Raw genomic sequence first — 69,371 nt, 5'->3', positions numbered from 1 at the left:
TAAATATCAAATTTACTAAAATAAATATTTTTATGAGTATTTACCGTTTTAAATAATCCCATCATATCTCGTTTACACTGTGAACGAGATTATTTTCCACATATCTCGTTTACCGTGTAAACAAAAACGAGATATGGCTAGTATGGATAGGACGTGTATATCTCGTTTACAATGTAAACGAGATATATTTATCTCGTTTACACTGTAAACGAGATATATATATAAAACTTTAATCAGCATCTATAAAAGGATGTGTAACCCTTGGTATTCTTCACACACATTTCATATCATTTCTCTATCTCGTTTCTCTAAAAAACAAAGCTGAATGGCCAGTAACAATCCATTCATAGTTGTGGAGCTTTATCCAAATTGTCGTATGAGAAATAGCGACAATGCGGTGAATTCGAGTGTCAGGATCCAATATTGTTTCGCACTCAGCATGTGAAAATGTTGTCGAATTTGAAGACTTTGATATTGAGAAAGCTTGGGGGGACACAAACGAGGAAAATTGGAAGGGTGGCATATAGGTTGTTGGCACCCATGGAAAATGGAGTCTTCCGATTTCGGCTATTTCGACTTCACGAGGACGAGCATGTGCGACTGATGTTTGACATTCACGGGAGGATCATGTGTGAACAGGTAATGGAGCTGGCCGCCGAGGTGGGTCACGATGGTAATGGGAGTTCTGCACAGGACACGTATGTGCAGGATGACCGACTTCTCGTACCACCGTCCATTCATGTCGCGATTCCGGAGAATGAGGCAGAGGAGGGTGAGGAAGAGTCGGACGAGGACTATGTGGCAGACAGTGGAGACAGTGAGTCTTTCGATGGCGGCGATGAGGATGAGTTTGTGCCTGAGACACCTGCAGGGCTGTGCCTCGCCATGTGCTGCCTCCACCTCACCCAATCCCGGCACTATCGGCTGTGCCAAGTTATTATCACAGTCTAGATTTGGACGCCATGCATGAGAAGATCCCGGTTTCTAACACCTATGGAGTGGATTACAACCTAGACGGCGGTGTGGAGTTTCGGGTCAGACACAGGTTCAGAAGCCGAGAGGCGGTGCTTCAAGGTGTGAAGAACTACAGTATTCGCAGGAGTGCTGAGTGCCGAGTGATCGAGTCCGACCATTTAAAGTACCATGTTCAGTTTTTTTAAGCCGACAATGGGTGTCAATGGAGCCTCCGTGTGGCCCTTCGTCAGAATCTCGGATACTGGTAAGTTCAAGTTTAATTGTGAATTTTAGTAGTTTTGTATGATACGTTATTTTGGTTAGACATGTTGTGTAAGAATATATTTTGTTGTTGTGATTAGGGAGGTTTGGAGATTTGGTGGATCACACACCTATCTGGCACCCACCATGTCTCAAGACTATCATCAGTTAGATAGCAGTCTCATCTGCAGAGTGATATTGCCCATGATTCAATCCAACCCGTCTGTCAGTATCCTGGTCTTGCAAGGCGCGGTCCACGCAAGCTATCACTTCAAACCCTCATACAGAAAGGTGTGGATGTCAAAGCAGAAGGCCATTGCACGGATCTACGGTGATTGGGATGAGTCGTACAACAAGGTGCCGAAACTACTTCAGGCACTGCAGAGCTGTTTCCCCGGCACCAACCATATGCGCGCGTCAAACCGTACTGTGAAGGTCACCTCATGGTGCGCAACTGCTGCATGTTCGACAAAGCATTTTGGGTTTTTCCGTCATGTGTCGAGGCCTTCAAGCATTGTAAGCCATTTGTCTCTGTAGACGGTACGCATCTGTATAGCAAGTACGGTGGAGTGTTGCTTATAGCGGTGGCGCAAGACGGGAACAGTAACATACTGCCAATTGCTTTTGCCATTGTTGAGTCTGAGAGAACCGAGTCATGGTCATTCTTTCTTACTAATTTGAGGTGCCGCGTCACCCCCACAAGATGGCTTGCTGGTTATCTCGGACAGATCTCAAACCATCAAGGCCACCCTTGGAGCTGATGATAGTGGGTGGCATCCCCCTAGGGCCTTCCATGCTTACTGTATCGGACATATGGTTGTGAATCTCATGAGCCGGTTCAAGTCAGCCGAGGGCAAGTGATACCTCATAAACGCTGCTTACAGTCTAAGTCAGGCCGGGTTTGAGTTGTACATGGATGCATTAAGGGGCGTCTCCCCGGCGATAGCGGACTGGTTGTAAGTTCTGTCATCCTACTCGTTCTCTTGTGGGTATGATGAGCGGCTGCGGGGAACTCCGCGAGGGCGATAGGCCCACAGCACCTTATATGCAAGGTTCTTAGCTCATCCCATAGCCAAAAAAAACAAAAAGATGGAAAACAGGGGAATGGCCGGTTATGGAAGAAAAACCCCTTTACCCCCAGCTTTCGTCACTTCAGAAAGGAGATCTGGCTTCAGCATTGCGACAGTGGTCAGAGGTTTGGACACATGACCACCAATTTGTCCGAGTGCATCAATGCTATTTTAAAGGGGACACGCTACTTGTCCATTTTGGCCATTGTACGTATCACATACGAGAGACTGCAGAAGTTGTTTGTTACGAAGGGTAGGGAAGTGCAGAGCCAGTTGGCGGCCGAAAACCGCTTCTCACAGAGACTCTTAGCGGCCATTGAGAAGAATAGGGAAGGCATTCCAAAGATGCGTGTGACCCAATGCGATAGGCGGGCCTCCGTGTTTGTCGTGGAGGAACTAGAGCCGTTCGAGGGGTGGGGTCAGGGCTCATTTCGGGTTTGGCTTTCGAAAGGGACATGTGATTGCGGTTTATTCCAGTCTCTCCACTATCTGTGCTGGCACGCACTTGCCGGGTGCGCCGCCGCTAGCGTTGAGTGGGCCCCGTATGTGCATCCAGTCTACCGGCAGGAAGCTGTGTTCAAGGTGTACGAGATGGAGTTCCCACCCATTCCCGACGAGTTGATGTGGTCGGAGTGGCATGGGACGATGATGTGTCCTAATCCAGCTATGCAACGAAACGCCACGGGAAGACCAGTGTCCACCAGATTCCGGAACGACATGGATGACGTCGAGCGTCAAGAGAAGCGGTGTTACTTGTGTAGGCAAGTCGGCCACACTAGACGGGGTTGCCCTAACCAACCCACTGGAGATGCATAGACCATTTTAGTTTGGATGTTCTTTATTGCTTTTTCAGTTTCGTTTTGAAAATGTTACATTCCATGTTGTAGTTGTTATTGTCATCGTTACGATTTATATCTTTATTGTTAAATAATTTGTTCGTCATATATCTAAATTATCAGTTACTATGAAAATAAAGATAACATGACATTAATCCAATAAAGCTAGAGATAACATCAATCCAACCAATAAATAAATACATAACTCATACTAAAGATAACATCAATCCAATACATAAATATATAACTCATAACTACATACACAAATACAAAACAACTAAATTATAGAAAAAACACACAAAATGGCATCCTGTAACCATAATCTGTGGTGGGATCCTAATAGTGGCGCCTGTGATCGGTGCCACATGGTGGAGGTTGAGTCTGTCGCTGAGGTCGAGATGGCCTAGGATCGACGGCTAGCAGCGCCGATGCAGCCGGCTGCTGGATCGGTGGGTCATGGTATGGCTGGCCACCCCTAATGGTGGACATGTGGCGTACTGATGGAAGTGTAGGTAAGGATGCGAAGGTGACCCTGATGGAGGGGTGACTAGCGGCTGGGATGATGTCAGGTACATACTGTAGTCATACGAGGGCGGCGTCGCATACTGGCTACCAGGCTGCACACCTGCCCCGAACGACGACGCAGAAGCCAGTGAGATCTGAGGAATTCAGGTGGACGTCTGTGCGGTACCTGATGCATGCTGGTAATCCTCGATCCCGACCTCCCGAACTGTGCGGAAATGCTCGGCTAAACGATCCATAGCCGGTGGGGCAGGGGTGTGAAGATGGAAGGCATCGTCAAGGAGGATCTTATCAAGTATGTCATCCTCCTCCTGATAGGTACTGGAAGGCCCACCCTCATGCCAACCAGGAGGTAGTATATCCCAATCTCCCAGAGGTTGCGCACCGCCACTCCCAGATGAATGCCAAGCTCCATGTGACGTCTGAGGGGCTGATGGTGGAGGTGAGGCCTCTTTGTCCTGTGGGATGTCTCCATGTTCCTCCTGGTGGGCGTACTCGGCCTCCTCATCAGACTCAACTCCGACCCCACCCGTCTTGGGCGGGCCCTCTCCCTCCTGACCGGCTCGCCTGGCTGACACTCTCTGTGGCCCCTCTCTCTCCGAGCAGGTCGTCGAGTATCATCCATACCCTCTCTCGCACGTCGACGTCGATCCAGCACGCCGCGAGGAAGGGCGAGATCGTCCCTGGGCTGGCTGGCAGTGAGCTGTACGTCAGCGGGCAACTCCACCAACCTCGAGTCCTCCAGTACTTCCTGCCCCGATAGATGTCTAACCCGGCAAGCCCCACGCCACAAGTCATAGTACTCCAGGGTCGGCCTCGTGTCAAACGTGTTCTGCACAATGATCTGGCGACCGGGCTCAAACCTCTGGTGCCACATATCGTACCACTCCTTCAGCTTGAGCGGCCACCACACATCCTCACCTCGACCAGTAGTAGTAAGGTACCTGTCAATGAAGATGGTGTATTAGATACTTCCTTAAGTCATAATAACTGAAATCTTTTAACGGATAAGTAAATAGAAATATAGCATCAATCTCACCTATCAAGATTTATCGGGGTGCCTGGTACCTGCTGCTCTCCATTGAACTGCCGTTTCACCCGATCAACGTGATGAAAACGGACAATATTGAAGCACAATAGGGGGACGGCTAACAACCATGTCCCCCACTCCTCCTCCTCATGAAACCATGGCGGACACAGAGCCTGTAGGGTAGGGTCATCATAGACTTTCCATGCAAACTGAAGAAAGAAAGTATACAGTGTAACACAAACACAATTATTAGACGACAATTTTCTAATTATCCATATAACAATCATACTAAAGCAGACGATTTCTATGTAATTATCCAAAATTAAAAATGTGCGTATTTTACAACTAACCTCACCGAAATGTAGCCGATCAAGGAAAACCCTCCAATGCAGGACCCTGGCATCATGCTGATCCCTGCTCTGCTGCAGCAATCCAACCAACCTAACACATCGAAGCTGAGCATATACGGTTCGTTAAGTAACATACCAAAAGTTCTGACAAAATTATTTAACTCAAATAGATACAAAGACAGTTCTCACCTCGCAGCCAGCGGGTACTGGTAAAAGCCTCTATCTGGTAGACAACACTAGGGGAATCTCTAATAGATCCAGGACATCAATAACGGAGTGCAGCCAGCAATGTCCCTGACGCCCCGCTGAGCCACCAAAGATAGGGACTGATACGTCCAGGCCAGCACAGCCGAGCCCATGAAAATGCTCTACACTCCATAAAGTCCCGGAGCAGAGGTAGCCAATGAAGGTGCACCAGATTGTTGGACTTGTCGGTCATCAGATACCCTCCGATCACTAACATGATATAACACCTGGCGTACTGTCGGAGGGTCTCGGGATCGTCTGTCTGGGGGCATCTGGCAAACACAATCCCGAAGCCACACAAGCTTCAACGTGAACGACTCCTTCCTCTGAGCCGCCTGTTGTGCTACCACGGGAGGCCTGGCACCGAGCAGCTGCTCCACAAACGCCCACATCTCCGTATGGTACCACCTACCAAAGTCAAGGAGGCGCCCCCCCCCCACGGGGTTACCGTGGGCGCGTAGGCCTAGGTGGTACGCCACGTCCTACAGGGTGATAGTGACCTCACCCCACGGGAGATGAAACGTGTGCGTCTCTGGATGCCATCGCTCCACCAGTGCCGAAATCAGGGAGTTGTCAAAAGTAAAATTCCTAAGTGGCACGGTGTCACCGAATCTGGCCTCGGCCAAATACGAGACGATGGCGTCCGGTGGAGGTAAATTATGGCTCACTCGCCGGGGCAATAGGAGGCGAGGCCTCTAATTAATGACAAACAAAAATAATATTTAAATTATATACAATCAATTATAACTTATAAATTTTTTTTAACATTTTCAAAATTTAATTTTACCTTCGATAATATTTATCTCCCAAAAGTCTCAAGATCAATTATTTTTATTATTAATTTTATTACAAATTAAATAACATAATACAACAAAATAAAGTCCTAAATTTCTTATAAAATAATAATAGAAAACCTTAATAATATAAACAGTGTTATACTATAACGACATTATATTTATAAACACTAACAACATAGCACATGAATAACAGAGTTTCAAACTGATAACATTTACGTCATACAAACCTAGCACAAGCGGATAGAGTTCTAAATTAGGCCTACAGGCCTAACTCCTAACTCATATACCAATGTTCCAAATCTACATGACTACCCTAACAATGCCAAAATCATTAAATTTAACAACCATAACGAAACTAACCTCGAAGTCGGCTGCCCCGGCGTAATGTGTCGTCTAATTCAGCCTGTTTATGTCCCAGTCATTCCTCACTTGGCGCGCCATCACCGCTCGGGTCAAAAGTATAGTCAGAAAGGGTTAAAAGAGAGGAGAAAGATGTCGAGAAAGTGAAACTGGGGCCCGGAAGTCAGCTGTAAATGACTTCTATATATAGGGGTGTATGGGCCATATCTCGTTTACACTGTAAACGAGATATGTAACTGTAAACGAGATACGTTCAATGCCATCTCGTTTACACTGTAAACGAAATATGGCAGAGAAATTTATTTCGGTAATTTCTCTAAAAACTATTTATTTTCGTAAATTGTACATTTATTTTATTTATAAAAATAAAAAAATCATGATCTAATGGCGCTTCTGAGCTAAATCAATCCCGCACAGGTTCTTACCCATAACTTTACACTCAATGGAAAGCAAAAAGGAAGAAAAAATCCGCTTTAAAAGCGATTCCAGAGACTATAAGAACGACCGGGTGGCAGGTGGGAGCAGTAGAAGCATTGAGATTTGCTTGTTCAGAGATGCGTAAAAGTATGAAAGTGGATTGCAAGGGTCAGGCACCAATGCATTACTAAAGAATAACAAACCAGAATAACTTCTCAGGGAGCGTGGAAAGAAGTAGACCTAAAAGTGATATCTGTAGGCCGACCTTGGGATTGATACGCTTCGACTTAGCCTATCAAGGCTAATGCACTCTCTTGATCCAATGCTCAATCTTTCGCTCAAATGGGAATGGCCGAGAAATCTTCAAGCTGTTCCCAACAGATCTTGTGAGACGGTGAAGCACTGCATCTTTCTAGCTTCAAAGAAAGAGTAAGACAACGAAGTGGGATGATTTCCCAAGCTTAGGACTTTGATCAATGGGCACCTTAGAAAGGCGCTAACATGCAAAAAAGCCTTCTTTCGGGTGGCAGATGTCAGCGGTTTAAACCCAAGTAGCTGTGGCCCATGATCCAAACGCAAGCAGTCAATCACGCTATCCTTACCTTGAAACCAATTCCTTCGATTCCGCTTCTGCAGCAGTATAGTTTCTCGGTACCTTACCTTGATGCCTACAGCTCAATTTGTTTTCGAGTGAGGGCAGCGATTTTTCTTTTGGTTGTTCTTGTGGCGTCGTCTCTGGGCGGCGCCTTCGGAGTCCGATATTGCCGAAGGACAGTGTGGACCGCAGCTCTGCCGCAGAAGGGGAAGATGTAGTTTCCGACCAGATCGCAGAATAATGAGCTTGGAGATTACTTAATCCCTTATGACAATGATAATCCAAGTTTGTTAGCATTCAGTGGTGAAGGTTCCTTACTTCCTTTGTGAAATTTCAAGTTCCTCAAATGAATGAGCGTAACTTGAAAATGTGGGTATCATAAATTAAAGAAAGAACACGTTTAACTTATATGAGGGAGATAAGTTAGCTTCATTCGAAGATGAAGACAAGGAGACCATAGTTTATCTCATATATGATGATGAACAACTAATTGAGGAAAACTGACAGTACTACAATGAGGTTGATATTGTTTTTTCTATTGGTGATGTTGTTGTTGCTGATGTGAATGGAAATTCTTTGGTGTTGATGTCATTGCAATAGATGATGATGATGTTACTATTCTCAGTGTTCGTAATGCCGTAGCTGGTGTGAATGAAATTATTTCTGATGCTGATCCTATTGCAGAAGATGAGGATGTTACTACTCTTTCTAGTTATTGGAGATATGAGCAACAGTCAGTAAAATTGTTACATAGCTATAACTGATTTAGTTAGAGGTTGTTAGCTTTCTAGAGATAAGGTCCTCTAACCAACTCTGCTGTATAAATAGGAGGTTATAATTCTGTTGTAAAGAACTAAAAAATAGCACAATAGTTATTTTATTTCAATTTTTAATTCAAATTTCTTGTCAATCTCTCTCTTCTCTGTATTCTTCCATTTCTATCATGGTATTATGAGCTCAGGTCCAAGATCCATGGCAGCAATTATCCCACACTCTTCTGCTTTTCTTTTTTCTACAAATTCAACTACTTTTTCTGCACCTATGATAGATAAACTCAATGAAAGCTCTTTCAAGACCTGGCAGCACTTGGCTCTTCATGTCATCAATGCTAATGAATTGGTGGATCATCTTAATCCAGAGAAAATTCCAACCAAATTTGATAATGAAGCAGCTCGAATTGCAGGAACAGAATCAGAATCCTACAAGAAATGGAAGACTAAAGATCACTACCTCACGACCTGGCTTCTTTCATCAATTGATGATAGTTTCAAGAACAGAATGTTGGATTGCGCTTTTTGCACACCAAGTTTTGGGCAAAAATTCAAGATTATTTCTCTAAAACTTCAAAAATTAAGATTCAATAATTAAAATTTGAACTCAAGTCGACTAGAAAAGGTGGAACTTTTGCTATTGAATATCTCGCCAAGATATGAAATATTGTGGATTCTCTAGCAGCAAGTGGTTATACCCTCTCCCTTGATGATCATATTACCGCCATTACTGAAGGCTTGTCTGAGGATTATGCATTGTATATCTTTGATGTAATGGTAAACATTGAGTCAATTTCTCTAATGGAAGCCGAATCCCTCCTTCTGGCTCATGAACATATGTTCGATTGTTTTCGAAAACCTGATTTTGGATCAATTTCTGCCAATTACACACAAACAACTCCACCATATGCAAGACCACCTTCAAGAGCAAATTTCTATGGACGTCGTGGAAGGGGTGGTAGATTTTCTCGCGGTGACAGATACTCTTCTTTGGACTATAGGCTTCAGTGTCAAGTATGTGGGAGACTTGGACATGTGGCTTTTTCTTGCTTCCATCGCTTTGATCACAACTTTCACCCTTCTTCTCAAAATTTCACAAATTAGCAAACAAATACACCTTTGTCTCTTCCACCTCCATCATCATTTCATGCTCCTCGTGCTTATCTTGCAACTCCTTCCGCCTTGTCAGACTCTTCCTGATTTCCTGATACAGGTACTAGTCATCATGTTACATCTGATCTAAACAATCTGGTTTGCTCATCTGATTACAACAGTTTTGAACAGATTATGCTAGGTAATGGTACAGGTAGTAGTATTACTCAATATAGTCACTCATATCTTGTTAATCTTGATACAAAACAAAAGTTTCTACTTGGCAAATTATTACATTCTCCTGAAATAACTCAGAACCTTATAAGTGTGCATAAATTTGCTGTTGATAACAAGTGTTTCTTTTAGTTTCATGCTAACTATTGTTGTGTTAAATCCCAGATTACAAAGGAGATTCTTCTTCAAGGAATTCCTAGGAATGGCATTTATCATTTTGATAGAGTGGCTATTACTCAAACTAAATCTGACAATGCTGATAAGAATTTAGTGCAAATTGACAACTTTTATCCTAAGGTTTTTCATACTAATTTGAACTCATATGAATTGTGGCATGATAGACTTGGCCACTATGCCACAAATACTGTTCTAAATATAATGAGACATTGTAATTTGATTGTTCAATCAAATAAAGCCACTTCTCATGTTTGTGAATTCTGCTGCAAAAATGCACTTTCTTCCTTTCTCTCTAGATAAATTTAACTTTAATGCTCCTCTTGAAATTGTGTATTCAGATTTATGGGGACCTGCCCCTATTACTTCATATCATGGATTCAATTATTATATCTCATTTGTTGATGCTTTTACTAGGTATACATGTGTTTATCTTCTCCATTCTAAATCTCAGGCATTTCATGCTTTTTTTACAATTCAAAGCTAATCTTGAAACTCACACGGGTCTAAAGATTAAATCTTTACAAACTGACCATGGCCGTGAATACCTATCTACATAATTCACTAAATTTTTTGCTACTCACGGTATTACTCATCGCTTCTCTTGTCCATACACTCATCAACAAAATGGACAGGCCGAAAGGAAGCATCGTCACATTGTTGAAACTGGTCTTGCAATGCTTGCAAGAGATTCTCTTCCTTTGATACATTGGGACGATGCCTTCCTTTTGGTAACCTACATCATCAATAGACTACCCTCTCCAAATACTTAAAATATCACTCCTTATGAACTCCTTCACCATCATAAACCAGACTATTCTTTCCTTAGAACCTTTGGGTGTGCTTGCTATCCATGTCTTAAACCATATTCTACCAATAAATTTGACTACAAATCTCAATTATCCATCTTCTTAGGTTATGCTCCTAATCATAAGGAATATAAGTGTCTCACTAAAACTGGAAAAATCGTCATTACTCGTCATGCTATATTTGATGAATCTAAATTTTTATATTCTATTCTTTTTCTATCCTCACCTCCTGCTTTGCCTAAGCAATAATTTCCTCATACATTTTTGGTACTGCCTATTATAACTCATACTTCTTCAAATTCACATCTTAACAATGTGTCCAGTTCTGCTCTTCATTCCTCCTACCAACCAGTTCGATCTATTTCTAATTCAGACCATCTTTCTCACTCTTCCTTAGATGCATCATCACCTAAGCAAGTCTCTAACCAAAAACCAAATGAGCCAATTCCTCTTTCTAAAGCCAATATAGCTCAACACCACTCAGATAGTGTCCTTATATCAGGTTTAGAAATACAATTTGAAAATTCTCCAAAATAAAAAATTTCAACTAATACTCACTTAATGCAAACCAGATCCAAGTCTGGTATTGTAAAACCAAAACTATTCTTAACTACTACTTCTTCCAATCTTGATCTTTATAATAATGTTTCTACCACCACTACACAGGCTTTACAGTCACCTCATTGGCATCAAGTCATGTTGGAGGAGCTGCAAGCTTTATATAAGAATCAAACATGGAGTTTAGAAACTCCTCCCCCTATTGCCAAGGTGATCGGTAGCAGGTGGATATTTATGCTATTAAAAGAAAACCAAATGGAGATATTGCTAAGTATAAAACTAGATTGGTTGCAAAGGGTAACCACCAAGTTGAAGGGGTTGATTATGAACAGGTTTTTGCCCCTATAATCAAACCTTCATCCATAAGAATTGTTCTCACCATTGCTTTAAAGTATCATTGGCAGATTCGGCAGTTCGATTTCAATAACGCATTTTTGAATGGGAATTTGAATGAAGTGGTTTTTATGAAACAACCTCCAGAATTTTCTCAAGGTGATGTTGGATAGGTTTGTAGATTGAAAAAAATCCTTGTATGGCTTAAAACAAGCCCTAAGAGCATAGTTTGTTAAACTTTCTTCAACTTTAGCTTCATTTGGTTTCATCAAAACCAGGTCAGATCACTCTTTATTTGTCAAGCATGATCCTACTATCACTATATATATTCTAGTATATGTAGATGATATACTTATTACTGGAAATAATACAATTGCCATTCAAAATACTATAAACCAGCTTCACAACATTTTTTCCTTAAAAGTAGGGGTGGCAAAGCGGACCGGCCCATCCCAACCTGCCCCGTCCCGCTTAGGCCCGCCCTATAAACAGGGCGGACTAGCCCGCCCCGCCAACTAAAATGGGTTCAAAATGCTAGTCCGCCCTACTTTATGGCGGATTGGCGAGTTGGCGGGCTAGCCCGCTTGACTCTTTTTTTTAAAAAAAAAAATTCATTAAAATTAACCAAAAAATAATAATTAAAAAATTAAATACAAATAAAAAATAGTCAAATTATAATATAATTTTTTTACTATTTTTTTAAAAAAAAACTTCAATAAAATTGTTCAAAATAATATTTGTCAATAGAATCATCTTTATTTTAAAAAATAAGTCACATAATTTGAGCATATATACGAAATTGTAAAATAAAATAAATAAAGTTAATAACTAAAAGAAGAATAAAAACAAAAAATGAAAAAAAAAGTGTTTAAAAATTCTATAATTATTAATTTTATAATAGTAATCACTATTTTATTTAATAAAAAAAATAAAAATAAAAATTTTCAGCCCGGCGAACCGGCCCGTCCGCCAATTTGGCGGTATGGGTTTGGCGGATTTTTTTAATTTGGCGAGCTCCAAATCCTAGCCCGACCCGCCTTTTTTAGCGGGTTTAGCAGATCGGCCCAACGGGCTCGATCCGTTTTGCCACCCTACTTAAAAGATCTTGGTGAATTTAGTTATTTTCTTGGAATAGACGCATGTAAGATTGATTCGGGAACTTATCATCTTAGCCAAACAAAATACATCTCTGACCTATTGAAGAAAGTTGGCATGGCAGAATTGAAAGGAGTTCCAGCTCCTATGATCACAAGTGTTAAACTATCTAAAGAAGGAAATGATATCTTTGATGATGCAACATTATATAGATCTGTTATAGGGTCTCTACAGTATGCTACCTTAACAAGGCCAGAAATATCTTATTGTGTTAACAAATTAAGTCAATATATGCAAAGACCCTTGATTAGTCATTGGAAATGTGTGAAGAGATTGTTACGGTATATTGCTGGGACAATAGAACAAGGTCTTTTGTTTAATTCCAGTACTGACTTAAGAATTTATGCTTTTTGTGATTCAGACTGGGGATCGGATGTTGATGATAGAAAATTCACTTATGGTTGTAGAGTTTATCTTGGTGCAAACCTGGTATCTTGGTGCAGCAGGAAACAACCCTCTGTCAGCAGATCCAGCACAAAAGTTGAGTATAGGAGACTAGCCGAAGCAGATTCCCAAATGGTCTGGCTCCAAAATCTTCTCAAGGAACTTCACATCCAAGTTGACATTGTTCCCATTCTATATTGCGATAACACGAGTGCAGTTTTGCTGGCAGCTAATCCCATTTTGCACAGCAAAACTAAACACTTTGAGTTAGATTTACATTTTGTTAGAGAAAGAGTAAATCAGAATCAGTTAAGTGTTGTTCATATTAGTGCAGTAAATCAAGTGACTGACATTTTTACTAAATCCCTGTCAGCAGAACCTTTCAACAAGTGTAAAGACAAACTTAAAGTTATTGTAAGAGTATCTTCAAGTTTGAGGGGGGATATTGGAGATATGAGCAATAGTTAGTAAAACTGTTAGTTAGCTATAACTGATTTAGTTAGAGGTTGTTAGCTTTCTAGAGATAAGGTCCTCTAACCAACTCTGCTATATAAATAGAAGGTTTGGATTCTGTTGTAAAAAATTAAAAAATAGCACAATAATTATTCTATTTCAATTTTCAATTCAAATTTCTTGTCGATCTCTCTCTTCTCTGTATTCTCCATTTCTATCACTAGTGTTCACGATGATATGATAGCCAATCTGAACAGAAATGCTTCTACTTCTAGTACTGATAGCATGCCACCAATTACTAATGGTTTTGGTGCTAATTATGTAGGACCAACTGATATAAATGAAAGTTCTTCAAGTGTCGATGATAATATTGATGATGATGTTGCTGCCATTGGAGATGAAAATGTAAGTAATGATCTCTATGTTGTAATCAAATTGGGTTGGTCTAGTGGTTAGCTCACTAGTCCGTTTAAATAAGTGTGGGGGTTCGAATCCCGTCTTATATATGCAGCAACCTATTGACCAGCGACAAACCCTTAAATGAAGGTCAGTACCATGACGAATTAGTCTTTGGTCTTGACGGCTGGAGAATACCGTGAAAAACAAAAAAAAAAGGTCTCTATGTCGCTGTGGTGGTACAAAGTCAGCAAGTTGAAGCCATGTCAACCACCAAGACATTTGAGTCAAAGTCCACAGGACTTATTCCCTTAGTTCAGGTATGAAAGGATATATAATAGTAGTCACACTAGTATTAATTTCATGTGAAATTTTTGAATGATTTAATATTGATTTGTTTTAAACAACTATTTAGAAACATTAACACATACACACTCATTTAAAACTTAAATCCCAAATTTATTGGTTAATTTTTCTAATTATTTAATTATTTTCTTGTACAGATCCCTCTTGATGCTAATATATATTCTGAGCTTACTTTGACTAAGGAGACAACAGAAAAAAAAAACATGAAACAATCAACATTTCCCACTCAGCTACGGACCTTCATGTTGATCCTACATCATCAGCCACCACCATAATACCTATTATGGTTGCAGAAGAAGATGAGCTTCATGAAGATAGTGATTTGCTTATTGCAGAGTTGGATAAAACATTGTCAGAGAGCTACTTTCTGTACCCTAGTCCTGGATCATTAGAACTTCAAAGTCTCTCTGTGATTTCAATCTTTCAAAAAATGCAACTTCTTTTGGATAATGAACTAGAAGCCTTGGTAGGAGACGTTAACATCAAGAATCAGCTTCTTGGCTATGTGGCTCAATTAGGCCAAATAATAGAGTCATCACAAGTTTCTAAAGATCTTCACTCTTTGGTTAATGAGATTAGTCATTTCTATGAAGATTTTCACAATGATTTTCCACTTGTTCAAGAAGTGTTAGACAGTCATCAAAGATTGATCGACTCAAAGAATGGACTTCAAGAGAAGTTAAAAGCGGCTGAGGCCAAACAGGGACACTTTTCTGCTTCAATTTCTAAAGGAAAAGAAAAGGTCAATGAGATGTCAAAAAAAATCAATGAATTGGAGGTGAAACTAAAAGCCTTGCATGAGAAGAGGAATAGGTTACAATTCAATGTGAAACGTTGTGAGTTTGAATCTATAAACATCAATAAGAATTTGGAAACTTTGATAAAAGAGAATGAAGAGGTTGTGAGCACTCTCAAAGAATCAGAATCTGCAATCAGAAAGGCTGAGTTGTCAAAGCAGAGTTATGAGAGGAAGCTAGCAGTCTTGAAGCAAGCTCTTTATGGCAACACTAGACATTAGAATTTTCTTCAATTTTGTAATAACTAGAGTGAGACCCGCACAATGCACGGAGAGGTAGATTATTTATACTATATAGTATATTTTAATAAATATTATATTAAAAATATTTTAGAGAACATATTATAAATAGATTTCGAAAAATGACTTGGATTCAAATTAGTTTTTTTCTTCCTTTACAAAATTTGGATTCAAATTCTAATATGAGAGGTAACATTCAACACTGCACATGTGGAATAATAATTTGAAAAAGAGAAACACGTAATGTAAATTGTGAAAGAAGTACTCTACATGTAAAATAACAATTTATAATTTGATGATGAAATATTGCAATCGATAGTATATAGGGAGCAATAATTTTAAATGCACATTAATTTTGGTTGTGAGTGTTGAACAGAACCGTTTACAAAAGAGGAATACATAAACTTGTGCTACTTGCAATGAGTTCACAATTAAAATGTTATTATTTATAACAAATAAATAGGGCTATTGAAAATGATATTGAACAATGAGAAGAGTAAACGGCAAAGTTGAAAATCTTTAGAAAGATAACAAATTTTCTACGCTGGTCTGAGACCCAGAATCGAGCTCCGGAGAACCGTTTACAAAAGGGGAATACATAAACTTGTGCTACTTGTAATGAGTTCACAATTAAAATGTTATTATTTATAGCAAATAAATAAGGCTATTGAAAATGATATTGAACAATGAGGAGAATAAACGGCAAAGTTTGAAATCTTTAGGAAGATACCTGAGACAAATTTCCTACGTTGGCGGTGCCAAATGGTGACGTTGGTCTGAGACCCAGAATCGAGCTCTGGCAGGGGAACCGCAAGAGGAGGAATAGAGTTTGCCCTGGTTTCTGCAATTTATGCAATGCGGCTCCGCCGGAAATGGACATCGCGATCTACAATTTGTTTTGAGGAAAAAACAATGGCTTATGAGACCGGAAGAGGATGGAGGAAATAGGATGGGACCGGAAGAGGATGGAGGAAATAGAATCTTGGTACGGAGAGGTGCTAAGAGGGTGAAGGTTTGAGAAAGGTAATAAACTCTTTAGTTTTGAGAGCTTTTTGTTGGGGTAAATGCTAATTTGTGTTTTTGTTGTTTTAGAAATAAGGATTGATTTGGAAAAAGTTAATTTGTTGGTTTTTATTGTGTTTTTTATTTGTTTTTTGTGTTTTTTTTATGTGAAAATAAAAGTTGATTTGGCAAGATTTGAGTGGTGGATTCTAAAATTTTGCCAAGTAAGTGTTGGTGCTGACATGGTGTTAGTAGAAGAAGAGAAATAACTTAAAAATAATGTGGGTAAGGCTCAGTTTGGGTAACTAACTTAATTAAGCTCCTTTTGATAAAATAACTTAAACAATAAATGACTCTGTTAAAAGTAACTTATAAATAAGTTATTTTGTGTTTGGATTTTTAAATCTAAAAGTGCTTATTTTAAAGAAATGTAATGAAAAGTAGAAATATTATGAGAGAAGTCATTTTTTTTTAACTTCTCTATAAGCTCCAAAATAGCTTCTTAGAAAGTTGCAATTTGATTTTGAAAATTGCACCCGATATTAATACTACTACTTTTCATAAATCAAAAGTTAAAAAAAGCTACTCTTAGAGTTTCCCAAACGGACCCTAAATCTATGTACCTACTTTTATATATTAAGAATAGAAGAATAGATTAGAACACTTAATATTAATCAAAAAGTTATAGACTTGTGTTGGCATATAGTGTGCAAACTGATATATATAACACAGTTAGTTAAGAAATGGCTCAAGACAAATTTTAAAGGCATACTCACTAATTCTTGATCACCGCAAACACCAGCGCCTCCTCGAACCCTTGCTCATTCACTCTTGCTCTCAACTGTCAAAACTTTCACAATTGTTTCCACTCACACATAAAAAATCCTGACATCATTCACTCACTCAGACCCATAATCACCCAAGCTCTCATTTAAATTCTCATTCTTTCTACAAAAGTAAGACTCCTAATCAATTACTCAATTTGATTCAGACATTCAAAATTCTTAATTTCGAACATCCAAAACCAACAAATTACTTTATGCCTCAGTCTTTCTTGAAGAATGCAAGACACACCAATACTTCTAGTCTTCTACATTGAGATCTAGAAAGTCACAACAAACTTCATCGATTATCTTCTTTTTTTTTTTCTCTATTTTTTTTCTTTGGTCAGAATGAACTTCATCATTTAAGTGGGTTGTAAAAGTTAAAACCCATAGCAGAAAACTCAAAATCAAAACATAGAAACAAGATATTGCTTTGACTTTTTGTTGATGACAAACAACAACACTGAATTCTCATTTCTCAAACAGGTATAGGTTTGTACCGTGTAATGGTGCTATCTTGTTCGTTTGTGAGATAGGCTCAAAAACATAACATAGATATAAGTTAAAAAAGGGAAATTATTATTTGGATTTGCAACAGTTGTTAAATTCTATTTAAACAACGGCAGAAGTGTTAGTGAACAAAAGGAAAAGGAATAATTACAAAATGAAGAAAATTCTAATGCTTAATGCTGCCAAGAGCTCTTTTCAACAACTATTTTTTTTTTCCTTTTAAAGGTCACATAACAGATCAAATTTTGAGTGTTTTCATAGCAAGCTACCTTCCTCTTTAATTTCTTCATGATACTTCTGGTCTACTACAATAGAAATGGAAAAGTCTTCTCATGATTTGAAAATTTGATGCATCCATGTCTGCAAACTTTAAAGCTATGTAGTAAAAACAAAAATTCTAAGACATGGAAAACAAAACATATTTTTGTTGATGAAGAAAATGATTCTATACATATTTGAGGAAGCAGCAGTTATAGGTTGGTACCTTAAAATGAGGTTACCTTCTTCGTTTGTCAGATAGGCAATGTTTCCAAATTAGAAAACCAGCAACACCAATCCAGAACAGCGGCGAGACCAGAACAGAGGCGAGAGACAAAGGTCCATGAAATCTCTAAGCTCACAAAGAAGTAAAGAAAATGGTTTGTACTGGTTGAAGCAATTCAGCATGTCAAACATGTTTAACTACTAGAATCACTAGTTCATGGATTGTTAAATTATTTTTGGATTACAAATTAAAAAACTAATGCCAATTGGTATAAAATCATCTCCTCTCATTAACCATGAAATAACACATTATTGAATGAGTATGATAGGGTTAGAACTACTCACATTTTTAGCTCTGCCAAAACTAATAACATTCTTATCTTCTGGCATATCGGTAGCATCCCTATCTTCATTATTTGGCTCACCATATATGAGATAAACTGTTGTCTTCTTCACAACAAATTCTGTCCCATAAACAACAATCACAATCTCAACTCTGTCTCCGGGTTCCAAACTTGAAATTATGCTTTGCCACTCCTCATCTTCAAGAGAAGCTAGTGTGTCACACTTATACACTTGAATGGTAGATTTTGTGTAATTTATTATCAACACATTCTTGAGACATTTTAGTGAGATGGTGTCCGCAGAAGAAGAATACACAATGCACATTGTCATTGTCTTCAAGTCACGTCCATTCCCGTGAGGGACATTGAAAATTATAGAAGCACCATCAGAATTGAAGGTCAACCAATCAGGATAATTGTCACCCGGCAACAAATAATTGTCATGCTCATTGGTGCTCAATTTCTGAAAAGAAAAATTCATAAAATCTTAAATCAATAATTAATTAAATAATTAAAAAAATGATGTTCTAATGTCTGAATTCTTGTTGCTAATTAAAAAGAGAGGCACTAGATTTGGTTCCAAAATAGAATCTACCTTATGATAAAATCTCTATATGTAAGAAAGACGTGTGAAATCTTAAATAAGAGGAAACATCCTCTATATATCTATCATTTCTATAATCATACACCAAAATAAAAGGGTAAATGGTCAAATTAGTTCCTGAAAGATCATTCGTTCTTTAAATTGGTCCCCGAAAGATTTTTTTAATCAAATTTTTCCTTTAAAGATTTTAAATTAATCATGTTGGTCCTTCTGTTGCTTTGTTTGTTGATGGTGTCAAAATTTACTAATGTGACCCATTAAATGACACTCTAACATACACCTGGGTATCTTAATTGACTATTAACATAGTAAGTTTATGAAATTAGATCAAATCAAAACCTAATTGTGAGGAGAATTTGAGGCATGGAAATCTCTCAATTTGGAGTTGATTTTATCTAATTTCATAAACTAATAATCTTAATAGTCAATTAAGACTTCTAAGTGTGTGTTGGGATATCAATTAACGTGTCACATTAGCAAATTTTGACACCATCAACAAACAAAGTGGTGGGAAGACTAACATGACTAATTTAATTTCTTTAAAGGACGGATTTGATTAAAAAAATATTTCATGGCAGAAATGCTGTTGGTAACGTAGCGGGATTGTAAACGTTATTAAAATAAATTCAAGAGAGATACCTGAAAAACTCTCTCTCTAAGAATGTTGCTGACTTGGTTCTTGACTCCCACTTCAATTAGAAGAGACTTGACTAATCCATTCATTTGAAATTGATTGCAAATACTAATTATGGATGAACTTCCCATGTTTGAGACTTGTGATGTAGTTGGTGTTGCTTCTAATTCATTGTAATATGTTGCATATAGAGTGTCCAAAATTCTTGCAATACCTTCAGCTAGTTGAAAATCTGAGTTGCACTCCACTTGCAAACTTCGAAGCTTTCCTACATCTGAGGAAACAAGTTCCAAATCCATACATGTTTCAACTTGAGATGAGAAATTATTTGTTGGTGACATCCATGACCAAATGAGAGAAGGAAACACATCACGTGAGAATCCTTCATAACCACACAAAGAAACATATCCAATGCTTTTTGATCTTACTATTGAAAATGGCACTTGTGTTATTGCAGTCTTGTCTGCAATCAAAGTTACCAAGGATTCCATTTGGTCCAAATCATTTTCCAATTTATCAATCATTGAGCATCCCGAAATAATGAGAGTTTTCAGAGATTTCAACTTATAGAAACTTCTTGGAAGGTTATGAAGGCTTGTGCAATCTTCCAAATTGATCAAAAGAATGTATTTGAGATGTTCAATGGTTTCTGAAATTGCAGTCAAACGTGGACAGTCGTTGAGTAACAGCTTTTCAAGATTAGGCAAGTATGAGAAGTTAGGGGTTTGTGTCAAGTGCTGAGAATGGCTAAGATTGAGAATTTTTAACCTCTCAAGGAACTGAAAGAAAGAAAGAAAGAAAGAAAGAACTCAGATAAATTATGAAAGAAGTTTGTTTGTGAAAGCATGACCAACCTAAAAGCATAGCTTAAGTCCTATACATTAAAATAGCATTACCATGAGAACCTTAAATCAAGATAAATATATTGAAATAAGTTTGAGAAATATTCAAAATTTATACCTTTGGCTCTTTCCACACTAATTTGAGACTGCTAGATTCTAACTCAATGGAAACTAAGCTTGTTTGAGAAAAGTTTGAAGGCATATATTTCAAAGGAAATCCATGCCAGTAAAGCCATCTTAGATCTTTTGAAATATATTCAAAATCTCCACCAAGTTGTACACCTGCAAGTTGAAGCAATCTGAGTTTCTTCATCTCCTTAAATGCTTCAGTCTTCAAACAAATTGTATCAGTTCTTGTCAACTTCAAAGTTAGTCCCTCAATAGCATTTGTACCCTGTAAAATAAACAAGACAGAATTATATCAGAAACCAAATAAGTACAACAACGAAATCAAATATTATGTTCATTTAGCTTTCTTCAGTGATTTCATAAACAATAAAATGCATGTAGGTCTTACAATATGTTTTTGTAGCACTTCAAGCACTTCCTTCTGCAACCATAACCTGCTACGCCCCTCTGGCTCCTTCGGATATTTCTCACGGACAATTTCTCTTCCCATATCTCGCAGCAAATCATGCATTCCAAGTTTGTTATTTTTATCAACCGTCACAAGACTTCGGTCTACAAGAGTGCTTATTCCAACTTCAGCATCATATTCATCTAAAATATTTATGACTTCATTTCGATCCATCCCAATAAAGAAGAATGCTATATCAAGAAAAGTCTCTTTTTCGGTATCATCACTTAAGTTATCAAAACTTATTCTTAGTTTTCTGTGTATTTCATGATTGGGAATTCTTGTAAGTTTCTCCAGTACACTTTCCCACAACTTTTTCTTCTTATTGAACAATAAGGATCCAATAACTTCATGAGCTAGGGGTAATCCTCCACAATATGCAACTACCTTTGTAGCAAGTTCAAGAAAATCTTTTTGAGGACTTTTTTCTTTGAATGCATGCCAAGTAAAATGCTCAAAAGATTCATCATCGTCCATAATTGACATCCTAGATATGTGATCAGCTTGAAACACTTTGAGTAAGTGCTCATTTCTTGTTGTGATGATTATTCTACTACCAGGACTAAACCATTCGCGACTCCCACATAAAGCTCTTAGTTGGTCTAATTCATCAACATCATCAAGTATAAGGAGTAACCTTTTCCCAGGAAGCCTTTCCTGTAATATAAACTTTCCTGATTCAATGTTATGTATCTTTATCTTTGTTGTTTTGTAGATATCAGAAAGAAGTCGTTCTTGTAAATAAACCCGGTTAGTGCTTTGCTTCCAAGATTCTCTAATATCTGGAAGGAAGCAATGGCCTTCAAAACGACGATGAATTTGATTGTAAATGGCTTTGGCAATAGTTGTTTTTCCAATTCCTCCAATTCCCAAAATTCCTAATATCAAAACCTTCTCTGATTGTTGCAAGTTTAAGAGATTGATCACATGTTCCACACGAGATTCTAACCCAACAGGATATTGAGCAACAAACAAGAGTGTATTGCCTATGAACCTAGTGATTTCTTTAACAATCGTATTGATTTCCTCAGCTTCATTCCTACAAAAATTAATTGAACAAAAGGCTTCCGAGCAACTTATTATAAAACTGTTATTATTATTTTCAAACATAGATCATACAAGCAATTTTATTATGTATGTTGCAATTACTTTTGGTATTTTTTTATTATAAAAGAAGAATCTATTCTTAGTATATAAAAGTAGATGGATAAGTTTATCTAAATTACTTTTAAGACTCTCTTACTAATGCCATGTCAGCAACATCACTTCCTTGGCAAAATTTTAGAATTAACCATTTAATTTTTGCCAAATCAACTATTATATCTCTAAATCAGCAAAAAAAATAAAATATACAAAAAAAAATCTAGAAATTCAGTGTCTAACCAAATTTCTATTCTTAATATATAAAAGTAGATAGATAAATTTACCCACATTACTTTTAAGACATGTTTCTGCTCCTACTAATGTCATGTCTGTAACATCGCTTGCTTGACAAAATTTTAGAATCAACCATTCAATTTTTGCCAAATCAACTATTATATCTCCAAATCAGTAAAAAAAATAAAATATACAAAAAAAATTTAGAAATTTAGTGTCTAACCAAATTTGTAATCTACAAAGATATTGAATCCATATTTCTATATTTATTATATCTTACCGTTATAAACAATACAATAAATTTATAACCCCAATAATTAATTTCTATAAATAACTCATTAAATATAATAAACATCCATATTACAAATGTCATAATAATATTATTAATCATAATAAAGTTTACGTTATAAATATTCAAATTCCATACTATTTGACCTACTTATATAACTCTCTTATCACTATTCCTTCAAATAAGTTTAGCACAAGAAATTTATTTTCGAACTACACAACATCTCAAACTTACTCAATAGAACATCATTTTTTGGACAATATCACAAAACAAGACAATTGGTTTATCAAAGTTTGCGTGGTTCGTCTATGGAAAACATTAACACCCACAAATGAAGACGAGCCTCTTTGCTTAGAAATGATTATATTAGATGAAAAGGAGGCAACTACATTTGTGACACATGAAATCAAACACCACAATATCCAACAATAAGGTAACTCTATATACTCTTCATAATCTCATCTACAAATTATTAGTTACTAACCAAATACTTATTTCAGATCAAAGTGCTACAACAATTTTTGTACTATTGGATGGCGACGAAAAAAAATTGTTGGGCACAATTGCTTCAAATCTAATGACACTCCAAAAAAGTAATGACACTGAAGCACCACCCCAATTGAAAAATTTGTGCAACCTCACACTTATATTTGAAGTCAAAGCAAATTATTTTAATCTCAAAAAAGGTTCTCAACAATTCACTGTTACCAAGACATTTATTCCAATAAAAAACACTGAATTTCAACACATATTACAACAAATAAAACAGGTAATACTCCAAAAAAAATTCACTTATTCAATACATCATTTTTATTTCTAATTTAAATTATTCATTGATTATAGGAACCAACTTCGCCAACACTAATATCATCAGGCGAAGATCACATACCCATCAAGAAATTAAGGAGAAAGAAAATCATACAAATTCAAGACACATTTTCAAAAAAAGAACATACATGCAAAGATGGAACAAACAACACAATAGAAGTGCATACAACTCAACAATTCAGAAGAACATGCATTCACAAGAACCTACGACAGAAAGAAGAAAGCAACAACTCTAACAACCACCAATAAAAAAAAGGAAGACGAATACCATATAAAAAGACTAAGTCCATCAACTAAAACAAATACAAAAATCAAACCATCAAATAAAAATATCACTTTATACAATTTTAATATCTAAATCTTTTGTACTACAAATTATTTTAAATAAAATATATTTTAAATTTAATTTTAATTTACACATATTTAATTTAATTCTAAAAAATAAAACAATTTCTAATATTTATTATATATTATCATTAATTTACCGCCTCGCGTTCTAATTTTATTGATATGAGAAGCAAGGTAATACATGATAGTGTATGAGTTCTTTTGTATAAAAGCCACACACATAAAAGATTCTAGTATAATAATGCATAAAAGTAGTGTTATAGCAAGTTAATGCCCCCTGAATTTTTATCTTTTGTATGAATTTGTTATGTCATCACTAAAATTATTTTGTGACAACAACATACAAAAATTCTATCCACATGTTCACCTTTAAGATATCATAGTAAAGGTAATGTTATAATGAAGAGTGAAGTTTTGGTGAAGAGCCAAGATTAATTTTTTTTAATAAAGAAAAATTCCACAAAAAAATTTTGTCATGTGTAATGTATATATTTTTTTCTTTTTTATAAATTTTATAAAAGTCTTTACTCTTTATCCAATTTTACTCTTCACAAAAAAAAAATTTATTATCTATTATAGTATATAAAAGAATTATAACAAGCTAAGCTACTAAATTACTAAGTATATAAAAACTAAACTTTTTGTGTATATTCATACATGAGTGGCATTAAGAAAAGATAAATTTCATTTTTTCTTTATTTGTCATACTAAAATACCTAGAATTCAGCTATGTCCATTATTGAGCAGTAATTTTTAAATTAATATTTAAAAAGATCATTTAGGCTTATACAAAATATGTAAGAATATTTGTATCTGGAGTAACATTTATTAATATATTTTTAAAATTGGACTAAATAATCTTATTAAAAAATTGACTAAACTATTTTAGAGTGCTTTAATTTTTAATAAAAAAATTCTCATGATGCGCGAATTTAAATTTAGTTATCAATAAAATATCGTTCGTAGAACCTAACTAGTAGTAGTAAATAGATTCAATCATGTTAATACTTAATAGAACATGGGTCACCTGATTGTTTTGATTAAAAAGTCAATTTAACTGGTCAATTAAAAGATTGGTAAAAAGTCATTAAAAAAGTAATTTTTTTTGAAAAATATAATTTACAGTTTTAGACATATATAAGTAGGGTATAGTAATTATATTTAGAGCAAGTAACAATTAAATTTTTAAAAATTTTGAGAAAAAATTAATTAGTCTTTGAAAAAAAATACTAGATAAGTCCTTTAAAATAATAAATAATAGATATGTATGTCCTTTTATTAATAAATAGTATGAAACGAAACGAAAATATTTCGTTATCTACAGTGATATGTTTTATTGCTGTCACATAAGCATAAAACCATATAATTTAGACAATATAATATTTATTATCTTTTAAGTTTTGATAATTTTTATCAACTACTCTCTATTTATCATAAATCTTCCTCCTCCCTCCCTTCCGCCCTTTAATAATTTTAGAGTGAACCTCACCCGGTCTTTAACAATTTCACGAAACTCCTCTCCGTCCCTTAACAAAAGCATAATCCCATCACAATGCCTATCCATTACATTCTGGCCCTTCCATCAAAGTTTCCGTCAATAAGAGGAGTATAACTCCAACCTAGTCCCTAATCATCACCAATATCTACTACCATTCTCTGCATTCTCTCTTTCTCCTCTCCATCATTTTTGTCCACCATCATTACCAACATCCATTACCATTCTATGTTTTTGCTACACCACTTCACTGCCGTCATTCTTCTTCTTTTTGACCGAACCAAAACCATGAAGCCATATCTCTCCCCCTACTTCACTTATCACCATCGGCAATTCCAGCGTCGCTAGGACTACCCTCTCTCTCTCTCTTTTTTCTCCTTATTCTCACAATCCCTCTCTCACTAGCTTGTTCTTGTCTTTATTTGGTTTCACACTAAATCTCAAATTTGCATCTCAAGTAGAAAATTCTACATCGAACAAATTAAACACCGATGTACTCCATAATCACTAAATCACTCTTTCACATAAAAATTGATACTTTAAATAAATATCTATATTCAATCATCAAAATTTAGAAAAGGACAACTCATAAGACCATATCCCAAATTAAATTTAAGTATTTAAACAAATAAAATTATTCAATTAAAAAGAAGTGACAGCGGGTTAGTAAGAAAGAGGAGGAGAAAGTGACACTAAATTAATGTAGCAAAGAATAGAGAATGATAGTGGATGTTAATAATGATAGTAACTGAAAATGATGTTGAGGAGAAAGAAAGAGGAGAGTTAGTATATTTTTTGGCCTCTTATTTAGTTATATTTTTTTATGTTAGTCCTCTTCAAACGAAAATTCTAGCTCCGCCTCTAATCACATATCTATTATTTGTTATAGTAGAAAATCAAGTTAATATGTTTTTTTCTGTGATTAATTAATCCAAAATTAAAATTTTTAAAACTTAATTGTCATTTTATTTTTATTTTTATTTTTAATAGTTTTTCTTTTGGAAAACCTCCTTCGTTGTGTTAATCGAAACAGCCGTAAAGATCCTTTTGTTTTAGCAATAAAATAAAAGTATCTGAAAAAAAAAAAGCAGATATAATAATTATATTTAGTTAAAATTTAGTCAAATTTCTAAATATTTAAATTTCTAGCTTTACCAACTCAAAATCAATTAGATAATATGTTCAATTCGATGTTTAAGAAAAATATATGTATTCGTTTAAAAATTAAAAAATATGATTTACCCGATCAGTGGGTTAGATTTTAAATTTCTATCATTTATATAAAATATAAATATAACAAAATGAAAAGTTAAAATTTGCTGTTTAAGTCTCACACAAATATAAATGAAACTGCTACAATTTTTTTATTGTAGTGTAAATTAAGTGGCATATTGGTAATTCTTTAAAATAATTATATTCATGTAATTAATTTTAAAACTAGTGATAATTAAGTAGAGAGATCTTCTTTTGATGTATTTACAATGACAGCTAGTTTTAATTTAGGACTCGTTAGAAAGAAAACAAAAAAAAACACCATAAAAAAACACAATTTAAAATTCTGATTTCTGAGCTAGAATTTTTACTTTCGACTAATTATTGTACTTTTTCATGTCTATACTAAAAGAAAAATATGAGATACCAATTTATTATTTGTCAATTTATTATCAATAATAATTAATTATTATATTTTAAATATATATATAAAAATTTAAAAAATATATTTGTAAAGATATTTTTATTAGATATCATTATAAAAAAATATTTTTACCAGACACATCTATAAAGACACCTTCCATCAACCACAATTATAAATAAAAATTGTCATATAAAAATGCTGTTGCTATAATATCAGTTTAGAGTTAGACTTGTCTGCTTATAACATAGGAGTAGTATTGAAATTGAAATACCTGGAACATCGGAGATCCACCCCTGAAAAGCTACAAACTTGGCGGAGGACTGCCCTCCAAAGATTGACTTTGTCCTCTGAGAACGTTTGCAGATGCTGCCGGAAAGCTTCTCCGATAGGACCTTCCTGACGGCGTATTTTTGAAGGACTTGCATCACAGAACACCGGAATAACCCACTGACCTATGCTTCTCCGGCACTCCATTATCTTCTCCAACTCTTCCAGGCACCATGTTGAGGCAGCGTAATGTTCCGACAGAATGACCAGAGAGATTCTAGAAGCTTCTATTGCTCGAATCAGTGAGGGCGAGATCTGGTCTCCTTTCTGAAGCTCTTCATCGTCGCGGAAAACGTAGAGGCCGGCTTGAGTAAGAGAATTGTAGAGATGTGAGGCGGTTGTGCTGCGAGAGTCTTCGCCTTGGAAGCTCAAGAACACGTCGTATATCCATCTTTTCGGTTCCGAAGAAGACATGGATGTTGGAATGTAGATCAAGAAAGAAAGCAATTGATTGCTGCAGAGAGGAGGCAAAAGAGAAACGCTGTAAGCTCAAGTCCCGAAGATCACCTTTTTCTATTTTTTATTTTTTTTCGGAAAATTTGCACATCTACTCAGTAGGACCGTAAAGTCCAAAAGGTCAGTTTCTTTTTAGTAAAGTAATGTTTTAACTTTTAAGGTAGGTTATATATAATAGAAGTATTTTAGTCATTTTCTATAATAAGGGTATTGTAGTTATTTTTTATAAAAAAATATTAATTTAGATTGATTTTAGGACAATTTACTTAAATAAATAAAATGAGATAATTCTTTACCCGATTGTAATATTTGAAATTTTTTTACGTGAATGTCTTGTTTTGTTTACTATGTAAACCGTTGGAGTTAACCATGGTTTTAATATGTTCATAAACCGTGGAAGCTTTGGACTCAGCTGAAAAACTTTGAGCATAAACTATGGCTGCTCACCACGGATTATGAAGGAAAATAGGTAGTCATAAACATAAATCGTACTTGGTCATTGCGGTTTATGAAGAAAAAAGTTCTGAACATAACCCCCTGCCTACCACAGTTTATGCATAGAGAAGTATAAATACATAATCTATAGATAGTTATCACGGATAGCATTTGTGCCAAACTAAAATTGTTGCACCTTGGTGGTTGAGAGAGTTTGAGGGAGAGGTTTGAAGGTTTGAAGGTTTTTGTGACATTTGAGTGGTAGAGCCATGGAGGACGAAGCTCGCATGTATCGGCTATATTAAATTATTAATTTTAATTACACTTAAAAATGAATAATACTTTAAAAATAACTAAAAAAAAGGATAAAGTACTAAATTGGTCCCTTATGTTTGGGCGTAATTCTATTTTAGTCCTTAAGGTTTAAAGTGTTCTATTTGAATCTAAAAAAGTTTCATTTAGCATCAATTTAGTCCCACAGTGAGGTCAAAGTTAAATAATTAACGGAATGTCCCACATAACAACAGTACAAGAACAAAATCGATAATTTGGAGAACAAGTACAAGCTCCAGAGGCACAAAATCAACCATTGATGCACCAATACATTTATTTATCATTCTCTTTAGTTTTATAGAAAATATTTTATTTATATTGTAAGAAAAATAATAAATAAATGTATTGATGTATCCATGGTTGATTTCGTGCCTCGTCTGTATTGTTCTCCAAATTATCGATTTTGTTCTTGTACTGTTGTTATGTAGGACATTCTGTTAATTATTTAACTTTGACCTCACTGTGGGACTAAATTGATGCTAAATGAAACTTTTTTGAATTCAAATAAAACACTTTAAACCTTAAGAACCAAAACAGAATTACGCCCAAACATAAGAGACCAATTTAATACTTTAATTCAAAAATCTTATGTGAATCAACATGTACATAAAATATTATGTAAAAATAAGTATAAACATCAAGATAGTCAATAACTAATTATGGAAGAATAAAAAGAGTAAAAAATAATTTTAAATTCTAAGAGTTGAAATAGTAAAAAGAATGAAGAAGAAAAAGTTAGATATATATCAATTAAATAATATTATAAATAAAAAATTTAATTTATTATTTTATAATATCATTTTTAAAAAAATACATGTATCCATATAATGAATTCTCTATTTATGTTTGTTAAAAGTTGAGACTGAATTGCAAGTCAGAGTACAGTACAGTAAAAAATTTACACACTACTAACAACACGGAGGGTCCGATTACCACCTTTAGAAAATTCAAAATTTCACCAGCTCCAAATCGGACACTCCAATTTGTGGAGTCAAATTTGAAATTCAATGAACTCGCACGGTCCGAGTTCTAGGATCTGACATTAATAAAAAATCTGCCCCACAAATTGGTCTGGTACCCCATGACTCCATATTTGGGAAAGACACGTACACACCTTCTATATCGAAAAAATTGAGCCCTGAAATGATGTAATAAGGGTTTGTTGCCAAAAAAATTGTATATATATAATAAAATTTGCCCAGTAGGTGTAACATTTTCAGATAAGGGGAAAATGACATGCTTTTACAATAAGACTGGGTTTCCTTTTATAGGACAAGAAAGTGGCTAGAAAGAGTGAAAAGTCCAAAAATCGTAACAAATCTTAGAAAATTGCACAAGTAGAAAGCGAGGATTGCTTGTGCTGATGAACTGGAGAAAGCGAAAGTGAAGAGATCGTAAATCTGGTCAAGTCTCAGGCACTCAGCCTAGCCACGTTTCATTTGTGAGCACTTGCTAGTGGCTTTCATTTTCAACTACCAAAACTAGTTTGACAATTAATAAGTAAAAAGAAAATTTTCAAATTGTTCACACTATGTGCAAAGTAAATCACTCTATTATTGAGACAATTGACACGGGCTAATTATAGGATTTACTTTCGTTTGGTTCAGGGTTCATTTCTATTTCTATAATATTACTACAAAACTGACTTCTCATTTCTCAAACGGGTATAGGTTTGTTTCTTGAAATGATGCTATCTTGTAGATTGACATCGTTTCCAAATCAGAGAAAAGCAGCAAGTCCAAATCATAAAGGAAGCACGACTAACGGTCCAAAGGAAAAATAATAGGAAATTATTATTTGGATTTGCCACAGTTGTTAAATTCTACTTAAACAATCGCAGAAGTTAACAAACGAACAAACGGAAAAAGGAATAATTACAAAATGAAGAAAATTCTAATGTTTAATGTTGCCAAGAGCTCTTTTCAATTCAATTAGCTTCCTCTCATAATTCTGTTTCGATGATTCAGCATTTCTGAAGGCAGACTCTGAAGCTTGGAGAGTTCTCTCGACCTCGTCGCTTTCTGTCACCCAAGTGGCAGCCTTCATATTGATGTTGCGAGTTTCAACCTCACAAAGTTTCACAGTGGATTCTAACTTGTCCTTCTTCACATTCAGGGCTTTCAGTTTCAGCTCCAAGTCATTGATTTCCTTTGACATCTCATTGATCCTTTCTTTCCCTTTAGAAATTGAAGCATAAAAGTGAGCCTGCCTGGATTTAGATGTTTCTAACTTGTCTTGAAGTCGATTCTTGGATTCAATTAACCTTTGATGATTGCCAAAGGCTTCTTGAATAGACGGGAAATAATTGAGGACATCTTCATAGAATTTCTTAATATCACTAACCAAAGGCTTAAGATTTGTAGGGACTTGTGACTTCATTTGTTTTAGCTGAGCCAAAAGGTCGAGAAACTGTCTTCTAATGCCACCATCAGCCACCAATACTTCTAATTGATTATCAAAAAGTTGTTGTATCTTGTGAAGGATATGAATCACCGAGAGACTTTGAGATTTGAATTTAGAAATATAACTCTCTGATAAGATCTTATCTAACTCTGCCAGTAAATCAACATCTTCAGGAAGATCGACAAGACGCTCACTTTCATTTGTTTCTTCGACTCTGTCTGGCTCTGCATCATCAGTCTTGGGAACAAAGGGACTCTGTACACGGCAAATAATTTAGAGAACAGGAATAAAAAAAGATGTCATGTTTAGTAAATGGCTCTAGATTTGAAAGTTCTTTAAGTGAGAGTTTACCTCTTGAAGCTGCTGATATTCTTGATTTTGAGTTGTGTTTTTGTATCCTAAGTTTCCTGATTCCTCTTGAGAGTTTAAGGAAGCACTTGGAACCACGATGGGAAAAGTTTTTTCATTCTTAACTAATGCAACAATATCACCGTCAGAAACGCAGACATTCTCATTTGATGTCACATCACCAAAACCGGAAATAGTATCATTATCACAGGAAACAATAACATCTGCATACTGGTGCTCCATTTTTTGGTCGATCGGGCCATCATATATGAGAAAAACCGTTGTTTTCTTCACACTGAATCCATACCCAAAGAGCACAATATGAACCTCCACTCTATCACCAGGTTCCATACTTGAAATTATGTTTTGCCATTCTTCATCTTCGAAAGAGGCTAGTGTGTCTTGCTTATAGACCTGAATGGTGGACTTAGTATAATTTATGATCAACACATTTTTGAGAGATTCAAATGTGATGGTATATGGAGAAGAAGGATACATGATACACAACATTATTGTCTTCAGCTCCCGGCTATGCACGCGAGGGACTTCAAAAATTATGGAAGAACCTTCACTATTGAAGGTTAACCAATATGGATAATTGTCACTAGGCAACAAATAATCATGAAATTCAACAGTGATCAATTTCTGTAACACCAAAAGAAAAAAAAAAAGACAAATTATAAAATCTCACAAAATACTAAAATAATAATAAGAACAATAATTTTTATTTTCTATAAATTAAAGGTAAAAACTGTTTATTATTTAAATATTTTAGTTATAGTTTATTTCGAAAAACTTTACCTACTTATATCATTTTTTTAAGGAAAAAGGTGTTGCTTCGATAAAGTTTTTAAAGCATAAATAACATAAAATACTTTCTCTTCTATGTGCTAGAAATTTTCTATTTCCTACTGTAAACTATAATGAAAAAAATATCATAAAATATGTTGCTTTATTGTTTTCAATTATCTTTATATAATAAAATTATATATTTATCTCCCTAAGAATATTGCTGACTGTAGTCTTCTTTCCCACTTCAATTAAAAGAGACTTGGGTGATCCAAAAGTGTGAAATTGACTATGAAAGCCAATCAAGGATGAACTACTAATTTGTGAGGCTTGTGATGTAGTTGGTGTTACTTCTAATTCCTTGTAGTATGTGGCATACAAAGTATCCAGAATTTTTGCTACACCTCCACTTAGTTGAAGATCCGTGCCACACTCAACCCAAAAACTTCGGAGATTTAGTACATCTAAAGAGACAATTCCCGAACCAGCAAATGATTGTACTAATGATGAAAGATTATTTGTTGGTGACATCCAAGACCAAATGAGAGAAGGAAACACATCACGTGTGAAACCTTCGTAGCCACACAAGGAAATATATCCAATGCTTTTTGATCTTACTATTGAAAATGGCACTTGTGTTATTCCAGTCTTATCCGCAATCAATTTTTTCAAGGATTTCATTTGTGCCAAGTCCTCTTCCAATTTATCGATTAATGAACATCCAGAAATGACGAGTGTTATCAAAGAGTTCAACTCATAAAAACTTCTAGGAAGGTTAGGAAGGCTTGTGCAATCTTCCAAATCTATGAGAAGAATTTTTCTGAGATGTCCAATTGTATCTGAAATCATAGACAAACTTGAACAACCTTTGAGTAATAGCTTCTCAAGATTAGGCAAGTATGAAAAATCTGGAGTTTGAGTCAAGTGATAAGAATGACTAAGATTGAGAACCTTTAGCATCCCCAAGAACTGAAAAGGAAAAATAAATAAATAAACATAAAAAGTGATCAATTGAGAGAATTTACTTTGTGAAAACACTTGGCAACGTTCAAAACTAATTAGCTTATCAAAATTCAAAAGGACCAAGCATTGTTGTTCTTTTCTAAATGAAAGAAAAAGGCATATTAAAATAGGAATTAAAGTATACTTTTAAACCTAACATTTGAAATTAGTTTCAAATTTATAATTGATGCACTGAGAGTGTAAAATGTTTTGCACAATCGTCAGTCGTGCAATAACATCTCTATTTTGGATGACCATAATCAATGTAAAAAGTAATTATTTTTGCATCTAATATTATGTAATTAGATGCATGTGTAAAACTACTTTACACTGACAGTGCATCAAAATTAAATTTATAAATTTATTCCTTAAATTTTTCTTCCAATTTTATGCTCAACATTTCAAAATATTATAAATTTTACCCTTTTGTGTATAATGTTTTCATTCACATTATACCCTTCCTCTCATCATCAGTTCATCACTTTCACTCTCTTCTCCAACCTTCTTCCATATCCATATCCATCATCACCATCACCACCACAAGCACCACGACCACCGTCACCCTTTCCTCTTCTTGTTTTCCTTTCCTTTCCCCTCTCCCTTCCTATCCACCTCAGCACAATCAGCACCCCCACTATCACAACCCCTACATGAAATAACTAGTCAATGAACAAAACCGAGACTAAAAATTTCAGTTGAATCATTAGCAAACAACCTTCTTTTTTTTTAGTAACCACCTAAATTGGTCCCCAACAAATTTTATATCAGACATTTTGGTCCACAACAAATTTTTATTACTCTAAAAGTCTTCGAAATTACTACAATTGGTCCTTCTATTGCTTTCAATCAAGTACCACTATAAATAACTGCATAAACTCCTATATCAAGTATGTTCTCTATTCCTAGTGTTTCTTAAGACCCATGCTTAGCTGACCACTGGAGTCTTTGCAAGTACATTCCACGGATCGGGGACAACCATCTTGGATCAAGAGGGTAAATGATGACTTTGTCATGTAGCCTAAGAACTGAGGCTAGGTATTCCGTATCTCACCTATAAACAATGCAATAGTGGTAGTGCTGGTGGCGGTGGTAATGATGGGGCACATGGAGGAAGGTTGGAGAAAAAGGTAAGGGTGAGAGTGGGAGGGGGTATAATGAGAATAAAAAAATCATTTGAAAAGAACGGTGAAACTAACAATGTTTTGAAAAGTTGAGTGAAAACCTTAGGAATAAATATGAAACCAACCAAACATTTAGAACAAAATGTATATTTTACTCTTAAATAGATAAGAACCTTAATCAAATTCATGCATTACATAATCGATTAATTTAAAACAACTGATGGAAAATGGCAACAATAATATTCCCATACACAAACATGCATTAATTTTATGCTTTGTTGAATTATAAGCATTTGGTGGTTAATGCAAATCAATTTTGCCAATTAATAGCTGTGGAAACCATAACATGCATGTGAACCGCAGAAGAATAAAACTTTGATGACTGAAGAACTAAATTCTATTGGGGTAACCATATATAACATACACATGGTCAGTTAGAAAGTTGTATAAAATCAGTGTCAAAAGGTATGATGGAAAAAATTAGGTGTGAAATTATCACTCTTAATTTTTACCTGGGTCTTCTTCCACATGAATCTAAGACTACTGGATTCTAACTCCATGGCAACTAAACTTGCTTGATAAAATTTGGAAGGTATGTATTTTGTAAGGAAATCCATGCCAACAAATCCATCTTATATTTTTTGACATATGTTCAAAATCTCCATCAAGTTGTACACTAGCAAGTTGCAGCAACCTCAGTCTCTTCATCTTATTAAATGCTTTTGTCTCCAAACAAAATGCATTGCTTCTTGGCAACTTTAAAGTCACTCCCTCAATAGCTTTGGTACCCTTCAAGATAAGATGAATAGAGAATAAAAATAAATGAGGTACCTTAGGTAATTTAAAAGCTAAGTGTAAGAAATAGGTTCATTAACTTCTTTTGGTTTCCTTTGTTGCCATTTTAAATAGAGACTTTTACTAGTAAGTGCCAGAAAAAGACTTGCAAGATTTCCAAAAAATTGTTAATTTTCAAGTTTTTAATACACTGAAAACTTCAAAAATTTACTTCTATAAAAACTTTACTATTTTGGGAACCTTAACAAGTGGCCACAGAAAAAATAAAAAATTAAGAGATTTACAGGTCTTACGGTATGTGTTTGTAATACTTCAAATACTTCTTTTTGCAACCATAATCTGCTTCGCCTCTCAAGCTCTTTGGGTGATTTCTCACGGACTATTTCTCTTCCCATATCACGCAACAAGGCATGCATTCCAAGCCGATTATTGCTATCAACAGTCACTAGGTTTCGATCAACAAGAACACTTATTCCAATTTCAGCATCATATTCATCCAAGATATGCACTACATCATTCCGATCCATGCTGATAAAGAAAAAAGCTATGTCAAGGAATATTTCTTTTACTGTATCATCGTTTAAACTGTCAAAACTTATTCTTAGCTTTTTCTGTACTTTATCATTTGGAATTTTTTTTAGTTTTTCCAATAGGCTTTCCCACTCTTTTACATTCTTATCAAACAAAACAGATCCAATAACCTCAAGAGCTAGTGGCAATCCTCCACAGTATGCAACTACATCTATGGAAAGCTCAGCAAAATCCTCTTTGGGACTTGATTGTTTGAATGCATGCCAACAAAAATGCTCAACAGATTCATCATTGTCCATTTCTGACATTCTAGATATGTGGTCAACATTAAGCACTCTAAGTAGACTTTCATCTCTTGTTGTGATGATTATTCTACTCCCTGGACCAAACCATTCACGGCTCCAGCACAAAGCTTTTAGTTGGTCTAGTTCATCAACATCATCAAGTATAACAAGCACCCTTCTATGACGAAGCTTTTGCTGCAATATAGTTTTTCCAAATTCAATGCTATGTATCCTTATTTTCGTTGTTTTGTAGATGTCAGAAAGAAGGTGTTCTTGTAAATTAACTCGAGCAGTTATTAGTTCCCAGAATTCCCTAATATTCTCGAGGAAGGAAGAACCCTCAAAATCACGATGAATTTGATTGTAAATGGCTTTGGCAATGGTTGTTTTTCCGATTCCTCCAATTCCCAATATTCCAAACAGTTGAACATCTTTTGCATATTGGTGGTTTAGTAGTTTAATCACATGCTGCACACGAGATTTTACACCCACGGGATGTTGTGCAACAAATAAGAGTGTATCATCTAGCAAAGCAGAGATATCTTCAACAATCAAACTGATATCCTCACTTTCATTCCTACAAAAACGACGAATCAATAATGTACAAGAGGTTATCAAAAGAAGAAAAATTTTGTACAGGAAAAAACTGATATTCACCCAATATTTGAGTAATTGAGCATGTATGTGGAATAAAGGAAAAAGAAATAAATCTTGTTCTTGCATTCATTCATGTAAGAGTCTAGGCAAGAGAAATGTTAGTTAAACAAAGCCTAAAGTCACACAGCCCTCTTGGATGTGTGAATAGAAAACTATAAAACCCTTTCAACCAAACTATAATTAATTATGACTTTCTTTATAGCTCCTTTTAAAATCATGTACATGTAACTAATTAATTGAATATGCCAAACGTTATTTAGGGAACTCTATATTGGAGAACCAAAGTGCCCTTCCTTGGCTAGTAGGCAAATCTTCAATGCTGCCTTGTAGCCAATCAAGTGGTGGATGCTACTGAAAATCAAAAAATGTTTTTTCTTACACTTAGATTTTGGGAAAGTCTATGAAAGGGTTAGCTTGAGCTTTATGGACAAAGTGCTTTAGAAAAAAAGGTTTTGGTCTATATATGTGGAGAAGTTCAATCTCAGGGTATCTAAGAATGAGTACCTTAGCTTTTAGGTGATGGTGAATGAATAGCCAAAATCATGGTTTTGAGGTAAAAGGAGTGTTAGGGAGGGAGACTTTTGCTCCTCTCTGCTATTCACTTTAGTGGTAGACGTTCTTAGATACTTGACCTCTAAGATAGTGGAGAATGAATTAGTTACAGGTCTGAAAGTGGGACATCCAGAAGGATTGTGGTTTATCACTCAGAATTTGCTAATGACACCATCATGTTCCTTGAGAATGACGACAGCCATACCTTTCTAAATGTTATCTCCATTCTTCAATTTTTTGTAGCAATCCTCTGGCTTGACGATATATTTCAAAATTTGCAAGGAAGCAGCAAAATTTTTCCTCTATTTTCACTATATGATGAAAACATCAAAATATGAAATATATTGCACACCTCTTGGTTACGTGACATCACTGTTAAAAATTTATTCTCAGCAGATTTCATTTACACAGTTTTTAATAAAAATGAGTTAAGAGATTATACTAAAAAAATATACCTAAAGAAAGTAACATCATTAGTTCAAATATTAGACTATCAAGCACAAATATCAATGAATATTTAATTTTAAGAAGAGATCAAATTACCTGGAATCTATGATCACAATTCCTGCAATGGAACCAATTTGATGAAGCGCTTTTCTCCACCTCTTCTCCTTGTCTCTATCCACTGAAAATCTTTTTAAAAGATCTTGAAAAGCTTCTCCAAATAGACCTGTTTGATTCCTTACATTAGAGGGATCTACACCATAAAAAACAGGCACAACCACCTGACCTATGGCCCTGCGACACTCCATTATGTTCTCCAGCTCTTGCAGACACCACCTTGAATTTGCATAATGCCTTGACAACACAACTACAGAAATTCTAGATGCTCTGATTGCTTGCAGTAGTGAAATGGAGATTCGATCTCCCCTCCGGATCTCGTCATCATCCCTAAAGACATAAATTCCAGCATTTGCAAGAGAAGTGTAGAGATGTGAGGTGAATGTTGCACGAGTTTCTTCTCCTCTAAAACTCAAGAACACATCATAGATCCATGACTGAAACGAGAAACAATAAAAATGCATAGCTTAGATACAAGAGACTATCAATTTTTATTTCTAGTAATGTTACAAATAAAAACTATCACATTTGAAACTTGTTAATTTGTTACCAATCAGGATGCAGGAAGCACGACCAAACTTTACAAAGTTATGAAATTACTAAGAAGCAAAATGGGTGTTAAGTTTGCTCCTTAATGTAATAAGATGTTTCAGTAAATAAATTCACATCATAATTAATTGATAATACATCAAACATGTATCCTAAAGAAGCCAAAATTTACTCACCGCAGGATCTCCTCCCCTTTGCTCATAAATGATTTCTCTTCCCATATCTCGTAGCAAAACATGCATTCTAAGTTTGTTCATCTCATCAAATGTTATAAAGCATCGATCCTCAAGGGCTTTTATTCCATCTTTGGCCAAGTTCCAAAGGCATTTAATGCTTGGATCACCTCTTCTTGATCCATCCCAATTAAGAAACAAGCTATATCAAGGAATATGGCTTTCTCCGTATCATTTAAATCTTCCACGCATTTTTTCAGAACCTTCTGTAGCACAGGATGAGGAGAGTCTATGAGTCCATCAGGGATACTCTCCAAGCTTCCAAGAAGATTGGAGCCAAGGACTTCCAAAGCTAGTGGCAATCCTCCAGCATAAGCAACTACATTTTTAGAAAGTTCATCAAGATATTGCCTATTAGATGCTTTTTTGAATGCATACCGATTAAAAAGCTCAAGAGATTTATTTTCATTCATTTCTTTCATTCTATACACATGGTCAACTCTATGATCCTGAAGTAGACTTCTATCTCTTGTCGTGATTATTATTATACTCCCAGGACCAAACCATTCCGTACTTCCACACAAAGCATTCAACTGCTCCTTTTTATTCACATTATCAAGTACAAGAAGAACTTTTTTATTAGAAAGTTTTTCTTTAACATCTTTTTTCCAATTTCGATGTTATCTATTCTTATTTTTGGTAAGTTGAGGATATCTAAAAGAATACGTTCTTGTAAATAAACATGACTTGTGTTTTGCTCCCATACTTCCCTAATATTTGCCAAGAAGCTTCTACCCTCAAATTTACCACAATTTTCATTATAAATGGCTTTGGCAATTGCTGTTTTTCCAATACCCACCATTCCCCATATCCCAAGGAGAAGAACCTCCTTTGATTTTGAGTGGACCAACAGTTTAGTGGCATCTTGTATTCGGTATCCTACTTCCACTTCATACTCAGCAATAAACAATTTTCTTGTGCCCAACAAGCCTCCAACGTATCCGACAACATTCTTGATATGCATATCATTGTCACTCCTACAAAACATATATACTAAGACTGAGCTGCATAATAAATTACATAAGCATTTTTTTCTTTAATAAAAGAAGAGATATTATTAATAAAGGGGATAAAATACAAAAAATGGTGAGTATAACAGATCCTTGATACAAAAGAGAAAGAAAGGCAAAATAATTACATAAAATAAGCAAAGACTGAAAATCTCTCTGCATATCTAAGAGAGAATACCCACTGGATTAGTGGATTGTCTATCATTAAAAATGCCAGAGTTATGCTCCAATAAAATAAACCTTATAATGGCATATAAAGCACATTGCCACCAAGTTTTAGTCTCCTTCCTCCTTTCAACCAACAAAGTCTATCAACAGGAACTTATCAAATTTTATCGGACACAAGCAACAATCACCAATGATGCGAAATGAATTTGTCCCTAGAAGGCCGTCTTTGGACAATGTGAAAACAAATGTGATACTGATTTCAATTAGATTTGCAGGTAATACACAGGATAAATACCCTTGTTATCCCTCTAGACTAGCAAAAACATCATCAGTATCAACTATGTTGAGCACAGCTGTTCAAAAAAAGGAGTTATTTATAGGGAGCTTTGGATTTCCAAATAGGCTTGTTTAGGTAAATGATGTAGCAAAGGAGTGAGTTAAAAAAAATGAAAATAAGATTTACAAGTGAATGAACCTGAAAGGAATCAAAGGATCAATAGACCACACTCTTTTACCTAGATTAGAGGACACCATAATTGTATCCTACTCACAAGGACTGCTAATTCCGATGCCTCTCATTTGGGTTTCTAGAAAAGTGAAAGTTCCAAGCATTGGTAGTTTTGACTCTTCCCCAATAGAGAAGAAGTTTTGAGTGAGGCAGTTATGTCAGGTAGGTAGATAGGTGATAAAGACGAGAAACGAAACTTAAAAGATGAATCCCCTACCCAGTGTTTGCTGTGTGTTGTATCAACTTGATTTCCACATCTCAATTCCTTTGAAGCACTTCATGAATCTTATTTAATAAAACTCTATTTGCTACTTGTGTTGATAAATGTCCCACCTGTGCTAAGTGAAACAGGAGTCAATGCTGTCTGTTTAGCATATCACTATCTTGAAGCCACACTCCCACGCTAGAATAATACCTCTCCATAAAGCAAAGAGTTCAAAACATAGTACATTTGAAAAACGAAGAGATCATGAACATCCCTTCACCCCAAGCTCCACATGCATCTCTCAGTACACAACCAAAACTAGAGAGCTCTTTCCTTTAATAAACACTGGCAACACAATTTACTGTAACTGAATTTGGGGGACGGATACCCAATTTATAATCAAGGTAGATGTCAAAAATATCCTCAAAACGGTTTGAAAATATCATTATTTCTGTCACGCCATACCCACCATAATCCAGAGTGAAATAAATAATCGGAACCCTTCATGTTCCTTTTAATCCATTGTAACAAAATATTGGTTTGTCTTTCCATATGAAAACTAAATTTACATGAACAATGCTAGGAACCAAAAGGTATTAGCCAAAAACCAACCAAATACCTTTGGGTGAATCATAAATCTCTACGAATTAATATATATAGATGTTTCTTCTGCTAAATATCAGAATGTTTCTTTTTCATACTAAATGAATGTTCTTTTATATATTTTTCGAATTTTTTGTATTGCAAATATGAATGTCTCTATTTCTTTAAGAATTTTATACTTTTTTTTTTAAATTTTATAAATATTTAATTATCTTTACGAAAATATAACTGGATTTTGATTTTGTTAAGTATTAGAATGTTTTTTTTCATACTAAATGAATGTTTTTTTTATATTTCTGTAATTGTGTAATTTGCGGTCTTTTTAATCATTAAAACGGCACCTAATATGTAATGATGATGCCGCTAATCTTCTATTCCTCCTTCAATGCCTTCTTAAGAATCTTCTGCTGCTTCTTGCTCGAGAAGCTTCCCAAATCCGAAAGCAACTCATCATCCTTGTCCCAACCAAGAACACTCCAATCAATCTCCTTGCTCTTCTTCCTCGAATCCTTATTCGGAGAGCACCAAAACACCCCGCTCTTCGAGGTGGCAAAGGAGAAGGTGAAGACGCCGAACCAGAATTCTTCACTTTTACTTTGTTCTTGTTATTATTATTGTTACCCTTTTTCGCTGGTTTGAACATTGAAGACAATAAACTCTCTTCAAACCCATTGGAAGAACCAGAACCAGATGAAAGGGAGCCAAATTTGGATTTTGACTTCAACCCATTTCTCCCATACGAAGAATCGAAAGGTGAAGAGACACACCCCTGTTGATTTTCCGGCAGCAGCGCGGTGGGTGGTGGCCGGAAAAGACTTAAGCTTGCGGAAGCGAGATCCGAGGTAGGAGGGGAGAATGGAAGAGGTGTGTGTGATTGTTGAAAGTGGGTAGGTTAATGTGAGGAAGAAGAAAAAGATTTTTATAGGTTTTAATTAGGTTTACTTAATCAATTTTAAATTTTTTTAATTTTGAATTTAAAAAATTTAAAATTAATTATTAATATAAATTAATATGATTTTGTTTAATTTTTTGTTGATAACTTTTTGGTTCCATATACTTTTTCAATTTACATTTTAGACTAAAATTAAAATGAAAAAAATAAAACATTCCATTAAAAGTTAAATTAATGTCACGGAATATTTAAAAAAAAAAAGCATCAACAACAACAAGAACAGTTAAGGTCATAATCTACTGATTTTTTATCTGCCTGTCACTTTTAAGTATGCAAAGTTGCCGTTCAACTTTCAAAAGAAAAAATCGACTATGCAAATCAACCATCAAAGTCGGCTATCATTATAAAATACATATTGGAATACAAATACACATTAAAAATAAATTAAACCACATATATTTATACATAAATACATTAGTGATTGATTTTGGTGTACTAATAGTATTTTTGAAAAAAATACCTGCTGAAACAGTATTTCCTAATCGAATGTCTTCTCTAACAACTAACCAATAGGGAGATAAATCTTTTGAAAACCAAAGTCATATAGTCTAAGAAAACCACAAAAAATGAAAGACACTCATCCATGGGAAGATTGAAAGGCAAGGCAAGGCAAAAAAAAAAAATTGTTATTAAAATTATAAATAAAAATACCATTTATAATTGTTTAGGTAAACCCACTGGTAGGATTGGATTTGACAGATTCGTTCCAAAGCTACCTTCCAACACTCTACCTTATCTTTCTCCGATACGCTCTTTGTGAAATCAGCAAAAGCTTTTCGCATATCTCTCGGAGTCACTCCCAAAAACACCGGCAGAATGAACTGACCAGAGTTTCTGCGACATTCAAGCATCAGCTCCAGCAGCTCCAGATTCCTCGGGGAACCAGCATAGCCAGTCGAAAGAGCAACAACAGAAACTCTCGCCCTTTGCATGGCTTGCAGTGGTGAGGAGAAGATGCTGTGACCATAATCCAAGAAAACAGAGAACCCTGCCCTTTGAAGAGAGGCATAGAGGCATGAAGTGTATGCGATTATTGACTCGGCAGTTCCGTTTCCGGAGCTTAAGAAAATATCGTAAACCAAGTTGGGGTTTTGAACATCGTATCGGTTTGGTGGCTTTTCAGGCCCCGGTTTGAACATCGCGTCCGTGGATTTGTTAGGAAGTTGAAACTTGAAAAGGAATTCGGGTAGAACAAGCTGGGATGATGGTAAGACAAAAGACAACCTTTCCCTTGCAACTGCATGCCATCTTCACCCAAGTGGGAAGCGCAAATAAGTAAGAAGAAGGAGGAGACGTTCTTTGACTTGTTCTCTTGTGAGACTATTCCTGTGAAATTGACATTATTGTCGCTCAGCATGGAAGAGTACACAGTGATGAGTGATACTGATGACGATTTGATGGTGAATATTCCGACTAAATTCTCAACGTGGTCTCCAGATTTGGACCGTGCATTATTTTTTTTATTTAAATAAATTAAATAAAAAAATAAGAAAAATAAAGAAACTATCAAATAAAAGGACAGTTTCATTTAAAATTATTTTTAAATTTTTTTCAAACAAAAAAAGCTTCACTTATTGTCATTTTTGCTATGGTATCATCCTATTTACACCTTTTATAATTAAATAAAAGTCAACATGTCAATTCTAATACATGATATTTTTTATTTTAAACGCCAACGAATAATAAATCCAAAATTTTTTTAGTAATTAATAATAAAATTAAATTCTTTCACACAATCCGTCTTACAAATAACATCTCGTTGACTGGACATTAATTTGATAGTGAGATTTTAATCGTACATTTTGACCCCTAAAATTGTGCTTTCAACTACGTACTAGTCCTTCACGTCAATTCTAACGTGAGTAAGTTTGGTTGCTGATGTGGCATAATCACTGCTACCTAAGATGAGTATAACGGCTAGATGATGTGAATAGAATTTTACAATTTTTCAATGAATTCCTGTCTTTTTTATAAACCTTAAAATTTTTTTTAGATTAGTAATAAAAAATTCTACCTTTTTAGGGAATACAGAGTTCTAATGTCAAGTAATTAAATTTAATCTCTCTCTACATTGTCATCAAAGGACCAAATCAACTACAACGAACAGATCAAACTATAAGCGTAAAACTAATAAACAAGTACACAATACACAGAGAACCAAATCATTCTTCAAATGCAATACGTTAAATTGAATCTTTTTTGTTGTGTTCTTTCATCACCTGTACTCCATAAGAAGCCAATATATTCACTTCTCCCACTTTATCCATCTATAGTTTCAATTATTGTCCTTAATTTCTACTCTTTTCTTGACTTGTATTCACTTTCTCATTTAAACTCCGCATTCGTGTTCTAAAATACATGTTTTATGCTGCTTCTCTTGTTTTTTAAAAATTTCAACTCCTAATTTGTGTTCATATTTCATGTAGCCACTTTACAGTATATTTATTATTAGCCATCATTTTTACATCTTCTTCTTTTACTCCTACCTCTTTCAGGCCAAATTGCAAGGACATTTGCAACACACTCAGTAATGCTTCTCCCATTGACTACAACACAAAATACATTTCTATCCAGTTTATACAAACTACAATCCCACGATATCCATTTTCTGTCTTCTTCAAATTGCACCTCTCTCATGTATACACAACTTCTCACTTTTTTTTCTCATACCATTGGTTTACTATTATTTTTAAGTTTTCCCACTCACTTCTCCATAAGACAGCTTTATTTAAAAAAATTTTACTATTCTTACAATTCCAAACCGTCCACAAAATAGCAAAAAATAACATAATCCTTTTTTTTGGCATATTGCACACATCACAATTGATCCAACCCTCAAACCAAGTTCTAATATCATTTATTTCTATCCAACACACACGACCCGCATTCAAGGCCATAAACCACAATTTGGAGCAGAAAGAGCAATGAAGGAAAAGGTGGCTTACCGACTCCTGCTTCTTCTTACACAAAACACATGTCCCTTCACCTTGGCTTATGATTTCCTTCTTTATTAGTTTGTCCTTTGTATTCAACCCATCTGTTATTATAAACCACACGAGCATTTCAATTCTAAGTCGTACCAGCCCTCTCCATAAATCATAAAAAATATGCTTCATAGTTGTCTCTCCATATATCTTTTCTTCGGCTACATTGGTGAATGATTTCACATTGTATCTTCCATCCGAGCTAAATCTCCATGTGACATTGTCCCTGTTACCTGCAAATAAGAATACACTATCTAAAATGTTATTTAACTCTTCTATTTGTGCTCTCTCCCTCTCAAACAAATTCTTTCGCCATTGGAGACTCCACACCCATGATGAACCGATCCACGCCCACAATCATATATAGTGTTCTTCTTCTGATTTGAAACCACAAATAGTCTTGAAAATTTATCTTGTAGTGACACATTTCCAACCCTAAAATTTCCTTTTTTTTCCCTTTTATTTTGATTCTTTCTGTCAACGTCCTGTCTTCCTTTTCTATCTACAAAAATAATCATCGCCCATGATAGAGACTGGAAACCACATTGTAAGAAGCTCGAACCGGTCATCATCAATAAAAAATTGGACAAGAAGCACGACGTGAAGTAGGCATTGGTGAGTTCCAGAGTGGTGCGGCTGTAGTTATCACCCTGTACATAGGTGGTCAGGAACAGAGACACATCCTAATAAATTTTTCTTTAGTTGTCTCAACGATAATGTGAGTCACAATAACAAGATTTATTTTAAATTTTTTATGATTGATTGATAATTTGTAATCTCGAAGTTCATTTGTAGACAAGTAAAAAAAATAGTGTAGGTTATTCGTTTGAGCAGATTCTGTGCAAGAAGAGATGATTGGAAAAGCTGTTCCAAGAGATGATGATGGTGAAATGAAAATGAACTTTGCATGACGGCTTGCCAAATTGAAAACAGACTTTAAAAATCTGAAATTCATGATTCAAGTTCTGGGTTTTGGGTTCTTGGTAATGGTTGTTTTTGTAGGAATAATGCTGTGAAAGAGTTAAAAACATGTCAATGTAATATGCATAACAGTGAATGAGAGGGTTTTAGGTCTATTTTATTTCTTGTGGCTTCTTGGGCTCCTTGGTTCTGCTATTGATGGTATATTTATATAATGTAATGTAATATAAAATGAACACACAATACATGTTAATAATTAATAGCAAGATTGATTTAAACTATACATAGCATTACTTAATCAAAATACCAGAGAGCATTTATAGTTTTGCACAATGCAATCATAGGTGTTTGACAAAACCAAATAACATAACATATTTAACTAAACTTAACAACATGAACAAAGTAGCTTAAAGTGAGCAATGTCACAATTTTTAAACAAAAAATCAACAGTACTAGCTCGCAAAACTAACATCTTAGTCTTAAAATTTACTTCTTCCGTTAGTGCTCGAATCTAGGAGTGGGTACAAATTTCAAAAAATTTGCTAAGCGTGAGGCAGTGGCCAAACTCGCTCTTTCATTGGATACATGTTGTTGAGGGTGTTGGAGGTAGTGATCTTCTTCTAGGTGTTAATTTTGCAGGTCTTGTGGCTGGTTTAGTACTTGCTTCAGTTAACTACACCAAACACATACAAAGAAAGAAAACCCAAACAAATAAACGAACTACCAAGCAAATAAACAACTATCAAACTTCTCATAGCCTGTATCTCCAGCCTAAATAGCATGCTAGTTTCTGAACCCCTTTCTTATCTTCTCAAGTCTACTTTTAATTAATTACCGATGGTAATAATCTCAAATAATTTTTTAATTTGACCTTGTTCTTAGCCATAGTCCTCATGACGAACATCCTCGCATCTTCTAGAAGAGTAATTATTGGCTTCTTCCTTACTTCCTTTATTTTTGAACTGAACACCTCACAAGCATTATCGTAAATAGAGTCCAGCTTCGGTTTGTGACTGAACTGTGACCTTGTCCATGCCTCTCTAGGTCACTTGTCCAGATACGCCCATGCATCCTCATTCAGCCTCTTTATCTTATCCATGTATTCCTTGAACTCTTGAAAAGTAGTGGCTCATGCGCAATCCCATAGTAAACCCCTTAACTCTAAGTCTTTTTACTGCTTGTTAAAATTTTACCATAAATGCCACACACAACAACAGTGATGCACGTGAGACAGCATCTCTTTCATGGTAGGTATTAAGCCCTAAAAACAACACAGATCAGTATCTAAGTCTAAATAGTTTAATAATTATTCACCATAACAGTGCACCAGTTTACTACTTATTCACTATAACAGTCTCTAAGTTTAATACTCATTCACTATAACAGTCCCTAAGTATACTACTCATTACCACAATGGTCTTTCTCATTCACCATCGTGTATCTAAATTAGTCCCAACATCAAACAATGTAAAAGTTTATACCAATCATGTCTAGAATAAAGTACATCAAACAATATAACAGTTTATACCAATCATGTCTAGATTAAAGTGAAGTGAAGTGAAGTTAGAGGAGTACCTTCTACATATCGAAAATGAAACTCTATCAGTGTCTTATAGTCACCAAGATCTTCATGTAGCAACTCTAGGAACCACTTCTAGTTGTCTTTGTTCTCCACTTTTACAATTGCCCATGCAATGACATATATATGGTGGTTAACATCATGTCCAACAGCCAATAAAATTTGTCTTGTTGAATAATTGTATCTATATGCTATTTGATCTAATTGTTTTATCTGTTCTTTCTATTTATGTATTCCTTGTATTACTTTGTATGTGTTTGAATAGCTGAGAGATCCTTTATGCTGGCAATGATGACGTTCAGGGTTGTTCCTGATGTGGTGATTAGAGGTTTGTAGAAAACTGAGAATAAATAGATAGATTAGAATCCCATAGGTAAGTTGCCATTTTCTGGTTTAGTGAGAACTCTAGACTTGGATCAATGAAACTTTGAAGATTAAGATTGCTTAGAGAGTTCCTACTACCTTATATTGTATCAATTCGGCACTTTTACCCTATTGGGAACCTGATGGTTTGGGTTCTCACCCATATATTATTTCTATTTTTAGATGCAGGTCCCAACGCTCCTCAGTGAGTAGGAGTTTTATTTGGAAGATGGCGAAGAAGACTTTTGTTTTTGTTTTAATTTAGATTTTCTATTTCTTTTGGAAAATATCATATGATGTATTCATTTTGAAAACTTGCTTTTAGAGGCTTTTGATGTATATGTGGAAAGATAGGTTATGTATATCAAATTGTTTTACTGTTGTAACTCTAGTCAGCCTAATTTTCGGAGGCCAAGACTAATAGATATTTATATATACTTATATATGTCTCTTTATCCTTATTCTTTCTTCAAACTCTTAATTATCTACTTTTCTGATGCGCTTATGTATGTTATTGAGTATCAACGATTGACGAATTATTTTTATATCCCGAGTTTAAATTCCTTTACAAGTTTTTAGTTTAATATCTCCTTCTATACATAAGTATTTATATCTCAACTTTATGTCTAACACCAAATTCTCATTGAATTATGACTTAAGCATAAGGTTTTAAAGGGTAAAGTGTTATACTATACCAAGAGTCTTACATCTCAAATCAAATGTTGGGTTTTATTGCTATCTAAGTATCCATACCTTCTTATGGACACTTGAATTTATTGAAGAATGCAAGACACATCAACACTTCTAGTCTTCTACAAGTCTGGATAAGTCGTAACAAATTCTTTTTTTCCTTTTGGCGTCACAGCAAACTTCATTAATTAAATATCTGAATATTTGTAAAAGTAAAAACTCACAGCAGAAAAAAACATATCAAAACATAAAAACAAAAGATGTTTTTCACTTTTTGTTTATGGCAGCAACAAAACAGCATGGCAAGACCAAGCAGAATGGCGCCGAAATCAGAAAGGAAGCAAGAGTAACCGTCCAAAAAAAAATCTCTAAGCTCACAAACCAAAGAAAACGATCAAATAATAGGCTCGAAAACATTATATACATATATGTTAAACAAAATGTAGGGAATTATTGTTATTAGGATTTACAACAATAACAAAGTAACAAATGAACAATTGGAAAAGAAATAATAGTCATAACAAAAATCAGTTTTATTAGTGAGAGCGTGTAGACACATTTTAATTTCAACTCCCAATGATATCACGCATTTTTTTCTTCCCGTTCTTTTTTCTTTTTTACACTCTACATGCAGTTGCTGCATTTTTTTTCCCTTTTATCTTTCTGGTGATTTTTTGTAGCATTATGTATGTTTTTTTTCTTTATTATGACAATGTGAGACAAAAAAAAAAGATAATGATGATGACAACGAAGAAAAAGATGAAGAATTTTGAATTATGCAAAATTTATTAGAAACTAACACTGAAATTTCTTAACAATAACACCAAAACTTTTTAATTTTGACACTGAAATTTAACTACAAAACACAACTTCTTTAATGCTGCAATTTTTTTTTTTGCTTTTTATGATGATGATGATGGAAAAGTGGAGGAGGATGAATTTTAAAGTGTTATTCTTAAAAAAAGAGTATTACTTCTCATATTAGACTTGAATAAACATGTATTACAATCTTATTTAATTGAATAAATGTAAAAAGTAAATTACATACTAAAATATCACAAGATAGTACCAAAATTACTTGGTGAACATGTTTGTACTATATTACAATTTTATTTAGTTAAATAGAGATAGGTTTACACTTGTTGGATTGAATTCTTACCAGAAACAAAAAAAATACTGAAATTTTTTAATTTTGACATCGAAATGTTACTACAAAAATATAAAAACTTCTTAATTTTGACACCAAAATTTTACTACAAAGACATAAATGTCTTCTTATGTTTCAATGAGAGCTTCTTTTCTTTTTCTACTTACTACCTAAAGACAATGAGAATGAATATTCTAATTTGATGTTCTAATCTTGCTAAGTAATTATGATAATCAAGATAACGAAAAATAAGATAAGGAGGAGCAGGAGAAGTAGTAGTTTTGAATTGTTATTCTTACATTTTTTTAGGAGTATTGCTTCTCATATTAGACTTGAATGAACATATATTACAATCTTATTTAATTGAATGAATGTAAAAGGTAAATTACATACTAAAAGATCACAAGATAACACTCAAATTACTCGAATGAAGGAGGGGTGTTCATGGATCGGATCCAATCCGCATATCCGCGGTATTTATCCGAATCCGATATGAAAATTGCTGATATGGATCCGATCTGCAAGGCTATCGGATCGGATCGGATCAGATGCGCACACTAATAGGATCGAATCGCGGATTTTGTGTAGGTATCCGCATATCCTCGTATCCACAAAAATAAAAAAATAAATAAGTAAATATTCTTTTTATATTTTATTTCAATTAATAATTATCATATATGTTGTATTATTTAAGAAAAATATGTTTAATATTATTTTAAGAGTAAAAATACATAAAAGAACAGAAAAAAATAAATTTTATTGATTTTTTAATAAAAATAAGTTTTTAAAAATATTTTTGTGTTTTGCGGATATATCCGCTATCCGATCTGCAAATGTGCGGATCGGATCCAAGCTTAAAAACTGCGAATATTGGATCCGATCCGATGATTTTAGTGCGGATTGGATCAAAATTTTGGCCATACCAGATCCGATCCGATCCGCGTTCATCCCTCAATGAACATGTTTGTACTATATTAGAATCTTATTTAGTTGAATTTATCTATCTATCTATTCTTAATATATAAAAGTAGATACATAAGTTTATCCACATTACTTTTAAGCTATTTCTCTTCTTCTACTAACGCCATGTCAGCAACATTGCTTACTTGGAAAAATTTTAGAATCAACCACTCAAATCTTGCCAAGTCAACTTTTATTTTCAAATAAAAAAATACAAAAAAAAACACTAAAAGACACAATAAAAACCAACAACTTAACTTTTTCCAAATCAATACTTATTTCTAAAACAACAAAAACATAAATTAACATTTACCCAAAAAAACCCCTGAAAACCAAAGAGCTTATTACCTTTCTCATACTTCTCGAAACTCTCTTCCTCTTGGCACTTCTCCGTACTAAGATCCTATTTCCTGCATCCTCTTTCGGTCCCATGAGTCATTGTGTTTTCCTCGAAACAAATTGTCCATCGCGATGTCCATCTCTGGCAGAGTCGCATTGCATAAATTGCAGAAACCAGGCCGAACTCCATTCCTCCTGTTGCGATTTTCCTGCCGGAGCTCGATTCTGGATCTCAGGCCAACGTCACCATTCGGCGCCACCAACACTTTTTCCAAATCAATCCTTATTTCTAAAACAACAAAAACACAAATTAACATTTATCCATAAAAACCCCTGAAAACCAAAGAGCCTATTACCTTTCTCATACTTCTCGAAACCCTCTTCCTCTTGGCACCTCTCCGTACCAAGATCCTATTTCCTGCATCCTCTTCCAGTCCCATGAGTCATTGTATTTTCCTCGAAACAAATTGACCATCGCGATGTCCATCTCTGGCGGAGTCGCATTGCATAAATTGAAGAACCCAGGCCGAACTCCATTCCTCCTGATGCGGTTTTCCTGCTGGAGCTCGATTCTGGATCTCAGGCCAACGTCACCATTCGGCGCCGCCAACGTAGAAACTTCGTCCCAGGTATTTTCCTAAAGATTTTAAACTTTGCCATTTACTTTTTTCATTCTGTTGTTCAATATCATTTTCACTAGCCCGATTTATTTGTTATAAATAATAACATTTTAATTGTGAAATCATTGTAAGTAGCACAAGTTTATGTATTCCTCTTTTTTAAACGGGTTCTGTCCAACAGTCAGAACCAAAATTAATGTGCATTTAAAATTATTTCAACATCAAATTATAAATTGTTATTTTACATGTGGAGTACTGCTTCCACAATTTACGTTTATGTATTCCTCATTTTCAAATTGTTATTCCACATGTGCAGTATTGCTTCCACAATTTTCTTGGAATGGATTATCATTCTTTGACCATGTCTTATTCTCTTTGTTGTAAAAGGATTTGCAGTGATAATGACAGAGTGGAAGAGTTAATACCCAAGATTGCTAGATTAAAGAGGCAGAGAGCAATCATTTCAAAAAAAGGAAGACAACAAGATATGTGCCTCCAACATATGATTATGCAACTTGGTTTGTTTAACATAATTTTTATTGCACCTTCCTTATTTGATTGTAAATTGATTTATAAGGTGATTTTGATGCCTATTTTGAAAATGTAGAAACACAATTATTTGAAACACTTAGATCTATCCAATTTAGACAAGCAAGGATGAGGAGAAAGCAATATCTTCGGTCAAAGAGGAGTGCCAATTTAGTTTCCACTTCAGGTTAGTACAAAAAGAGTCTTATAACATATTTTGTTATGTTGATCAATCCTTTCAAAACAAAGGAAGACAAGAAGATATGTGCCTCCAACATATGATTATGCAGCTTAGTTTGTTTAACATAATTTTTATTGCACCTTCCTTATTTTATTGTAAATTGATTCATAAGGTGATTTTGATGCCTATTTTAAAAATGTAGAAACACAATTATTTGAAACACTTATATCTATCCAATTTAGACAAGCAAGGATGAGGAGAAAACAATATCTTCGGTCAAAGAGGAGTGTCAATTTAGCTTCCACTTCAAGTTAGTACAAAAGAGTCTTATAACATACTCTGTTCTATTTTTTGTATTGATTTTTGGTACGGATAGAAAAAAAATACTTTTGTAATTGTTTACGAATCATTACGTAGGATTTAAATAAAATATTTTGTATTATATTTAAAATTCTATCGATGTGTGAAAAAGGGATAATTTTAAAAAAAAAATACTTCAATAATAATTTCGCAATCTTTGAAGAAAAAACTATGTCTTAAGTTAAGAAGTATTGCCAATTCAGCTTTCACTTTAGGTGAGTACAAATTATTTTATAACATGTTTTTTGTTCTAATTGTTGCTACTCATAGCTAATTAATAGGAAAAATCAGTATAGATTGTTGTAATTGTTTCCTATGTAGGATGAAAAAGAAATGTTTTGCATTATATTTAAAATCATAAAAATATGTGAAAAAAAGGATCATTTTTTAAAAATAAAATCACATCAATATTAATTTTGTAATCTGTAAATAAATTTACCCACATTACTTCTATTGATGCGTGAAAAAAGGATAATTTTTTTTAAAAAAAATTATTTCAATAATAATTTTGCAACCCTTGAAGAGAAAGCTATGTCTTAAGTTAAAAAGTATTGCCAATTCAGCTTTCACTTTAGGTGAGTACAAATTATTTTATAACATATTTTATTCTAATTGTTTCTACTCATAGCTAATTAATAGGAAAAAATCCGTATGGTTTGTTGTAGTTGTTTGCTATGTAGGATGAAAATAAAATCTTTTGCATTATATTTAAAATCATAAAAATCTGTGAAAAAAGGGATAATTTTTTAAAAATAAAATCACATCAATATTAATTTTGCAATCCGTAAATAAGTTTACCCACATTACTTTTAACGATGCATGAAAAAAGGATAATTTTTTTAAAAAAATTACTTCAATAATTATTTTGCAACCCTTGAAGAGAAAGCAATGTTTAAGTTAAGTAGTATTGCTAAGTAAGCTTTCACTTTAGGTGAGTACAAATTATTTTGTAACATGTTTCGTTCTAATTGTTGTTGCTCATAGCTAATTAATAGTGTTTGTTGTGTAATAAGATTGTCCAATTCATTAGTTAAATCCAATTATTGAGAAAGAAATTTGAGAAGCCTATTTGTATTTTTAATACTTCTTCATTGTATATTTTTTGCTTAAAACTGCATTTCATCTAAGTTTTTTGTTTACAGGTGGACAATCATCGTATATTCATAGCTCACTTTCAAGACGTATTGTGGTTGCCATGGTGCATAATTATATTGGTGAGATTAAAGTATAATGTAAATCTTGCAAAACATAATAATATTTATTTATTTACTAAGGCTTTATTGTATATCTTCACACCGCAGATAATACAAATAATGAGATGGAAATATATGATGTGTTTCGAGAGGCAAGACGCAAAAGAAGGCAATTATTAAATCAAAAGAGATGTGTTCGATCTACTCAAAATTCAAGTATACTTACTTTCAACAATAGTTTCTCCCCTTTTTCTCCAAAAGTAAATTTTAAATTTCATTACTCATAATTAATTCTTTTCCTTTTTTAAACACTGTAGCACGCAATCTAAAAATTCAACCAACTACTTCCTCAACGAGGGCTGTTTCTAATCGAGCAAATCAACACCCAAGTAAGTGGCCAAGTTTTTATTTATTTTCCCTTAACATTATAGTTCAAAATTAAGGCAACTAAATGTTTGAGTGAACTCTTTTATTACAAATAATGTTTTATTAAACTGATTCTTTAGGTACTAATTTAATTTGATTGCAAATATATCATTTAAATTATGTTCTTTATTTCAATTTTTACAGATTTCACAAATGAAGTATGGAATTTTGGAAGACCAACATGCGTCTGTGAGTATTGTGGCGTAATACTTTGGTACGAAGAAAGGACCCACAAAATTATAAATACAGCTCATCCGAAATTCTTCATTTTCTGCTTGGAAGGAAGAGTCCAATTGCCATTGTTAAAACCCCCTCTTCCTTTGCTACATAATTTATTGGATTACCATGAAAGCAACATTGCAAAAAATTTTAGGAATCATATTCGCATCTATAATGCTACCTTTGCTTTTACGTCTATGGGTGGAAAAATTGATCATGAAATTAATAAATATGGTGGCCCATATACTTTTCGCATTAATGGTCAAAATTACCATTTCCTTGGATCTTTGGTTCCTTTAGATGGGAGAAAAGCTAAATTTGCACAACTTTATATCCATGACACACCTAATGAGATATCAAATATATTAGGAATGTTCAACAATGATGATGGAAGTAGCCCCCTTGAAGAGGAAGTTGTCAGAGATCTAATTCGTATGTTTGATGAACATAATGTCTTGGTTCAATCTTTTAGAATGGCTAGAGACAAACATCAAGAAGATGGAATTCGTGATTTCAAACTTCGATTGATAAGTAAAAAGGTAACTGATGGAAGACAATATAACCTACCTTCTTCTTCAGAAGTTGCAACACTTTTAGTTGATCAGTACACTAATGAGGAGGAATGCCACCGTGATATAGTTATTGAACATAAAAAAACTGGTCTTCAAAGAATAACTGAAATACATCCAAGCTTTATGGCCCTACAATATCCTTTGCTGTTTTCGTATGGAGAAGATGGCTTCAGGACAGGGATAAGTCATTTTAATAGACGAATAGGTAGAAGGTACAAACAACAAACAATCACTATGAGACAATACTATGCTTTTCGTCTTCATCAAAGAATTGGAGAATGCCAAACTTTGTTGCGAGGTGGACATTTATTATAACAATTCATGGTTGATGCTTATGCTTGTATTGAACAAGGGAGACCTCATTGGATTAGAAATAATCAAAAACAATTGCGAGTTGAATTGTATAGTGGATTAAGCGATGCAATCAATCAAGGAGATGTAATGGCAGATAATGTAGGCAAAATGATAATACTAGCTTCAAGTTACACGGGTGGACCTCGATATCGAGTACAAAACTATCAGGTAAATAATTGACTTATGCCATAATTATTTTTGAGAAGTTTTAAAGCAATTTAAAAATTAAATAATTATTCTTTGAGCAATACTTTCAAAATCAAATATTGATAGTGTACAATTATTGCATTTTCCCCATTTTAAAGATATTGGTTGCTAATATTATGGTTAATTAAAAAAATATTTCATTTATGTACAGGATGCAATGGCAATATGTCGCTATGTTGGATATCCAGACTTATTTCTAACTTTTACTTGTAATCCAAAGTAGTCTGAAAATGATTATATGCTGGAAGATATTGAAGGGCAAAAAAGCGATGATAGACTTGACATTGTCAGTCGTGTTTTTTCTATAAAGTTAATGGAGCTCATCAATGATATTAAACGCTGACATATATTTGAGAGAGTCACTGCCGGTAATGTATCTATTTACTACTCTAATATTTTACTCATGTTATTTACATCTACTTTTTGGAATACAATACCCGGATATAATATTTACCCATTCTTGCAAATGAATTTGTTACCACATAAACAAAATTTTAATCCTCCATAAATGTATTGAATGTGCAATTTAGGAGCAAATATTTATAAAGGCTTTTTTCCATAAATAAAATTTAAATTTTATTTCAAAAATCCATAATTAAATGTTACGCAACATTCTCTAACTTCTTTAATCGGCAAATATTGAGCTTCTTTATACAAATACATTTTTTCTTTCAATAATTGCCTTTCACAATTCTTATCTATTTGATAAATTCTTTCAGTTTTACAATCATTTATAAAATTGAGAATATTTAAATCTTATAACACAATTCTTATTGGATTAAAAATCCTTTCTTACGGGATTTACATTAAATCCCTTTGCTATTTATTTTTTCTGTTTAAGTCATTTTTTTACTTATTCTGTATAATTCATTTCATCAAAATCAGCAATTAGATGTTCTAACTTTTTTTTATTTAAATAGTTGTATACACGATAAAATTTCAAAAGAGAGGACTACCACATGCCCATATATTAGTTTTCTAACATCCGGATGACAAGATACAGCTAGCAACTCAGGTTGATGAAATTATTTCTGCTAAAATACCAGATAAAGAAAATGATCCTGTTGATTATAGTGTAGTTGATAGATTCATGGTTCATGGACCTTGTGGGATTTTAAACCATAATTCTCCATGCATGATTAATGGCAAATGCTCAAAGCAATATCCAAAAAAATTTCATGATAGCACATCATTTGATAATGATGGATTCCCTATATACATGAGGAGGGGTAATGGCAGATATATATTAAAGAATGGTCTCCAACTTGACAATCGTCATGTCGTTCCATATAATAGGAATCTTTTGGTCAAGTACGATGCCCATCTTAATGTTGAGCTTTGTAATCGATCTAGATCGGTTAAATATTTATTCAAATATATCAATAAAGGACCTGATTGTGCTACTGCACTTATCTTAGATGAACAGAATTTTGCCTCCACATCTGAAACTAGAATTCAGGAACATGATGAGATAAAGGCATACTTGGATTGTAGATATATTTCTACAGCTGAAGCTGCTTGGAGAATTTACCAATTTGATATGTTCTATCGAGAACCAATTGTAGAGCATTTATCATTCCACCTTCCTGATCAACAACCAATTTATTTTCAAGGGCATATGACACTTGACAACATTATGAGTCGTTCAAGAATTGAGACAACAATGTTTACTGAGTTGATGAAAGTAAATTCTGAGGACATTGAGGCCAGACAACTAACATACTCTGAATTCCCTACGAAGTATGTCTGGAATAAGAAAGAAAAGTTGTGGACAAGAAGATGTAGATGCAGATGTATTGGCAGAATGTACTATATGCCTCCTACTGCTGGAGAAAAATACTATTTGCGTATGCTGCTCAACATGGTTCGAGGAAGTTGCTCTTATGAACAAATAAGAACAATAGATGGTATTGTATACGACACTTTCAAAGATACATGCTATGCACTTGGATTATTAGAGGATGATAAAGAATGGGATGATTGCCTTAAAGAAGCTTCGATGTGGGGTACAGAAAACCAGCTTTGCCAATTATTTTCCACCATATTAGTGCACTGTGAAGTGGTTGATCCATGTCACCTTTGGGAATCAAATTGGAAGTTACTTTCAGAGGATATTTTATACAAGCAGCGTCGCTTATTAGATCTCCCAAACTTACAGTTGACAGATGAACAATTGCAAAACTATTCTCTCCTAGAGATTGAGCAAATTCTGAGAAAGATGGAAAAATCATTAGAAGATTATTCAGGAATGCTAATTCCTAATAATGACACATTAATGAGCGAAATGAACAACCGTCTTATTTTTCAAGAGTTAAACTACGACAGTATAAAAATGCATCATGAATATGTTCAACTATTATGTGGTTTAAACTCAGACCAAAAAGGAATTCATGATATTGTACTTAAATCTATTGATTTCAGTTTGGGCATGTTGTTCTTTGTAAGTGGTTCAGGAGGAACAGGGAAAACAGATCTCTGGAGAACACTCCTAGCAAAAGTCAGGTCCAAAGGAAAAATAGCAATTGCTGTTGCTACTTCTGGTATTGTGGCTTTACTTTTACCGGGTGGTCGAACTGCGCATTCAAGATTTAAAATACCTTTGAACCCAACAGAAGAAGCAACATGTGACATAAAAAAGGTAGACAACTTGCTGAGTTGATCATGCAAACATCTTTAATCATTTGGGATGAGGCGCCAATGACAAATAAATATTACTTTGAAGCTGTAGACAGAAGCCTTCGTGATATTATGAAAAGTGTCCGAGAAGAATTGTCAGCAAAGCCTTTTGGAGGGATAACTACTGTGTTAGGAGGTGATTTCTGGAAAATTTTGCCAGTTATTCCCAAGGGTGATAGACAAGACATCATTCAAGCATGTATTAAGACTTCTTATCTTTGGCAAGTTTGTGAGGTTCATTCACTACAACAAAATATGAGGTTAAAGGCAGATAATTTAGATTCTGCATCAAAAGAACAGATGAGACACTTTGCGAATTGGATTCTTGACATTGGAAATGGAAAACATTGCCCAGATAGTGGTGTTCGCTCTATTGTCGACAACATATATCAAGATTTGGAGGGTCATGTTGGAGAATCAAATTTCTTAGTGCCTAGAGCAATCTTAACTCCAACAAATGAGACGGTTGATCTAATAAATGACCATATATTGGAAAGGATACCAACTGAAGAAAGCATCTATTTCTCTTCTGATTCAATTTGTAAAGCGGATTTTCATGTTGAAGATCAAGACCTACTTTATCCAACAGAGTTTCTTAACACACTTAAATTTCCAGGATTTCCACCACACACACTAAGGTTGAAAAAAGGCGCTGCAATAAGGCTTCTTAAAAATCTAAACCAAGGCTCTGGATTATGCAATGGCACGAGACTAAAAATCACTTAGCTTGGAAAATGGTTTATTGAAGGAGAAATTTTGACTGGTTCAAGTGTGGGAGAAAAAGTCCTAATTCTAAGAATTACATTGTCTCCTTCAGAATCTAAATGGCCATTTGTCTTAAAAAGGAGGCAATATCCAAATCACTATGCTTTGCTATGACAATCAAATAGTCTGTGTATTCTGTAAACCCCGATAAATTAGTAGATAATTAGTCAATAAATTAATTTTTAATAAAGAAGATAAGAAACGCAAATATTATATCAAATTAGGATAGAGCTCATCGAAACGAGAATTTTGACACCAATTTCGAAGAAAACGGTCTAAGATTGGACCGAACGGGCCGAACCAGTTAAACTGGGTCCAAACTGGGCTGTGGGCTCAACCGGGCCAGCCTTTTAAAATGAACCCACGTCCTCTTCTTCTTCATTTTCAGCAAAGCGCTGAAGGCTGCGTACAGGGAGAAGAAAAACGTCGAAACCCTTGCGGAAAATTTCAATTCGCCGTAGCTCCTCCGTCCGAGCTCCAATCGCCGCACCGCTCGCGGTCACACGTTCACCGCGTCGAGCTCTACGTTTCTATCGAAACAATTTTATAGGTAACTTGTTATTTCACCCTCAGCCTCCTCTTCCCCCAATTCTTGAACTATTGAGTAGGAAGTTGAATTTCTTTGATTTTTGATGTTTTAGGATCCAATTAGCTTGAGGAAAATGTTCACTCTTGATTATGTGAAGCTTGGGTAAGGTGTGGATTCGATAATTCTATTTTAATTTCATTTAATTTGAGCTTTGAGTATTAAATTGGATATATAAGTGTTATAAATGTGTATTAGGTTGAAAATAAATAATTGGAGCTTGAAATCATGAATATTAGAACTTGGAGGAAGCTGAGCTTAGAGTTTGTTGAATTTTGAGGGGCTGCCTTGATTTTGAATAAATTGCTTTGGTCGTTACATGGAAAATCGGCCAAGGTATGGTTTAGTTTCTTGCATTTAATATATAATATTCCGTAAAAACTTAGGTTAGATGACCATAGGATAAATTGGATTGCATGGAATGGTACAATGCTTAGTATACTTGATGTCTATGATGTGGTTTGATTGTATAGTAGAGATTATTATTATGTGGACATTCCAATGAGAGATGAGTATATATATATATATATATTGATGGTTGACGGTTGATAAATGGTGTAAAGTTGTGTTGAGTTTTGTTATTGGTATGTGGTGTTAGATTTGGCATATGTAACAAGGAATGAAATGGAGTTTTAATTGAAAATTGAGGTTTGAATATTTTTGTAAAGGTTGGTTTTGGCCGAATTTTGGCGAGGCATAATTTGGCTTCCGGACCTTCAATTTGTTCCTAATTTGTTTAAAAATGAAAATAGGATTCGTGATGTTTATGCCGTTCGAAGAATGGAAGGAAAACGATTTAAAATGATTGAGTTATGTCCGTCGAAAGTTTGGATGAAAAATATGTGGTTATGCTGCTGAAAATTTGCAAGGTTTGCAGCTCTCTAGTGATCTGATGCTGTTTTTAAAAAAGACGTATGTCCACGCGTACGCATGATGGACCAGCAAGCATGCCCACGCGTATGCATGACCCAAACGTATGCATGACATGAGGTATCAATCTACGCATACGCGTGACAAGGGGACGCGCGTGTGCGAGCTGCATTTGTGCATTTCCACGCGTACATGTGAGCCACGCACATGCGTGGACCCTTTTTTAGCAAACATGATTTTTAATGTTTTAAACTACATTTCAAACCTCTAAACCTCTATTTTCATTCCTATAGTCACAAATAACAATATTAAACCTGATAAGTCAGATGAAGTTTGGAGGTGGAAATAACTTGAAGGTGAAGTAGAGTTGAGAAACAATGAGTTGATTATGGCATGTTACCAGTAATCGTAAATGATACATGGCTGGATATTCAAATGAATGATTATGTATGATACTTGGCTTGGATGATTAAATGATCTAAGATACGAGATTCCCTTGGTAAAGTACCGTGACTTGCCACCACGTGTACCAGGTTGAAAGCTCGATACTCTGTTGACCCTACGACGAAAGTGTGACCGGGCACTACAAATTCCCGGGAATGTAATCCCCCATTGAGCAATATTGATTATTTGAGAAAAAGCTATGCATAGACTCTTGGGGATGCACGTCGGGGGACAGTCTAAGGTTTTCGAACTTGTCGGATTGGCTGGATAACTGACAGATGAGCCTCATCAGCCATAGGACAGGCATGCATCATATGCATATTACTTGAATTACTTGCTTATGCTTTAATTGGGTGTGCCTAAATGTACTTGCCATGTTAAATGTATATGTGTTACCTGCAGTATTTGTAACCTTCTTGTGCTTGCCCCTATCTGTTTATTTCTGTGAAATGCATGATGGAGTTGGAGGTATGGAGGAATGTCAGTATGAGACTTAGATTTAAGATTAAGTTAAGTTAGGTTTAGATACTCCTAGAAAACCACCTTTTATGGCTTCTGTTTAATACTTTAAGCTCTCTAATCTGAGTGTCGGCATTCTAAAATTGCCTCTGGCATTCCCAGGACCTTATCTATTATGTGTGTAGCACCTTTACCTTACTGAGAACCTCCGGTTTTCATTCCATACTATGTTGTTGTTTTTCATATGCAGGTCGAGAGGCGTCTTGTTAGGCGTTTGAGCTCCTGAAGCAAAATGGTTACTGGGTTATTTTGTTACACAGTGATGTATATGTATGTACTTAGCTTTCTCTCTACATAACTTATTCTTTTTGACCCTCTTAGAGGTTTATGGAGAGGCAGGATTTTGTTTATGTACATTTGGGTTTTGGATATATATATATTCTCTGGCCAGCCTTGACTTCCCGGGCTGAGTTAGGAGCTTGTTATTTTGTACCTTTGGTTTTCTATTCATACTTTTGTTATCATACGTTTGATAGTTATAGTTTCCTTCACACGCAAGTTGTTCCATTTCCGGAGCGAGGCGCTTTTCATTTCGCGATTTTGTTTTACCCATTTTTCAAGGCTCCTAGTCTATTATATTCTTTCTGCTATTATATGTATGAATTTTAATTTTAAAGGTCGTAATACCTCGCCACCTTGTTTTACATCCTAGGTGTAAAGCTCTGGGTGGTAGGGTGTTACATTATGGTATCAGAGTAGTTCGTTCCTGTAGAGCCTGAGAGACGAAATAATTATGCTTCTAAGCATACTCTGTGTGTGATTATGTGCTACTTAGAATATCAGACTGGTATGTGTAGCATACGTGTTCGTGAGCATGCATTTGGGACTTTAAAGCATTAAACTTGAGATATTGAGACTGATCACCTTAATATCACTTGTTTGGTGTGAACCGAAACCAAATGGCATCTCGTGGGCGTGGTCGTGGGTGTAATCGAGGTCGAAGACGGAGAGGTAATGAGATAACTATACCGACGGATAGTTTGACCACTTTTGTGACCGCACTGACGAATGTTGCTGCTGTCATTGGTGCTGTTGCTGTTGCGACCAGTCGAGCGATAGATTGGATGGAGCCACAAGCTAGAATTGGCAATGATGGTGGAAGTGAATGTGAAGGCAGGAATAATACCCCAAGTGCAATGATACCAATGGAGATAACGGGTTATCCAGAGTTAACTAACATTGGTCAAGCAATGGGAGAAAGCTCAAGCAGAACTGTGTTGGCAAGGAATAATCGCCGGGAATATTTTACAGAGAAAAAGGAAAAGGAGACAAAGATTACACTTAGGAGCCAAAATTTCAAGAGGGGTCGTTCTGTTACTTCACGCTCTCAATGCCAGAACAATGACCGAAGGAACGACAACCGTCCAGATCTAAATTCAGAAGGGCAAACTAGTACTCGCCCGGAAGACTTAAGATGCCCAAGATGCAAGAAGTACCATCCGAATAGACCATGCAGAGCCAGGCTAGGTGTATGCTACAAGTGTGGGAAGCCAGGGCATATAGCTCGGGATTGTCCACGCAGGGAACGCCGGGATGCAGCCGAATCCAATTCTCAGACCCAAGGTAATCATAAATTGGTAGTTGAATTTCAAACTTCCTTGCATATCATTAATATGTGATATTCATTATTAATATATGATGCACAATGATAATTGTAAAGCCCAAGTCGATGATTGGTCGAAGGCTATTAGTTGTTAAGACGGAGTAATATTTAGTTAACATAGAAGGGTGGATCGGTTTGGAGTGATGTTAGGTTTAAAATAGATAAGGGTTAGAGATAAAGATATTCCGAAAACTATTTTCAGGATACGTTATGGACAATATGAGTATACAGAGATGTCTTTCGGATTAACTAATGCTCCAGCAGTATTCATGGATTATATGAACAGAATTTTCCGGCCGTACCTAGACAAGTATGTTATTGTCTTCATTGATGATATTCTTATTTACTCTAAACCTGGAAAGGAGCATGCTAATCACTGGCGAACTATGCCGCAAATTCTGAGAGACAGGAAGTTGTACGCTAAGTTGTCTAAATGCAATTTCTGGAAGAGTGAGGTGAAGTTTCTTGGTCACGTGGTGAGTAAGCAGGGAATAGATGTGGATCCTGCTAAAGTGGAAGCAATGATGAACTGGGAGCTACCAACTTCGGTGACCGAGATCAGGAGTTTCCTAGGTCTGGCAGGGTATTATCGCAGATTCATTAAGGGATTTTCACAGCTTGCCTTGCCTTTAACTAAGTTGACTAGGAAGGATACGCCTTTTGTCTGGTCTCCGGAATGTGAAGAGAGCTTTCAAGTATTGAAGCACAGGTTGACTACAGCACCCGTGTTGGTATTACCTGAACCAAATGAACTGTTTGAAGTATATTGTGATGCATTACTGAAGGGTTTAGGGTGCGTTCTGATGCAGCACCAGAATGTTGTAGCATATGCTTCACGGCATTTAAGGCCGCATGAGATGATCTACCCGACACATGATTTGGAACTTGCTGTGGTTGTGTTTGCTTTAAAGATCTGGAGCCACTATCTCTATGGCATTAAGTTTCATGTTTTCTCATACCATAAGAGTTTGAAGTATCTTTTTGAGCAGAAAGAGTTGAATATGCATTAGAGGAGGTGGATGGAACTTCTGAAGGATTATGATTTTGAATTGAATTACCATCCAGGAAAAGCGAACGTTATGGCGGACGCCTTGAGTTAGAAGTCTTTATATGCAGCTTGGATGATGTTGCGAAAATAAGAGTTACTAAAGACATTTCAAGGTTTGAATTTGGGAGTTAAAGAAGAATCTGGAATTATGTGTTTGAGTCAGCTGCAGATTTCAAGTGATTTTAAATCAGAACTTCTGAAGGCTCATCAAGATAGTGAAGCATTACGTAAGGTATTACCAGCAGTTGAACAAGGAAAACATTGGAAAGTGTCAGAAGGTCAAGATGGTCTGTGGAGGTTCAAGAACCGGATTGTTGTGCCAGATGTCAGAGACCTGCGACAAAATATCTTGAAGGAAGCTCATAAGAGCGAATTCTCAATTCGCCCAGGAAGCACTAAAATGTATAAGGATCTGAAGGCGAAGTTCTGGTGGCCATGGATGAAGAATGATGTGGCAATGCATGTTTCTAAATGTTTAACGTGTCAGAAGGTTAAGATTGAGCATCAGATACCATCAGGGACCCTTCAGCCTTTAGAGATTCCACAATGGAAATAGGAGAGTATCGCAATGGATTTTGTGATAGGGTTGCCTAGAACCCAATCTGGTTGTGACGGTATTTGGATAGTTGCGGACTGACTGACAAAATCGGCTCACTTCCTTCCCATTCGAATAAGTTGCACAATGGAGGAATTAGCCCGAATGTATATCAAAGAGATTGTTAGATTGCATGGCGTGCCTTCTACCATTATATCTGACAGAGATCCTTGTTTTACATCAAGATTCTAGGGAACCTTTCAGCGGGCATTTGGGACTCAGTTAATTTTGGGTACTGCGTATCACCTTCAGACAAATGGTCAATCAGAGAGAACTATTCAGACCTTGGAGGATATGCTAAGGGCTTGTGTTTTGGGCCAGCCGACGAGCTGGGATCGGTATATGCCATTAGTGGAGTTTGCTTATAACAATAGCTACCATGCGAGCATCGGAATGGCTTTGTATTGCAGAAAATGTCAATCTCCGCTATATTGATAAGAAACTGGAGAAAGAAGTTTGTTAGGGCCTGAGATGATACCTGAAACTACTGAACAGATAAAGAAGATTCGTAGTCGAATGCTCATAGCCCAAAGCCATCAAAAGAGCTATGCTGACTAAAGGCGAAAGCCTTTGGGATTTGAAGAAAGGGAACATGTCTTTCTGAAAGTTACACCAACCACTGGAGTGAGAAGAGCTATTAAGACTAAGAAACTGAATCCCCATTATATTGGACCGCTTGAGATCCTGAAAAGAATTAGGCCAATAGCTTATAGGATTGCCTTATTGTCATATCTTTCGAATTTGCATGACGTGTTTCATGTATCACAACTTCGGAGATATACTCCTGGCGCAAGTCATATTCTGGAACCGGAACCGAACCAAGTGAGAGAAGATCTAATACTTCTAATAATTCCGGTGAGAATTAATGACACCAGTGTTAAACGATTACGCGGGAAGGAAGTATCATTGGTTAAAACAGCTTCGAGTCAAGCTAGTATCGAGGAACACACTTGGAAACTCGAATCAGATATGCGAAAGGACTACCCACATCTCTTTTTAGGTGACTGAATTTGAATTTTGAGGGCAAAATTCTTTGTTAGGTGGGTAGGATGTAAACCCCGATAAATTAGTAGATAATTAGTCAATAAATTAGTTTTTAATAAAGAAGATTAGAAACACAAATATTATATCAAATTAGGATAGAGCTCATCAAAACGAGAATTTTGACACCAATTTCGAAGAAAACGGTCCAAGATTGGACCGAACGGGTCGAACCGGTTGAACCGGGCCTAAATCGGGCTGTGGGCTCAACCGGGCCAGCCTTTTAAAATGAACCCACATCCTCTTCTTCATTTTCAGCAAAGCGCTGAAGGCTGCGTACAGGGAGAAGAGAAACGCTGAGACCCTTGCGGCAAATTTCAATTCGCCGTAGCTCCTCCGTCCGAGCTCCAATTGTCGCACCGTTCGTGGCCACGCGTTCATCGCGTCGAGCTCTACGTTTCTACTGGAAAAATTTCATAGGTAACTTGTTATTTCATCCTCAGCCTCCTCTTCCCCAATTCTTGAACTATTGAGTAGGAAGTTGAATTTCTTTGATTTCTGATGTTTTAGGATCCAATTAGCTTGAGAAAAATATTCACTCTTGCTTATGTGAAGCTTGGGTAAGGTGAGGATACAATAATTCTATTTTAATTTCATTTAATTTGAGTTTTGAGTATTAAATTGGATATATAAGTGTTATAAATGTGTATTAGGTTGAAAATAAATAATTGGAGCTTGAAATCGTGAATATTAGAACTTGGAGGAAGCTGAGCTTAGAGTTTGTTGAATTTTGAGGGGCTGCCTTGATTTTGAATAAATTACTTTGGTCGTTACGTGAAAAATCGGCCAAGGTATGGTTTAGGTTTCTTGCATTTAATATATAATGTTCCGTGAAAACTTAGGTTAGATAACCATAGGATAAGCTAGATTGCACGGAATGGTACAATGCTTAGTATACTTGATGTCTATGATGTGGTTTGATTGTATAGTAGAGATTATTATTATGTGGACATTCCAATGAGAAATGAGTAATGAGATATGGCTAAGTTGATGATTTTATAGGTTACATGCATATTAATTGAAGGCTTGATGGTTTTGTTGATATATATATATTTGAGGGGGTTGTTGAGAAATGAAATTGTTTAGTGTAATTGAATGGTAGTTGATAAATGGTGTAAAGTTGTGTTGAGTTTTGTTATTGGTATATGGTGTTAGATTTGGCATATGTAACAAGGAATGAAATGGAGTTTTAATTGAAAATTGAGGTTTGAATATTTTTGTAAAAGTTGGTTTTGGCCGAATTTTGGCGAGATATAATTTGACTTCCGGACCTTCAATTTGTTCTTAATTTGTTTTAAAATGAAAATAGGATTCGTGATATTTATGGCGTTCGAAGAACGGAAGGAAAACGATTTAAAACGATTGCGTTATGCCCGTCGGAAGTTTGGATGACAAATATGTGGTTATGCTGCTGAAAATTTGCAAGGTTTGAAGCTCTCTGGTGATCTGATGCTGTTTTTAAAAAAGACGTACGTCCACGCTACGCGTGGAATGTAAACTTTGTTTGTGCGACGCGAGTAGCTCTATGCGTACGCGTGATGGACCAGCAAGCATGCCCACGCGTACGCGTGATCCACACGTACGCGTGACATGAGGTATCCATCTACGGGTACGCGTGACAAGGGGACGCGCGCGCCCGAGCTGCATTTGTGCATTTCCAAGCGTACGCGTGAGCCACACGCACGCGTGGACCCTATTTCAGCAAACATGATTTTTAATGTTTTAAACTACATTTCAAACCTCTAAACCTCTATTTTCATTCCTATGGTCACAAATAACTGTATTAAACCTGATAAGTCAGATGAAGTTAGGAGGTGGGAATAACTTGAAGGTGAAGTAGAGTTGAGAAACGATGGGTTGATTATGAAATGTTACCAATAATCATAAATGATACCTGGCTGGATATTCAAATGAATAATTATGTATGATACTTGGCTTGGATGATTAAATGATCTGAGATACGAGATTCCCTTGGTAAAGTACCGTGGCTTGCCACCACGTGTACCAGGTTAAAAGCTCGATACTCTGTTGACCCTAAGATGTAAGTGTGACCAGGCACTATAAATTTCCGGGAATGTAGCCCCCATTGAGCAATATTGATTATTTGAGAAAAAGCTATACATAGACTCTTGGGGATGCACGTCGAGGGACAGTCTAAGGTTTTCGAACTTGTCGGATTGGCTGGATAACCGACAGATGAGCCTCATCAGCCATAAGACAGGCATGCGTCATATGCATATTTCTTGAATTACTTGCTTGTGCTTTAATTGGGTGTACCTAAATGTACTTGCCATGTTAAATGTATATGTGTTACCTGCAGTATTTGTAACCTTCTTGTGCTTGCCCCTATTTGTTTATTTGTCTGTGAAATGCATGATGGAGTTGGAGGTATGGAGGAATGGCAGTATGAGACTTAGATTTAAGATTAAGTTAAGTTAGGTTTAGATACTCCTAGAAAACCACCTTTTATGGCTTTTGTTTAATACTGTAAGCTCTCTAATCTTAGTGTTGGTGTTCTAGGATTACCTCTGGCATTCCCAGGACCTTATCTATTATGTGTGTGGCACCTTTACCATAGTGAGAACCTCCGGTTCTCATTCCATACTATGTTGTTGTTTTTCAGATACAGGTCGAGAGGCGTCTTGTTAGGCATTTGAGCTCCTGAAGCAAAATGGTTACTGGGTTATTTTGTTACACGGTGATATATATGTATGTACTTAGATTTCTCTCCGCATAACTTATTCTTTTTTACTCTCTTAGAGGTTTATGGAGAGGCAGGATTTTGTTTATGTACATTTGGATTTTGGATATGTATATATATTTAAATATTCTTCGACCAGCCTTGACTTTGCGTGCTGAGTTAGGAGCTTGTTATTTTGTACCTTTGACTTTCTATTCCTACTTTTGTTATCTTACGTTTGATAGTTATAGTTTTCTTCACATGCAAGTTGTACCGTTTCCGGAGCGTGGCGCTTTTCATTTCGCAATTTTGTTTTACCCATTTTTCAAGACTCCTAATCTATTATATTCTTTCTGCTATTATATGTATGAATTTTAATTTTAGAGGTTGTAATACCTCGCCACCTCGTTTTACATCCTAGGTGTAAAGCTCTGGATGGTAGGGTATTACATATTCTCACCACTAACGAAGACCAACCAACAGACAACACAATCTTAAATATTGTGTACAAGAAAATTTTGTAGTAGCCTTTCCACAATTTATACAACATTGAGGTAATTTTATATAAGAAATATTAATATACTTAACCTATTTTTTATCTTTTTTATTCATAAACTTATTCTTTACCAGTCGTTAATGCTTGCAGTACTTGATTTCATATCAATGGCATTTCAACAAACTCATGAGAATATATCTTTTATAAAGTTAGTCATCTCTTACGTTTGGAGTAATGTTTATATTTCTTTCTTTTAAAATTCCTCATACATATTTTCTGTGAAAATAGTTGTATCTACAGGTATAACACGCTTCGGAATAAGGTCGACTTCTACAATACTCTAACTGATCCAAAAATTGAATCTCAATACTTCTTTTTAGACATTGCACATATAAATATGGGTTGAATTTAAGGATATTTTTTTCTCTTAGTTTTGTATACTTCTAAAATTATTTATATATTATGCTACAGTTTTTTTTTTTTTACAAAATTCTTAATCACATAATTTATAAATCATAATTTAAACCACTTAAAATTAGTCTTTGAAAATTATGTAATATTCTTAATCACATATAACAATTAAAATAGGTCA

The 69,371-nt window shown here is 35.1% G+C and overlaps 4 protein-coding genes across 4 annotated transcripts; 3 read left to right on the top strand and 1 right to left on the bottom strand.

Annotated features, from left to right (window-relative positions):
* LOC107625707 lies at positions 17,717 to 43,246 on the bottom strand. The gene is given in 16 exon segments (XM_021117000.1): positions 17,717 to 17,894; positions 18,035 to 18,144; positions 18,363 to 18,824; positions 19,605 to 20,378; positions 20,560 to 20,835; positions 20,959 to 22,057; positions 27,263 to 27,728; positions 32,712 to 33,051; positions 34,718 to 34,810; positions 34,812 to 34,994; positions 35,294 to 36,392; positions 37,568 to 38,022; positions 38,311 to 38,435; positions 38,438 to 38,968; positions 38,971 to 39,344; positions 42,465 to 43,246. Coding segments are annotated over 16 exon segments (6,930 nt in total). The 5' UTR covers positions 42,953 to 43,246; the 3' UTR covers positions 17,717 to 17,839.
* Positions 54,521 to 58,115, top strand: LOC107627632. The gene is made up of 4 exons (XM_016330458.1): positions 54,521 to 55,107; positions 55,303 to 55,417; positions 55,680 to 55,742; positions 56,460 to 58,115. Exons 1-4 carry the CDS (start codon positions 54,521 to 54,523, stop codon positions 58,113 to 58,115), a joined length of 2,421 nt encoding a protein of 806 aa, XP_016185944.1.
* LOC107627631 (ATP-dependent DNA helicase pif1-like) lies at positions 58,154 to 58,858 on the top strand. Its single transcript, XM_016330457.1, has one exon. It carries the CDS (start codon positions 58,154 to 58,156, stop codon positions 58,856 to 58,858), a length of 705 nt encoding a protein of 234 aa, XP_016185943.1.
* LOC110269280 lies at positions 64,116 to 65,120 on the top strand. Its single transcript, XM_021116999.1, has 3 exons — positions 64,116 to 64,457; positions 64,727 to 64,900; positions 65,058 to 65,120. Exons 1-3 carry the CDS (start codon positions 64,116 to 64,118, stop codon positions 65,118 to 65,120), a joined length of 579 nt encoding a protein of 192 aa, XP_020972658.1.

Source organism: Arachis ipaensis, chromosome B02 (assembly GCF_000816755.2).
Source record: "Arachis ipaensis cultivar K30076 chromosome B02, Araip1.1, whole genome shotgun sequence".
In the NCBI taxonomy this organism is placed as follows: Eukaryota; Viridiplantae; Streptophyta; class Magnoliopsida; order Fabales; family Fabaceae; genus Arachis; species Arachis ipaensis.
The sequence above is the reverse complement of the archived record's forward strand: the minus strand, read 5'-3'. Positions and strand labels throughout refer to the sequence as shown.

What these genes read in the sequence shown, in the direction of transcription:
- LOC110269280 (XM_021116999.1), top strand. Translation starts at nt 64,116, where the DNA reads ATGTGTTTGAGTCAGCTGCAGATTTCAAGTGATTTTAAATCAGAACTT. An exon ending in AATGTTTAACGTGTCAGAAG is followed by an intron (nt 64,458 to 64,726) that starts GTTAAGATTGAG and finishes TATATCTGACAG; the next exon opens with AGATCCTTGTTTTACATCAA. An exon ending in CAGCCGACGAGCTGGGATCG is followed by an intron (nt 64,901 to 65,057) that starts GTATATGCCATT and finishes ACTACTGAACAG; the next exon opens with ATAAAGAAGATTCGTAGTCG.
- LOC107627632 (XM_016330458.1), top strand. Translation starts at nt 54,521, where the DNA reads ATGGGTGGAAAAATTGATCATGAAATTAATAAATATGGTGGCCCATAT. An exon ending in AATAGACGAATAGGTAGAAG is followed by an intron (nt 55,108 to 55,302) that starts GTACAAACAACA and finishes TGAATTGTATAG; the next exon opens with TGGATTAAGCGATGCAATCA. An exon ending in GCGATGATAGACTTGACATT is followed by an intron (nt 55,743 to 56,459) that starts GTCAGTCGTGTT and finishes GACAAGATACAG; the next exon opens with CTAGCAACTCAGGTTGATGA.
- LOC107627631 (XM_016330457.1), top strand. Translation starts at nt 58,154, where the DNA reads ATGACAAATAAATATTACTTTGAAGCTGTAGACAGAAGCCTTCGTGAT.